Source organism: Cavia porcellus, unplaced genomic scaffold, assembly GCF_034190915.1.
Source record: "Cavia porcellus strain 051 isolate PalLab524CR breed Dunkin Hartley unplaced genomic scaffold, mCavPor4.1 scaffold_21, whole genome shotgun sequence".
Taxonomy (NCBI): domain Eukaryota; kingdom Metazoa; phylum Chordata; class Mammalia; order Rodentia; family Caviidae; genus Cavia; species Cavia porcellus.
In genome coordinates, this window is record NW_026947504.1 from 27,601,660 (window position 1) to 27,673,748 (window position 72,089).

Consider the following 72,089-nt stretch of genomic DNA (forward strand, 5'->3'; position numbering starts at 1 on the left):
GATTCCCTGCTGAATTTAACAAATACATCAAGTGTGAAGTATCTACTATTCTCCTCAAGCTGTTCCAAGAAATTTCAAGTGGTGCAGATATTCCATAGCATTTAATGTTATCCTGCATCACATTGATTCCAAAATTAGATAAAGATTAAACTAAAAAAGAAAACCACATATCTATCTTCTTAATTGATATAAACATAAATTAATTAGCATGCCATTAGTATGTAGAACCCTGCACATCACCAAATGATCATGTAGCATGACTCATACATTCAATCTGAGGTGAAAGTAAGGTTAGACATACACAGATCAATAGACATAATATGTCACATAGAGAGATACATGGTCAAAATCTATGTAATCATCTCAATAGATGTAGAAAGTCCTTTGACACAATGCAACACGTTTTCATAATAAGAACCCAGAAGGTTCTACTTATGAAAAATCATCATTTTACATTATATTAAACAGAGAAAAACTAAAAGCATTTTAACTCTAATCTAAACTCATCAACAAATCTAGGATAACCACTATTACCATTTTTCTTCAACATAATATTCAATATGCTAGTCATAGCAATCAGGCAAGAGAAAGAAATAAAATGTATACATACAAAAATAGACAGAATTCAACATCATTATTTTCACATGATATACCTCATATATAAGATCCAAAGAATTCCTCCAATAAACTCCTAATTAACAGCAACATTGGCAGTGCAGCAGGATATTATATCAGCACAAAATGAATAACATTTGTGTACATCAATAAGGAACTTAGTGAGAAAGAAATTGTAAAAATGATGCAAGTCACAGTCACCTAAAGACAAATGAAATATTAACAAATTAACCTAACAAAGAGAGTGACATTTTTCTACAAAGAAACTGCAATAGTCTGAAAAATGAGATTGAAGAGAACATCAGAACATGGAAATATGCTCTTGCTGCTGGGTAGGCAGAACAATAAAGTTAAAATAATCATATTCCCAAAGATATTATACAGATTTAATGCAAGCCAGTCAAAATATCAATAGCACATATCACAGAACAGAATAAATCAACTCTAAAACTTACATGGAACTAGAGGAGATCTAGTCTATTAAAAATGTCTTGTCAACAAGAGCAAAGCAAGGGCAAGCATGACACCTGAATTAAAGCTATGATGCAAAAAAAGAGTGATAAAGTTGGTTGATACTTCAACAGAAACAGATGCGTGGATCAGTGGAGTAGAGCAGAGGACCCAGGCACTCCAGACACACTTAGCTAGCTGGTCTTTTACACGGGGCAAAAGCATAGAGTAGAGTTAAAATAATCTATTTAATACATGGTGCTGGGAAAACCAGATATGTTTATGAAAGATTGAAACTTGGCCTATATGTCTCACCATGTAGTGAACTAGTCAGAATACATCAAAACTCTAAATGATAAGACAGAAACATTCAACCTACTGCAAGGTAATTAGGCAAAACACTCAAAGTCATAGTTGTAGGAAAAAATTTATTTTTCTTCTATTTGGGAGATTTTATTCATTGTATTTATGCTTTTAATCATTAATTAAGTTTATTGGTATTGTTTACATATACATAATAATCACATTCATCATACTAAATTTGTAGCTGGACATGCTATGTCTTGATTTTTATTTTTCCTCTGCTGAAAGTGTAAATAAGGAAACAAATGTATAAATGATATCGTGAAATAGGAAGCAAATTTTCAAGTGGGAAGGGGCACTAGTGAGGGGATGGAGAGAAAGGAAGGAAGGGAAAATTAAAAACATGAGAAAAGGACAGGTTTTCTTAAACAGAAACACAATTGCAGAACAAATAATATTAAGAATCAGAAATGCGAATCCTTTGAGTTGAAAACTTCCTTCACAACAGAGAAATCATTTCATACATGAAGATACCTCCTATAAAATGGGAAAGCATTTTTGCCAGCAATTTATCTGAGAACTATTATGTGGAATATGTAAAAAATAATTAGACCACCTAAAATGAAAGATCCTATAAAAACAAGGGCATGTGAAACGAGCAGACACTTCTGAAAGCAAAAAAGGATAAATGGCCAACAAGTATGTAAAAAAATATGCAACATTTCTGGCCATTAGAAAATGCAAATTAAGACAATGCTAAGATTCCATCTTACTCTAGAAAGAATGACAGTAATGGAGAAGTCAGAAAATAAATGCTCATGCAGTTGTGATGTAAAAGGGACTCTCCTACATTGTTGCTGGGTATGTAAAGGAGTAAAACCATGAAGGAAATCAGCATGAAGGTCTTTTAGAGAAGGAAGGGGGAGGTGACAGGGAACAGGATTAGAAAAAGAGGCAAGCTCTGTTACGTACTTGATAACTCCCCAAGATGACTTTAAGCTGCGTGTACTGCAAATGTGTGTTAATAAAACTAAAATAAAAGTTGTAATTTATTTTATCTGTACTTATCACGATTTGGGGGTTTGGTTTCCTGAATTCAGGATAATTATTGGCATTCCACAAATGGAGAAATATTCATGTGAGTTTGTGCAATGACTTTTATGCAGATAAGCATGTGCCACATAGGGAGTGATGGATGCAATAAACCTGGGTATATGACATTGTCTGATACTCTGGATTGCATGATACCCAGATGTTTTTGGCTCTGGACCTCAGCCACCTCATAACATTTCAGTGAACACCTAGCCTTGAGCTTCTACTGTAATCCATAGATAATGTCCTAGATGGCTTATTGACACAGGCTGAGGAGCAAATCTGTCAGAAGGGGTGTCCTCTGGGGGGTTAGTAGCAGTGAACTTGGATGAGTCATGGTGCCTCAAGGTGGACAGATTGATGCTCAAATATAATTTCCAACTTGTGTTTTTCACCTGATCACCAGACCTCAGATGTGGAACCCAGGAGGCAAATGGTGGCAAATTCTTCCTGGTTCCTCTGGGAGGTTTTGCTGAAAAGAGTCAGGGGCATAAGGGTGTATCCAATTCTGATTTAAAACAATTGCACATGATGTATCTTTTTATGTGTCTGAAATAGTAAGGATTCTCCTCATGTAGACAGCACTTTTCTGTCACTCTCTAAGATGCTGCTGTTGGTCATTGTGTTCTTTCTCCTGCAGTACCCTCCCTTAGTGTGTAGTTTTGAAAGCGACCTCTGCCTATATGAAAGGAGTACCAGTGTGTACAAAGAAGGAGATATGATGATTGGGGGACTCTTCTACCTTTTTATTTATATACACTATGGTGAACTTTTTCAACTGAAGCCTGTGAAGGACTCCTTTATAGCACCGTAAGTGCCTTTCTCATGTATTTATTTTCTTTTTTTTCAGGGAAGATAAACTCTAAGCATTTGTGGGTGATTACAATCATATTCATTCTATTGCTGCTCTGTTTTCCCCACTCATGGATGTAAAATACTGTCCAGGAATAATTTTGAAATTTTTTGCAATCTATCTCATCTTTTGAAACTGGAAAAATAAGTTCTTATGTCCTTAGCCTTCTCTTTTCAGTGTTAGAAGCTCATCACTCTCTGCCTTATTGTGCTGTCCATGCTGCTTGCCTCAGCCGAGCTGCCACTGCACAGCACATTGATTCATATTCTTAAGAATCAGGGTCTGAGACATTATGTTGAATCCAGTGCCAAGCAGCTGTCTGACTGAAGTGCAACTGAAATTCTTAATATAGTAGGAGTCTCACTGCAGTGGTGGTACTAATGAAAGCATAACATCTTCTGTGGAATTTTTCTGAGTTGTTAAATAGTTTTCAAAAATGGTGATAAGATAAAATTAGTAGGACACTTTTCATTACAAAATAGTTTCAGATAATAAGTGGAGAAGAAATTGTAGAAAAATTCCAACTTTACAACTTTCAATGCGATGTTGTTTTGCGTGGTGATTATTAATGTATACTAAAACTATTTGCTCAAATGGTATTGGAGAATCAACAAGCATATGCTTTGACATAATAACTCCACAGATTATACATTTTTTTCCAAATGGAAAAAAACCTTACATTGGAGATTTCTGGAATAATAAGGATTAAAAGGTGTAAAAATTTAATAACACTTAGAAATGAAACGATAATATTTTCTCATAATGTAATAAAAATGAAAAATATACAACATTCTTTGTGGATTTTTCCTGTCCAATAATAATTAATGTGAACTATTAAGACAGAGTGTGATGTACATTAGTTGGTCTCTTTAAAGATTTATATACAAGACAAACAAGCAAAAAGAACTATTTTAGATCAAATAAAATTGGAGATATAATCTACCAAGCATAGTAAGTGACTTTCAAATGAATAAAATATTTAATGAATTCTTAATTTTTTGGATAACAAACATATTCTGTATGCAATACTGGCCCTTCTTATTTTCTTTAGTATTGAATTAAATATCTTGCATGACTACAGAGCACCCACTGTGATTCATAGGCCTCCTGCTAGAGGAGACTTGTACTGTAGATACTCCGTTACTTTCTCATAATGTGCATATCATGGCTTTCTGCAGTGTGCCCTGCATAATCCTGAAAACGAGGCAAGAATAAGGAATAGTTAGTATATGAGGTTTTTCAGCCTCCATATTATTTCTTCTTCACATGCACACATGGGCACGCTCTCTTCTCAGACACTTGACATCAGTCCTGCAGCCAAATATACAGGTAATTACTGGATTTCATACAGAATCAGAGGACTGTAACAGATTCATTGTGTCCCTGTGTGGGACGGGATGCTACTGACACAATGACTGACTGGGTTTTATCAAATGGTGAAGCCGCATGTGCTCCTGTAATTGCAAGCAATGATGGCAGGGGAGGAAATATGGATCTTTCACTTTCACAGGTGGCATCTGTATCTTTCTCATATTTATCATCATGTCCCAATGCCAGATGATACTTTGGTTGCTGGACACTTTTCCCCATAATGTCATGGCTTTTGACACAAGGTCTTTTTATATTACCTGAGTGTAATATCCCCTCTACCCAGTCTCTGGAGCAACTTGCAGTACAGGCAGGTCATATTTTACATGCCAGTGTGCTTTCAAATTCTGTTATCTGTTTTCCTTGCTGATATGACATACCATGGACTTTAATTCTGCTATATGCTGTGGAATATTTTTTTTCAGACAGTGAAAGTGTGGCAGGAGTATGGAGTGGGTGGATCAAAGAACCCTACTGTCAAGTCGTTGAAACCTTTTAAAAAATAACCATTGCATTTTTTGAGACTAGTATTTTATTTAATAAGGACACAACTTTTCATGTTCAGGATGACTTACATACCCACTGGGAAGAAGTACTAAGGGAAACATGAGACAATTTTTAGTTTTACTAAAACCATAAACATTTTGAAAACAAATTTTGAAAGAAAATTGCATATATTTTCCTCTGCAATATCAATAATGTATTGCAAAAATAAGTTTAATATTTTACAGGAGGAGATGGTCTGTGTATTCAGAAATGCCATGGCTCTAATAACTAAAATAGTCAAAATCATATATTAAGCCTTTCTGAACCCATGTATATGTACTACATTTGGAGTTGGATGTACTGTTTCCATGGTGTTGTAAACCATGTTTCTTGCACATCATATTTTGACATTTATATCAACTTTCAAGGTAATTTATGTGCATTCATTATATGTCCTGTAAAATCGATAAAATTCATCTTTTCACACAATTTGCAACTTCCTAAATTTCTAAGTGGATTCTTCCCTCATGTCTTTATAATAAGGAAGTTTATAGATAAATTTTTGATAGCTATTAGAATGCAGTATAGAAATATACATATGCACATTGTCTGATTAAAGCAAGTAAACGCTGAGAAGTAAATTGACTGGGCTCAAACCTATGTATATTTAAAAAAACTTTACTTTTAGAATCAAATGATGATCTACAAATATAATGTACATTTTTTCAGATCATGCAGGCAAATATTATTTCCTTAATATTTACTTTAAGCAACTGCCCAAATGGATCTTTGTAAAACACATGATATTGCTTTATTGATGTTATGTTTTAATAATTCAATTGATTATTTTTCATGTATTTTCTTAAAATTTTGAATTTTATAGCTTCTTCTGTCATATATATGTATATATATGTATATATATATATATATATATATATATATATATCTTGCCTTTGCACTACTTCAACCATTATCATGTCTATAGTCAAATTTTCCCAGCAACATTTATTTAATGTGCTATCTTTCTTCTAATGAAGAGATTTAATCCATGTCAAAGATAACATTGGTAAGTGTACCTAGGGTTGTTTCTGTATCTTCTCTTCTGTTTCAATGAACTACAAGTCAGGTTTTGCCCAATAACACGCTGTTTTTAATCACATAGATTTTTAGTATAATGTAAATCTAGGACTGAAATACCTCCTGAATTGACTTTGTTGCTCAGGTGCATTACTTTGATGAGGCAGAGGGTTAGGTAACACAATTTCAGATTTTTGCTGGACCATATTCACCCCCAGTCAAATTACTTATTGTGTCACAGATGTTTCCTTTAACATCATTTTCCCCCTTTTTGTTGTTATTTCTATTTCTATGTATATCACTGATAGAATATGAAGTGTTAACTATAAAATCTAACACAGCATCGGAACTTATTCTCCCAAAGATGGAATTAATTTCCTGGTTGTATAACCATAGTTAGGATATCACCTGAATTTTTCCTGCTATATAAAAATAGACATCATCAGCATAGTGATTAAAACAATAACTATAGATGTCAAAGTTTTGACTCAGAAAATGCAAAATCATAAGCTTTTTAGCTTACCAGTTGGCCAATGTATACTCCTATAGCAGAAAGATCAAACAATTGTCCTGAAATCTTTTAAGACAGTTACTTTATTTATTAGAAATCCTTCCTCTGGTTCTCATCTAGCCCTAAGTACATTCCCATAACAAGACCACTAATACTGTCACATTTACTCCTCAGTTTGTAAAACATGAATTTAAGGGAGGAAGTTGAACATTTCATAAATGCTATGGCACTGGTTTGCAGTAGATTAAGTTTTTACAATAAAGACCTCTATACCTCTATGCAGGCACATGCCTAACAGCTACCAGAATGTTCTAGCCTTCCTATTTGCCATTGAAAAAATCAACAAGAATCCTCATCTTTTACCCAACATATCTCTGGGATACGAGTTCCATAACTTCCCTTACAGCCACTGGAAGATGCTGGAGAGTTCCCTCATTTTGCTCACAGGACAGAGTGACATCCCTAATTACTCTTGTAGGAAAAAAAACAAGTCTGTAGCAGTGCTAACAGGAACATCATGGGCAGCTTCTGCTCAAGTTGGAACCCTGCTAGAGCTCTACAAATTTCCACAGGTGAGGATTAGTAAGATTAGGAAAAATAAAACCAAGTCTTGGATGGGGACATTCTGAGATGATCAAATAGGGTAGAAGAAGGATCCTGGTTAAAATGCATCTTAACCACTGTGAAATTTCAATTTATAAGTTCAGAGAGACTTAGTGATTTGCTCAGAAGCTTTTTTGTCTACAGAAAAACGGGGAGAAAGAAGCAAAAATTCTTCCTAAAAATTTGTGCCTCATAGTTGATGTCTAGAAAGCTTCAGTGAAGTGAGATGAAAAGAAAGACTGGATGAATAGTATCTCCTTCAATGCCTTCCTGCTGTTATTTAGTATTCCCCAGGTTTGAGCTCATGCTTTGTCAACACTTTCCATTTATATTCCTTCCAATTTTCTTTCCTATTAGGTAACATTTGGGTCTTTTGATCCTGTGCTAGGAGACAATGGACAGTTTCCTTCTATCTATCAGGCAGCCCCTAAGGACACATCTCTGGTCCTTGCCATGGTTTCCTTATTGCTTCATTTCAGATGGACATGGGTAGGACTGGTCATTATGGAAGGTCATAAAGGACTTCAGTTCCTCTCAGATGTGACAGGGGAAATGGACAGAAACAAAATCTGTGTAGCATTTGTGAAAATGGTCTCAACTCATCTTGTATCATATATGGCAGCTGCAAAGGAATACATTATTTTGACCAAGGAAACATCACAAGTGAATGTGGTGATCATTTACTATGACACTGATTTCCTAAATGATGTGAACTATTACATAGAGCAGAACTTATTAACAGGAAAAGTCTGGGTGACAAACTCACAGTGGCATGCTGACATGACTGGGAAAAGTTTCATCCTCAATTCATTCCATGGGACTCTCATTTTTTCTAACCATCATGAAGAAATTTCTGATTTCAAAATGTTTGTGCAAGAAGTCAACCCTTCTAAATACCCAGATGACTTTTACCTCACTAGATTTTGGTTCAACAATTTCCACTGCTCATTCTCTGATGCCGACTGTTCCCTGAAGGACTGCTCACCCAATGCCTCACTGGTGCAGTTGCCTGCAAGTCATTTTGACACAACTATGACCGATTGGAGCCACAATGTACACAATGCTGTGTATGCGGTGGCCCATGCCCTCCATGAGATGCTTCTTCAACAAGCTCAAATGTCATTGGTGGAAAACAAGAAAGTGACAGTGTTTTCCCCATGGCAGGTAAATTACTTTTTTGGATGGCATGCAATGTAATCTAGGTGTGTGAGAAATTTAGAAGACATCCAAAAGTACAAATGATTCCATACTAGGTCATTGTTAAGGAAGTAAATCTTGAGCTTTGTAGGAGTGTTCACTTAACAAGAAAGCACTGTCATCCAAAAAATCAATAGAAGACCAGATCATTGCTTTTCTCTTAAGCACGAATGTGTCCACTCAGATAATATATTTATTATATAAATATAAATATTTTTCATAAGCTACTTAGTATAAAAGAACTCTTTGTATTATTGAATTTATATCGTGTTAAACTCTATATTAAATATATAATCTTGAATTTTTCACTTCATGCTGCAGTGTTATTTGCTTGTGAAATCTTCATTTTGCAACTACAAGCTGTGGGAACATGAGAGTTAAAAATAATAAAATATCTTAGACTTTATTTTCTAACTTGCATGGAAATTTTATTTAAGTTAGTTTAGATACAATTTTTCTCCTGAGATGTATCGATTTTTTAGGAAAAATGAGATATTTTTCTTCCATGATGCTTCATTTATTCTACTTTATTAAATGCTAGTGACCATGTTGCATTATGTAATAAAAATTAAAGATAATTAAAAGGTTTCCCTAGTTCATTTGTGTCTTAGTCATGAAGTCCTTTTCAGCAGAGGATGATGTCTCTTTTAGCTCAACCCAATTTTGAAGAACATTCAGTTTAAGAATCCTGCTGGAGACCAAGTGAATTTGAATGACAAAAGCAAAGTGGATGGACAGTATGACATTCTAAACTTTTGGAATTTTCCAGAAGGCCTTAGACTTAAGGTCAAATTTGGAACATTTACCCCACATGTGCCACAAGGCCAACGACTGTCTTTATCTGATGATATGATTGAGTGGGCCACAGGAATTACAGAGGTACATTCAATATAATTATAAAGCACTTCAGTAACAATAAGTAACCAAAATATTGCTGTAGATTTTGAATACCAAATTTTATGTAATGGGAAACAATGCCATTTAAATATCTCAATTTCAATTTTATCAATTTTCTCATTGATTATTAGCTTTCCAATGAATTAGAAAGGAGCATATTTGTTTATATTTTGTAAATGTTTATAAATTTCATGATGTTAAATATGGCACTCATGCATTCATACATGTAATATTATTTATGTATACAAATTGTTTTTCTTTCCAGTTCTAAAAGATTGATACATTTTTAAGAACTCAGCAACTTGTATTTTTTTCCTCAGATGCCCCACTCTGTGTGCAGTGAGAGTTGTCAACATGGATTCAGGAAAACCTCTCAGGAAGGAAAACCTGCCTGTTGTTTTGATTGCACCCCTTGCCCAGAGAATGAGATCACCAATGACACTGGTAAGAGTGTGTTTTAGGGAGACATTCTTCATGTTCAATTCATATTTACCCCAGAAAATGGAAAAAAAGACTTCCAAAGGATAGTGATGACAAAATTCTTTCTTCTGTCAGGTGGAAATTTATTTGTTCAACTCAGCACATCCTCTGTCCCTTCCTTTGTATGCACTCATAGATTCATTTTTTTCTTTTTTTGTATTTCTTTTTCCTTCTGACATTGGTGAGGGTGGGACCAACTGGTTCCCTCATGCTTAGCCATATCTCCATATCTTTTGTTATTGTTGTGATTTTTTTGGAGACAGATCGTGCAACTTTTCACCAGTCTGTCTCAGAATACTGTATAGCTGAAATTACAGGCACACAAAATACTCTGAAACTATTCTGAGTTGCTTTTATATACCTAATTAAAATAGTATTTTTACGTGAGAATGCTTCTCCCACCCTATCACCTGAGTTCCATCTCCAATAAAGCTTAACACTAGTATTGTTAAACAACAGCTATGCACAGGATTGAAACCTCATTAAATTGGAGATGAAGATCCAGAATATTCATACTTTTCAGGATCTAGCACTGAACTTGGTAGAAAGCAGGTGCTCAGAGAGACTGTGCTTGACTTGAGATAGAGATAGATCTTTAGTGTGTTACATCCCTGGAGTACACTATGACATCAGTTACTAGCATGTTATCTCTGCTATACCAGAAGCCACACATCAGTAGAGGAAATTACATAATCTTGAATCACAGTTTGTGCCACAGAGTTGTTAAAAAATATGCATTCAGTCTAAGAGATTTAATGAGTGATGGGATCTATATTTTTAGGAGAATGTCAGAGGCATTTTCACTGAGGAATCCTGCCTCCGCTCCCCCCTTCTGTGGCTTTGGTCTATCTCTCTTTGTGCTGTTTGCTTCCCTGGGGTGAACAGCTGACTATGACCTTTAGCCCAATGAATGTGTACTGAAAATCGGACCAGAATAAATTCTCTTGTTCTATGTTCTCCATGCAAGGTGTTTTGTAGCAGAGATGAGAAATTGACTCTTTCATTATTATACTAAGAAGAAGTAAGGGGACATAAATTCTTGTTTAGGATTAGCAGAAGTGTCCCAAATGGCTGATTCCCACTTGTATGTTATTCAAAAGGCTAAAAATGAAATTCTGTGTCCTTAAAACACAGATAACATTAGGGTGAGAATAGAGACAGTGTATAGAAAAGTTACCAAATCACACAACTAAAGAATTTTGAATGACTTTGGAAACACTTGACATGACGAAAAACCATGACATGGTAAACTCACCTTTATACTTGATATTTTCTAATACATTTTAACAGCTGACATATTTATCTTGCAACCTACTTAGTATGATTTCAAATTTGATTTGAAATATTTCAAGATTGATCATGTCACTTATTTTAACTTGTATATGTATTCTCTATGGAGTTTCAGAGTGTGATACATTTCTATTAAGTTGATAATACTTCTGGTTTCTGAATAACAATTCTCAAAAATTTTGTTTCTCATACAATAATTTAAGATACAAATTAACAAGCACCTGTACTTGAATGATTTATCAAATATAAAAGATGAAGCAAAAACTATTTTATGACAAATGCATATATTATATTATACTTATGTACTGCTATGAATATTCAGTTATTGAAAAACAAATTCTGCATTGGAAATATTTTTTAAAATGAGGTAATAAACAGAAAATTGAAACAAAAAATGCAAGTTGAGAAACAAAATAAAAGAAATTAAAACACAAAAAACTCAAGAGAACCAAAGTTGATTATGGTAAAAAAAAAAATAATTGACAACAATGAATACATTAGAAGAAGTTGACAAAGACACTTTTCAAAAACAATAATATCATAACGAAAAATTTTGTTATTTCTTCAGATCTGTGAAAATTTTCCTTATGAACATATAGTGTATAGTTCACTGTTCTACACCAATCTATTTGAATGTTTACTTGAAACTCAAAAACAATAGCTAGACACTGTAAGAAAAAATAAAACAAATTGACCAAACCCTACTAACAAATATGGATTCTTAGTTTCATATTTCTCCAAAATATTTATGTGGATTAAGTATTAAAAGAAGTTCTCTCTAACCTACTCCCAGCTATATCATCCATAGTATATGCATAAAGGAATTGGTCAGCATTCTACTCACATACTTTCGTGTGTATATTTATTGTATACAATGCATAGCAGCCAATATACTGAGTATCCCTAAGATGCCATTAGAAAGTGAATAAAGACATTTATTATATATGAATTAATGTATTCATTCATGAAGTAAATGGAATTATGACATTTTCAGAACAATGACAAAATTAGAGATAATCATATAAAATGAAATAAATCAGATTCATGCAGTGAAGTATCACAAATCCTCCATGATATATGGGATCAACAAGGATGATATAAAGTGGAAGGGAGACTGTTACTAGAGAAGGGGAAGGGACTAGGTGGGAGGGGTATAAGGGAAGGAAGGGGGGAAACATATTTATATAGAAAATATTACAATGAAACTTATTAGTTCATAAAATTAATAGGTACTAATAAAATACAATAAAAATAAATGTTATCAGGATTCAAAACTGAAAAAGATGCACCAGTGGTGAAATTTCAATGCTTAAAGCATCATGCCAATGCTGATTTACTAAAACTCATTCAGAGAAAGGAAAAAGTAACACTATCAGTTAAGTTCAGAGGATATACCTAGGATAAGACCTAGGAGCTCTACAGACTACTATCATCAAAAGGAAGAAAAACTTGACTCGTTTGGGAGAAAATTGATGTACCTTGAGGCCATCATGTAAAGTGAAGTACATCTCACCCATGAGTGGAAACATTGCATAGTATATCTCATTTGAAAAACTCAACATGTAAAAACATAATGAAAAGTAACAAAGAGGAGAAAGGAAAGGGAGATAAAGTTACTGTAATACAGAATGGAGAGTTTACCAAAAATATTGACTTAGTATAATTCTCTTATATGTTTTATATGTCTTTTGTCCTATGAGTCTTGTGTTAATCTGTGTATATAGCAATAAAATGTACAAGGATTTATAAGATAAATAAATGAATTAGAAGCTGGCACAATAAATGACAATAGAGAAAAGGAACAAGAATTATGATGTGTTATGTACATATACCAATTCCCTGCAGTGAATGGACTCATTATGTACTGAAAACATGAACACATTAATATTTTTAAAACAGAGAGAGAAATGCTACACTATGTTACTGCCAGCAAACAATGTCATCACAAGAAGCTAAGTTTACATATCACTTTCCTTTGGAAATGAAATTGACACATTCTATTCTAAATTCACACATATTTTAAATAGGGAATCCATGGCCAAATTCAGTCTATTAAATATAATTTAGTGTTGTATGTCTTTAAAAATTAGAAATGGTATCAGTGAATGAAGAAAACATAATAACATTGAAATCCTTTCCATGATTTATAAATAAGAAAAAGCAACATTTAGAAAGTTAAGGATAGGAAGACACTTCATACATTCTACAAATTACATTTATACAACCCTAAAGTAAACTACACATTTTGGAGTTAATTCTGAAAGCAAGTGTCACAGTAGAATATTCCTTATGATTCCTACCAGATATGCTACATGTCCCTGTTGATACAAAACACTCAGAAAAACATATAAAACCATCAAGTATGGGAAAGAAGAATATATCCAGGATAATTTTTATACAGTATTGGTTTGTAAATGTAAAGCACACAGAAATTAATAATTGAACCTGTGGTTTTGGGACATAAATTGAAAAGTAATCTATTGCTGTACATGAGTCATTACCCTTTCCAAGATGATATTACACAAATTCACACTTAAGAAACCTTAAGGCATTGGTGATATACTTTTAACATTTATAGGTATTCTGAAAGTACAGAATACTCTCCAGTACAAGTCCAAAAAATTTCAAGTAATAAAGCTGAAATAATTGAAGAAAGCATGTTCATGGATGGAAATGGTCAACAATGGGAGGATTTAGCATTTTACAATTTGTCCTATGTAAACTATGTAATTGTTATACAAACTGCAACATGTTTTTTCAAGAAAGCTTTAAATTTTCATGGAGTGGAGGAAATATCCTACTGGACAGTGTGCAAATCTCATCATAGTGCTAGAACATGGTAAATTATTGGGGTTTGTCAAGTGGTGATTCATGGAACAAATCTGTAAAGCATGAATTTACAGAGATTAGTTACGGATAGGTACATAATTAGTTTTTCTATGAAAATATAGAACTGTAAAGGGAAACAATGCTTGGGAAATACTGTAGATATAACATTTCTTTTCTCATTGTCTAGAAAATTAAATGAAAACCTGGGCATGTTGATGCAGACCTGGAATGCAGGCACTCCAGGAGTGTGAGACAAAAGGGTTACAAACTTGAGGGCAGCTTGGACAGTGCTATGATTAAGATTATTTCAAAATATAAAAACTTTTGAAGGGAGAGTTGTAACTCAGTTCAATTTTTCATTTAGGATTCTTGTCTAGAAATGGAAAGAAAATTCTTTTAAATAAAAAAAAAACATGAAACAGAAACAAAAGAACACAATTTTTCTTAGGAAGACCTATGAAATTCTATGAACAGTTGGGTGAATGGGGAAAATTAATAAACTTCAGCTAATGACAATTTGAATTTCTCAGCAGATATGGAGCACTGTGTGAAATGCCCTGATGATAAGTATGCCACAATACAGCAAGACCACTGTCTCCAAAAGTCTGTGACTTTCCTGGCTCATGAAGACCTCATAGGGAAGATGCTGGCTGGCACAGCCCTGAGTCTTACTGTTCTCACAGCTGCTGTCCTTGGTCTTTTTGTAAAGCATCAAGACACTCCTATTGTCAAGGCTAATAACAGAGCTCTCAGCTACACCTTGCTCATTTCCCTCACCTTCTGTTTCCTCTGCTCGTTACTGTTCATTGGCCGTCCCAACTCAGCCACCTGCATCCTGCAACAGATCACTTTTGCAGTTGTCTTCACTGTGGTGGTTTCCACTGTCTTGGCCAAAACCATTACTGTGGTGCTGGCCTTTAAGATCACTGCTCCAGGCAAAAGGATGAGGCAGTTGCTGATATCAGGGGCACCAAACTACATCATCCCCATCTGCACCCTGGTCCAACTCACTCTATGTGGAGTGTGGATGGGGACAAACCCACCATACATTGACACAGATGTACACTCTGAACATGGTCACATCATCATCCTGTGCAACAAGGGTTCCCTCATGGCCTTCTATTGTGTCCTGGGATACCTGGGCTCCCTGGCCCTGCTCAGCTTCACTGTGGCTTTCTTGGTCAGGAACCTGCCTGACACCTTCAATGAAGCCAAGTTCCTAACGTTCAGCACGCTCGTGTTCTGCAGTATGTGGCTCACCTTCCTCCCCATATATCACAGCAGCAAGGGGAAGGTGATGGTGGCCATGGAGGTCTTTTCCATCTTGGTCTCTGGAGCAGGGTTTCTGGGCTGCATCTTTGCCCCTAAGTGCTACATTATTTTGTTAAGACCAGAGAGAAATTCTCTGCATCACTTCAGAGACAAAACACATTCCAGTAAATAAGAAACCTTCCTAGTTAAAAAAAAATGTCATTTGTGAAGCACAGTGCTTCCAGGAAAAATCTCCAACATTTTGTGGGTTAGTTATTAGATTAAAACATGGAGTTTACATCAGTAAACAACTGACTTTTGCTTTTTCCTGTAACAGTCTTAATATTAACAATTATAAAAATCATCTTTTGATGTTGCATATTAGTCTGGAAATTTCTTGTTCTACATTTTTTTAATAAATCTTTTTGTTTGTGTTTGCCTATTGTACTTAATTTTACCTTGTGTTCCACTTGTCTTTTTCAATCATTTTTATTATGATCAGTTTTTTACAGATCATTGAATTTCACAATTTTTCAATGTATCCTATTTTTTTTCTCTTTAAGAATTAGTGTCCTTAAATATGCTGATTAAACTTTATTTTGATATTTGGTTTTGCATTTCCTTTCTAACAAATCCCTGTTAGCATTTGGGATACCAAAGGCTCTTCCATTTCAAATGACATTGAACTGAGTTTATGTGTTAAATTCAGCAAAATTCCGGAGTGAATTTTTATAGCAGTACTTGTTGAGATCTTTCTATTTATCTTCTTTAAATTTCATTTTCTAATGTAAGACTTGTGTCGACATGTCTTTCTCTTGGTTCACAATCTATTTTTACTGATATTTACACCTGAGTTGTTTTTACAACTTATCATTAATGCAAAAGGATTTTGCCTAAAATATTTTAATGCACTCAATGTTTTTTAAGGAAGCAGTTACTTGTTGAATCACATAATCAAAAGTTTTGCTCCATACTTGTGTTTTCGAGTCTGTTTTTTATGCATATGATTTGTTATTCTTCATTTGTCCTCTTTATCTTTTGTTTCTCTGAGATTTTCATTACACTGCCTACATGGTGTTTTCTTAAAAGATGATCTGATGCTTCCTGTGAATTCTGAAGAATGTTCATCAATTCATTTTAAACCTATTTCTTACCTAGTAATAATTTTTCACCACTTGTAAATTTAGAAAGTTTATTAATACTTAATATTGATTACCAAATGTAATAATTTAATTGCACACATTTTGCTGTGTTCAGTGTTCTTTTTTAACACAGTATTTAGCATGTTTGAATTTAATGTTTCCATATATTGTTAGTAAATTGATGAATAGTATTTGTTAATAGTTCCATTCTTATTGAAGTTTTTAATTTTCATACACATTCAAAATAACTTCTGAAATGGAAGGAGGAACTAGATGGAAGTCACTGAATCATTTCTTGATTCCTTGTAGTTTTAAGAGATCTTTGCTTTCAGGATTGCTAGATGAAATTTTATCTTCAAGACATCAAAGTCTATCTTCAGTATCTTTCAGGCAGTTTTACCAGATTTTGTCTGACTTTTTAATTTCCTGGATATCTCTTTGAATCTGTTTCATGCATTATAAGCCTTTCCTATATTGTTCATTTAAGGTTTATATGATTTTCCTGTGTTTCTATTTTTAATCTATGTCTTCTTTAGGTATGCTCAGTAATTATTTCATTATGTTTGATTTCTTTTTTAGCCTAACACATTATTTCTGTCCTCATTACATTTATAGTCTCATGAAATTATTTCTTTACTTCACTTGCTATCCTTTTGGATATTTCATTAATGTGACTTCTATTTTCTTTGATAACTATATCTCCCAGAGTTGGTCTGTGTGGGTTAGAGCTCTGAGATTGCCTTTTGCTCCTTTATACTTACATTGTCCTAGGTTCTTCCTAAAATGCTAGTTGTGGTGTCCCAGGCACTTCCCAAGTTTGCTGCTGTTCTGCAGTGTAGGGGAATGGGATAGGCACTGGGTTTCTCTGAACATAAGTTCCATGGGAGGTATCAAAGTATGGGACAGGCTTTTCTAGACACATACAGCGACACTGAGGCTTCCCTAATGGCCAGTGATGTGTGATGACAGGGTTGCTGCTTCTATCAGTTTTGTGTCTACAATGGGACTCCCCTGATGATAGAAGACACACAAGAGTGTGTATCTCTGATTTTCCTGGTTGCTAGCTGCACAAATGAATCAAGCATCTCCAGTGGCAACTTGCAGGCACTGGGAATATCTGGCTGCATCTCCTTGCCCTTATTGGCTGTATTCAGGAAGCAAGCCTTCCACTGGTGGTGGCTAGTGCGCAAGATTGGGTCTGATTGCATATCCCTGACTATGTAGGGTGACTGTAGGAAGCAAGTCTTCACACAAGGGTGAATCTGGTTGTGTGTCCTTGGCCATGCTGGCTGTCTTCAGGAAGTAAGCCTTCTTATGATTGCCACAGGATCAGAGGGGTGTATCTGGCTGTGTCTCCATGTGCACTGGCAGCCCATAAGAAGCCTGTTTGATGTTCTTCATCTGCTACATCTCAAACTTCCTGCCACAGTTCATCATTTTCTTGAGGAGGCAGAGTAGAAGTAAGAATAAGATACAGATCACTGCAGGTTAAATCATAGAATTAAATAAAAAATTAAATGCTGATGTATTTATAAGGGTCAGCAGTGAAGCCCACACAGTAGGATATATGAGAAAGTTCAGCAATAAAGAAAGCATCATAAATATGGACTAAGCCTTCAGTGCCAGCCACATTGGAAAGGGGAAGCAGTGGGTGTGGGGAATGCCAGGACAAAGGAGGTTGGGAAGGTGGTGACAGAAGGGAGGGAATCACAGGAAGGCAGTGGGAAGGAGGATGAAGAATACAGTACAGGGAGGAGTGAGAAGATGGCAGAGGGTGGAAGGAGGAAGAAGATGAGGGAGAGGCAGAGAAATGACAAGATGGCTGCAGATGAGAGGGGCAACAAGACGGTGGCAGATAAGGAGAAGAATAAGGCAGAGATAAGGAGGGGTAACAAGATGGTGGAGGGCGGATGGTACCAGTACTGCTATAGTGTGCTGGAGGAGAAAATGGTGATAGTGGAGTAGAGATCAAAGGAGGATGTGGGGAGAAAAACAGAGGAAAAGATAGAGAAGATGGAGGTGGTACAGACTGTGACAAAAGAGAATGGGAAGATTCTTGTGGGTGGCAGAGTGAGAATAGAATGTAAATCATCTATAGGGTCAGTGAGGTTTTTGGGTGTATGGGATTTGGCAATGTGGAGTGAGCCAAGAGCACCTGGATTACCTCACATGTCTGGGTAAGGGAGGGACATTCCTAGGGAACAAAAAAGTCATGGATGTAAGGAATCTATGACCATTTGCCATCATGGTAGCAGAATTCATTAATTCATGAAGGGTAGCAAAATTGAAGGTATCTGTCTCTGGCCAGTGGCCATTATCAAGATTTTAAGGAGGCCACGCTGTCTACAAATAAAATAATTTTCTTCATTTTGAAGTCTCCCAGAGACATAGTATACTCAAGGACAAGATGGCACTAGTTGAAATAACATGCAACTTTCTACTTCAGTACTACCTCAGGAAGGGAAAAAGACTGGAGTAATCAGCTGTTGTTCTGTTTATGCAAAGATGAAAATTTCCTAAAGATCACAAACAATACTACAAGCCAGTGCCAAAGAACCAGGATCTAGTAGGTGAAACAGGCAACTTCTCATCTCCAGTAATTTGAAGCAGTGGGACAGACTTAAGACACAAAAATCCAGCTATGACTGGAAGACATCTCTGAGAAAAAGTCACTTCCTAAGCATTCTAAACACTATCCTTAAAGATACCCACCATAAACAGTTTACAAGCATCAATGCAGGAGCCAAACTAAAATAAAAAAATCTAGAAAATGAGAAATCACAATAGCCATATGCAAGTCCAGATACGCAGCTCCTCAAAGGCAAGCAAGAGGGCAGTGAGGTGGAGAGATTCAGAACCTACCTGCCTTCATTCGCTGAAGTGTTATCAGTGGAAGTAACAAGACAGATGAATACGGCTCTAGAAAAATGCAAATCAAAAACAATTTCTCAAATAACTTCAGAGATGATGAGCATAATAAAGTGAAAGTACTCCAGTGAAAGTACACATTAAAATGTAGAGGAGCTCAGGAAAATGATGGAAACCATAAATGCCCAATCACAAGAAAGTAATTTACCAAAAAATTTCAAATAGATATCCAGGAGATTAAAATTTCCATTGACGGGATACACAGCAGAATGAGCCAACATGAGGACAGAATATCAGATTTAAAATAATTTTTATTTGTGAAAATGAAATTATAAATTTGTTTAAAATAGAAAGTGATCATGAAAAATTAATCTATCAGCTGCTATACTATGCAAAAATAACATAGTCAATGAAAAAGTAATGAAAAAACATGAAAAACCTATTCACCAAAGTAAGGCAGAAAACATCCCAAACATGAAAAAACTGGCATACAGATAAATGACATATATGACTTCAATTATACATAATCAAAACAAATTTCCACCAGGCCAGGCATGGTGTCACACACCTATGATCCCAACACTCTTCAGGCGAAGACAGGAGAATCACTGTGATTTCAAAGCCATGCTAGGCTGCATAGTAAGATTAAGGCCAGTTTATGCTACAAAGAAGAACTTTGTCTTACAAAAATAAAACAAGAAAATAAAATCTACCCAAAAAGCACATAATAGTGAAGATTCCAGAAATTTGACTGAACAGAACATTTTTTTTAAATTTTATTTAAAAGGAAAAAGAGAAAAAACAAAACAAAACAAAGCAGTGTAAGGGTACAAGTAATACAGAACTACAAAAAAAAACAGTAAGAAATCACCAGTTGATAGATCACACATTATCAACTTAGAGATAGCTGCTCTAGTCACAGTATCAAAGCATACAAAGTGGACATTCAAACAGTGAGACTGCAAACAGTTGTGTTCAATGATCCAACCAAAAACATTAATATGGTCAGCTATTTAACACCCCTAAACACACTTGCAGTTGTATCCTTTAGAGCACTTTTTTCCCTCTCTTTTTTACAACAAAATTTACACATTTTGGGTTTTATTATTCCTTAGTTCTTATTACTTTTTCTTGGAAGAGAATAAAGTCAAATATGGCAAAACAAAGCTGTCAGTCAAAACCAAGGATAGACATAGTACATGATGTAAAAACAGAGTACCAGGTTATCAACACTGGTTACCATAATGCTTCTTGATTCCTTAAAAAGAATTGTCTATCTCATTAGGTATTATAAAGTTGAACAAAACAGTAGAGAACAAGACCAGTAAAACTTAAACATTGTAAAAATTACAGGACTTCCAAAGGAGATAATAGTCGAACCATAATGGGCATCTTAGTGACACTTATTGCCTTCAAAGTAGTTGCCTATACCCTTAACTTGATACTATCGTACAGAATGGAACAAGGTCTAATCAGTCAAAACAAGATAGTGGGAGTATTACAGGACTTCAAAACAAGTTAATAGGAAATTTTAAAAAGTTACTATAATATATCCTGCTAATTTTATTAATTTTTCCCCTTAATTAAAAAATCCTAAAAAATAACTAAGTAATTTTTTAATGAATAAGGGAGAGATTGAGATAAAAGAGGACATAACAACATAACAATACAGGTCAAAGCATGACTGTTTCAGCAACCTAGTGCTTCATCACCAAATAACCCAACTTAATAGTAGTTACCATAGTGTCTGTCTTTTTCCTTGAAATATTTGAATATAACTTCATATACTGTAGCTTCAAATATTTCCATATCAAGAAGCCCAGAATAAAGCCATTCCAATTAATAAGTGAAAACTTTATAAGGCTTCAAGGCCACATAATGGGGAATCATGAATACCACATATTTTTATATATTTGAATAATTACTTACATTAGGGAAACTATTCAGTATCCACACCTGCGAGATTGATTTATTTCACTTATGGGTATGGTCTCAAGCTGTGCCCATTTCTTGATAAATATCTCAATGTGGTCCTTCTTTATAGCTGAGTAATACTCCATTGTATAGAAATACCACAACTTTTGTATCCATTCCTCAGTTCATGGACACCTGGGTTGTTTCCAAGATCTGCTGATTATAAATTGTGCTACTATAAACATAGGTGCACATATATCCCTGTGGTATGATGCTTTCAGTTCTTCTGGGAATATGCCTAGAAGTGGAATAGCTGGAACAAATGGTACTTCCAATCCCAGCTTTTTGAGAAATCTCCAGACTGACCTCCACAAAGGTAGTACCAGTCGACACTCCCACCAACAGTGCAGGAGAGTTCCTTTTTCCCCACAGCCTCTCCAGCATTTGTTGTTCTTGGTCATCCTGGCCATTCTTTCAGGAGTGAGATGGAATCTCAGTGTGGTTTTAATTTGCATTTCTCTAATGACCAATGATGATGAACATTTTTTCATGTATTAATTTGCCATTTGTATTTCTTCATAGTTTTTTTAATTCTTTATATGATTTAGACAGAGTCCTTCGTCTAAGGGGAAGTTCACTAAGATTTTTTTTCCAGTTTGTGGATTTTCATTTCACTGTGCTGGAGATTTCTTTTGACATGCAGAAACTTTTTAATAACAAGTGGTCCCAGTTATTGATTCTGGGAAGTATTTCCCGTGCGGTTTGAGTCCTGTTTACGAATTCTCTACCTACCCCGATGTCTTCAAGGTTTCTACCCAATTTGTCTTCCAATAGATTTAGTGTTTCTGTTTTAATATTCAGATGTTTGGCCCATTTAGATTTTAATTTAGTACATGGTGATAGGCATGGGTCTAGCTTTAGTTTTCAGCAAATGGAGAGCCAGTTTTTCCAGCACCATTTATTAAAGAGACCGTCGTTCTTCCAGTGAACCTGCTTGGCTCCTTTATCAAAGATAAGGTGGTTGAGTGTGTTTGTAGTTGTGGTTGTATCTTCTAATCTATTCCATTGATCTTTGTCTCTGTTTTGATTCCAATACCATGTTGATTTTACTACTGTTGCTTTGTACTATAACTTCAAGTCAGGGATTGTGATGCCTCCTGCCTTGCCTTTGTTGCTTAGAATTGCCTTTACTATTCTAGGACTCTTATGGTTCCAGATGAATTTTAAGAGTGATTTCTCTAGATTTATAAGGCAAGTTGATGGTATTTATATTGAGATTGCATTGAATCTGTATAACAGTTTTGGGAGAATGGCCATTTTCACAATGTTTGTTCTTCCTATCCATGAGCAAGGGATGTCTTTACATCTTCTGAGATCATATTCAATTTCTTTTTTCAGTGTATTATAATTTTCCCTGTAGAGGTCTTTCACTTCTTTTGTAAGAAAAATTCCTAAATATTTCATTTTTTTGCTTGCTAGTGTGAAGAGTGTGGTTTCTCTTATTTCCCTCTCTGTGATTTTGTTGTTAGTGTATAGGAATGCTACTGATTTCTGAGTATTGATTTTGTATCCAGCTACATTACTGAATTTATTTATTATATCTAAGAGTCTTTCAATTGAGTTAGGGAGTCTTCTATGCAGAGTATCATGTCTTCTGCAAACAATGATAAAATTATTAACTTCTTCTTTTCCTATCTTTACCCCTTTTATTTCTCTCTCTTGTCTAATTGCTCTGGCTAGTACTTTCAGTACTATATTAAATAGGAGTGGTGATAAAGGACATCCTTGCCTTGTGCCTGATTTTAAAGTAAAGGCTTTCATTTTTTTACCCATTTAGTATGATGCTGGCTGTTGGTTTGTCATAAATGGCCTATATTATATTGAGGTAAAGACCATCTACTCCAATTTTCTGTAAAGTTCTTATCATGAATGAATGTTGGACCTTATCAAAGGCTTTTTCTGCATCTATAGAAATGATCGTGTGATTTTGGCTTTATTGATATGGTGGATTACATTTATTGATTTACATATGTTGAACCATCCCTGCATTCCTGGGATGAAACCCACTTGATCATGGTGTATAATCTTTTGATGATTTTCTACATCCTATTTGCCAATACTTTATTGAGGATTTTTGCATCTGTGTTCATTAGGGAGACAGGTCTATAGTTCCCTTTTTTAGTTGGGTCTTTCTCAGGTTTTGGTACTAGAGTAATATTTGCTTCCAGGAATGACTTAGGAAGGATTTCTTCCCTTTCGATTTCATTCAATAGTTTGAGTAGTGTCGGCATTAGGTCTTCTTTGTATTTCTTGTAGAATCCTGCAGTGAATCCATCTGGGTCTGGACTCTTCTTTGTAGGTAAGGACTTAATTACATTTTCAATTTCATTAACAGAGATTGGGTTATTCAACAGTTTTTCATCCTCTTGATCTAGCTTTGGTACTTCATATGTTTCTAAGAATCTGTCTATTTCTTCTGTGTTATCAAACCTTTAAGAGTAGAGGTTTTCGACATAGGTGTTGGTGATCTTCTGTATTTCTGTAGAGTCTGTAGTGATTTCACCTTTTTCATTTCTTATTGCATGAATTTGAGCTTTTTCTTCCCTTTTTAAAATAAGGTTGGCTAGGGGCTTATCGATTTTATTTATTCTTTCAAAGAACCAACTCTTTGATTCATTGATTCTTTGGATTGTTTTCTTAGTCTCTATTGCATTGATTTCTGCTCTAGTTTTTATGATTTCCTCTCTTCTTTTGGCTTTGGGCTTGACTTGCTCTTCTTTTTCTAGCTGTTTGAGGTGTAGCATCAAGTTATTTATTTGTATTCATTCTGTTTTCCTGATGTGGTAACTCAGTGCAATAAATTTTCCTCTGAGGACAGCTTTCATTGCATCTCACAGATTCCAGTAAGTTGTACCTGCATTTTCATTTTCTTGTAGGTATTGTTTACTTTCTACTTTAATTTCTTCTGTGACCCACGGATTACTCAGGAGTGTGTTATTCAGTTTCCAGGTGTTTGTGGGATTTTTGCAGTATCTTTTATCATTAATTTCTAATTTCAGAGCGCTATGATCTGATAACATGCAAGGGATGATTTCAACTCTCTTGCATTTGTTTAAATATGTTCTGTGAGCTAATATATGGTCTATTTCAGATAATGATCCATGTATTGCTGTGAAGAATGTGTATTCTGATGTTGTTGGGTGGAACATTCTGTATATGTCTATCAAATCCATTTGTTCACAGGTGTGATTCTGTTCTGTTATTTCTTTGCTCATTTTCTATCTGGTTCATCTGTCCCTTGGTGTCAATGGCGTATTAAGGTCTCCTGTTACAATTGTGTTACTGATAATTTGAGTTTTCATTTCTGTTAATAGTTGTTTTATATAACTGGGTGCTCTGGAATTTGGTGGATATAAATTTAAGATAGTTATCTCTTCCTCTTGGAGTTTTCCCCGTACGAGTATGTAGTGACCTTCTTTGTCCTTTATGGTCATTGTTGCTTTAAATTTCATGTTGTCTGCAAACAGAATGGCTACTCCTGCCTTTTTTGGATTCCTGCTGCATGAAGTATTGTTTTCCATCCTTTGACTTTCAGTCTGTGAGTGTCCTTCTGGGTTAGATGGGTTTCATGTAAACAGCATATGGCTGGATTTTGTTTCTTGATCCTTTCTGCTAGTCTTTCTTTTGATTGGTGCATTGAGACCATTTACATTAATGGTTATTACTGTTAAATGCTGGTTTATTGTTGACATGTTATCTATCTGCTGTTGCATCTTTATCTTTCTGTTCTGTTTAATTATCTGCTTTGCTTAGTGGTTTTTTCCTTTGTGTATCTAAACTGTCTTTCAATATTTTTTGCAGGGTTGGTTTGATGTTCATGAAGTTTTTCAGCTGTTCTTTCTCATGGAAGTATCATATTTCACCATCAATTTTGATTGATAGTTTTTCAGGATACATCAGTCTAGGTTGGAAATCATTTTGCTTTAGGATCTGGAATACTTCACTCCATGCTCTTGTTGACTTTATTGTTTGTGCTGAGAAGTCTGCTGTGATTCTGACAGGTTTTCCTTTATAAGTGATCTGTCTTGACATCCTTTATGTTGTCTCCTTCTTTTTCATTAATCCCTATCAATCTTATGTTATTTTTCCTTGCATCATTTTGCAGTTCTTGAATTGTTGTTTCTTGATTCCTTGTTATTTTTAAAAGATCTTTCCTTTCCTGTTCACTAGCTGCAATCCTGTCTTCAAGGTCTGAAATTCTATCTTCACTTTCACTGAGGTGGTTTTTACAGCTTTCAGTGGAGTTTTTTATTTCCTGTATATCTTTGTGCATCTGCTTTATGTATTCTGTTTGTTTCTTATATTGCTCATCTAGGAATTCTATCTTTTTGTTTAGTTCCTCCAATATTTAACTGTGTTTTCTTTAGATATATTCAGAATCTCTTTCATTTCTTTTATCATTTCTTCTTTTACCTGGGAGATTATTTCGAGTTTGAATTCCTTTAAAGATTACTGGAGTTGCTTGTTAATTTCAGTAGCTATTATGTCTGATATTTGAGGTGAATGGCATATATTTTCTTCTATATACATCGCTCCTAGGGTTTCTTGAGATGGGCTGGAGGTTTGAGGTTGTAATTTGGTCTTTCATTTTGTCATTTTCCTATATTTCTTTGTTTCAAGTGTTATTTGAAAGCTTCCAAAGGGTCTATTGGAAATCCCCTACTATGTTCGCAGCTCCTGAGACTCTGGCAACCAGTTACCCCAAGCCACTGGGCCTGTAGAATCAATGGCCCTCTTCTGCCTGTTTAGAACTCCGTAGTTCCAGATAAGCTGGGCTTCAAGGACGCTGTGCGCCCACCTGCTTGTTGGAAGCTCCACAGTTCTCCAAGTGCAGCCAGAATGGGGATGCGGATGTAGATGCCTCACATCCACTTATCCACTTCACTGCACCCAGAAGCCTGGAGGGTCCCGAACAGTCTGGGCTTTGGGCAGAGTGCACTGAGCACTTACCACAGGCCACGGGGGCCTCTGGAACCTGCAATGCTCCCCTGCTTGCTGAGATATCCACAGTCCTCCAGACACATGGGGAGGCAGATGCAAGTGCCCCAGATCCGCCCAGCCCTTCCTCTGCACACAGATGGTGAGGTGCAGGAGTCCCAAATAGGTTGGGTTCCGGGGATAGTGTGCGCCCACCTACTTGCTGGAAACTCCACAGTTCTCCAAGCGCAGCTGGAATGGGGAGGTGGATGTAGATGCCTGAAACCCATTTATCCACTTCACTGCACCCGGAAGCCTGGAGGGTGCCAAACAGTCTGGGCTTTGGGCAGAGTGCACTGAGCACTTACCACAGGCCACGGGACCTCTGGAACCTGCGATGCTCCCCTGCTTGCTGAGATATCCACAGTCCTCCAGACACACAGGGAGGCAGATGCCTGCTTTCAAATATTCACCCTCCAGATTATGCACTGTTTGCAAAATGGAAAAGAAGCCTTACATTGGATAACTGTGGAATAATAAAGATTAAAAAGTATTCAAATTGAACATCACATAGAAAGAAACAAAATGATAGTATTTGCTCATAACGTAATTTTAAAAAGAAAATATACATTCTCTGTGGATTTTTCCTGTCCAATAATCATTAATGTGAACCATTAAGACACAGTGTGACATGCATTGGTGGTTCTCTTTTAATATTTCCCCTATATATAAGACAAAAAAGTGAAAAGAACTATTTTAGATCAAATAAAGCTAGAGATAAATTCTATCAAACATAGTAAACGACTCTCAAATGGTGAAAAGATCTAAAAATGAACTCTAAACTTGTTTGGATAACAAATACACCAAGTATACAATACTGAGCCTTCTTTTCTTTAGTAACTAATTAAATATCTTACATGACTACAGAGCATGCACTGTGACTCATAAGCCTCCCGCTAGAGGAGACTTGTACTGTAGATACTCTTACTATCTCATAATGTGCACATCATGGCTTTCTGCAGTGTGTCCTCTATGACCCCCAGACCTGCAAACCAGGGCAAGAATAAGGAATAATTAGTATGTGAGGTTTTCAGCTTCCAGACTTCACATACATGCATGGGCACTCCATCTTCTCAGACACTGACATACAGGTAATTACTGGATTTTGTACACAATCAGAGGACTCTAACAAATTCATTGTGTCCCTGCATGGGACAGGGATGTTACTGACACAAGGACTGATTGGGTTTTATCAGATGCTGAATTGCGAGCAATAATGGTAGGGGAGGAAACATTGACCTCTCACTTCCACAGGTGGCATCTGTTTCTTTCTCATACCAATGCCAGCTGACACTTCTGCTGCTGGACACTTTTCCTCATTATGTCATGGCTTTTGAGATCTGTTTATATTGATCTGTTTATATTACCTGACTGTAACATCCTCTCTACCTAGGTCTCTGGAGCACCTTGCAGAACAGGAAGGTCATATTGTACATGGCAGGTGTGTTTTCCTTCATAGAATTTGCAATCTCTGCTATCTGTTTCACTTACTGATGTGACATTCCATGAGCTTTAATTCTGCTATGCTGTAGAATATGGTTTTCAGACAATGATAAAGTAGCAGAAATATGGAGCAGGTGGATCAAAGAACTCTACTGTCAAGTAAAATCAAACCTTTTAAAAAATAATCGTTGCATTTTTTGATAATAGTAAGGATTTTATTTAATAAGGGCACAACCCTTAGTGTCCAAATCAACTTACTGACTGGGAAGAATTACTAAGGGAAACATCAGATAATTTTATTTTTACTAAAACCATAAGCAAAATGAAAAGTTTTGAATGAAAATTGCATATATTTTCTCTGTATATCAATAATATATTGCAAAAATAAGTTTAATATTTTACAGGAGGATAGGGCCCATGTATTCAGAAATAATTAAAATAGTCCAAATAATATATCAGACTTTTCTGCACCCACGTATATGTACTACATTTGAAGTGGGATGTACTGTTTCTATGTGTTGTAAATCATGTTCCTTATACATCATATTTTGACTTATACACCAACAGGTTCAAGAAAATTTATGTGCCCCCATCTTATATCCTGTAAAATTGATAAAATTCATCTTTTCACACAATTTGCAACTTCCTAAATTTCAAATATACACGTTCATGGTCTCTGATTAAAGCAAGTGAATATTGAGAAGCAAATTGATAGGGCTCAAACTTATGTCTATTTTTTAAATAAACCTTTATTTTTAGTATCAAATGAAGATATAGAAATACAATAATGTACATTTTAGTGGATCATGATAAGAATCTTATTTCCTTAGTATTTACCTTAAGCAACTGCTCTAAATGGATCTTTGCAAAACACATGATATGGCTTTATTTGCATTATGTTTTAATAATTGAATCGACTATGTTTCAAATATTTCCTTAATAATTTCTTAGCTTCTCTGTCATATATATGTATATATACTTTCCACCACTTCAACCATTGCTATGTCTATAGTCAGTTTTCCCAGCAGTAATTATTTAATATAGTATCTTTCATCAAATGAAAAGAGTTAGTCCACATCAAAGACAAGATGAGTAAGTGTACCTAGGGTTGTTTCTGCATTTTCTGTTCTGTTTGATCAGTCTACAAGTCTGTTTTTGACAATACCATGCTTTTTATCACAGTAGCTTTTTAGTATAGTGTGAGTCTAGGACTGGAATACCTCCTGCACTGAGGTATTTTTGCTCAGATGCATTACTTTGATGAGGCAGAAGTTTGGTAACACAATTTCAGACTATCACCAGATCATATTCACCCCCCAGTCAAGTTTCTTAATGTGCCATAGATGTTTCCTTTAACATTATTTTCCTTCTTTTTTGCTACTTCCATTTCCATGTTGAATCATGTATCATTGCTAGACTATGAAGTGCTTGGTATGTGTTAACTATAAAACCTAAGACTACATGAGGACTAGTTCTACAAAAGATGGAATTAATTTTCTGGTTGTATAGCCATAGTTAGACTATCACCTGAATTTTGACTGCTGTATAAAAATATACTTCAACTGAATAATTAAAATGATAATTATAAACATCTCAGTTTTGGCTAAGAAAATGCAAAAACATCATCTTTTTGCTCATCAGTGATTGTCTGACCAATGCATACTCCTATAGCAGGAAGATGAAGCAATTGTCCTGAAATCTTTTGAGACAGCCAGCTTAGTCATTAGAAATCCTCTTAGTTATCATCTGACCCTAATTACACTCCCAAAACAAGACCACTAATAATGTAACATTTATGTCTCAGTTTGTAAAACATTAATTTAGGGGAAGAAGTTGAGCATTCAGTTTGTAAATGCTATGGCACTGGATTGCAATAGATTAAATGTTTACAATAAAGACCTCTACAGTCTCTATGCAGGCACATGCCCTACAGCCACCAGAATGTTCTAGCCTTCATATTCACCATAGAACAGATCAACAAGATTCCTCATCTTTTGCTAAACATGTCTCTGGGATATGAGTTTCATAATTTCCTTTATAGTCACTGGGTTATGCTGGAGAGTTCTCTCATTTTGCTCACAGGACAGAGTGACATCCCTAATTACTCCTGTAGGAGAAAAAGCAAGTCTGCAGCAGTGCTAACAGGAACATCATGGCAGCTTCTGCTCAGGTCAGAACCTTCCTGGAGCTCTGTAAGTTTCCACAGGTGAGGATGAGGGAGATTAGGAAATATAAAACCAAAGTTTGGAAGGGGACATTCTGAGATGACTAAACAGGGTGAAAGAAGGATCCTGGTTAAAATGCATCTTAACCACGATGAAATTTCAATACATAAGATAAAAAAAAAAAACTAAGTGATTTGCTCAGAAGGGTTTTTTGTCTATAGAAAAATAGGAGGAGAAAGAAACAAAAATTCTTCCTAACAATTTGTGCCTTGTAGTTCTTTTCTAAAAAGCTTTTGTTAAGTGAGATAAATAGACTGTATGAATAGTATCTCCTTCAATGCCTTCCTGCTGTTATTTAGTGTTCTCCAGGTTTGAGCTTGTGCTTTGTCAACATTTTCCTTACACTCCTTCCAACTTTCTTTCCCTTTAGGTAACATTTGGGTCTTTTGATCCAATGCTAAGAGACAATGGACAGTTTCCTTCTATCAGGCAGCCCCTAAGGACACATCTCTGGTCCTTGCAATGATGTCCTTGCTGGTTCATTTCAGATGGGCCTGGGTGTGACTGGTCATTATGGAAGGTTACAAAGGATTTCAGTTTCTCTCAGATATGACAGGAGAGATGGTCAGAAACAGAATCTGTGTAGCATTTGTGAAAATAGTCACATCTCCTCTTGTATCATATATAGGATTTGCAAATCAATATGTTATTTTGACCAAGGAGACATCACAAATAAATGTGGTGATCATTTACTATGATACTGATTACCTAAATCATGTCAGCTATTACATAGAGCAGTACTTAGTAACAAGAAAAGTCTGGGTGACAAACTCACAGTGGCATGCTGACATGACTGGGAAAAAATTCATCTTCAATTCATTCCATGGAACTCTCATTCTTTCTAACAATTTCTGGTTTCAAAACTTTTGTCCAAGATGCTTACCCTTTCAAATACCCACAAGGCTTTTACCTCACTAGTTTTTGGTTTAATAATTTCCACTGCTCATTCTCCAATGCTGACTGTTCATTGAAAGACTGCACACCCAATGCCTCTTTAGCATGGCTGCCTATGAATCATTTTGACACAACCATGACTGATTGGAGTCACAATGTACACAATGCTGTGTATGCTGTGGCTCAAGCCCTCCATGACATGCTTCTTCAACAAGCACAAACGTCATTGATGGAAAACAAGAAAGTGACAGTGTTTTCCCCCTGGCAGGTAATCATCTTTTTTGTAATAGCATGCAATGTAATCAAGGTGCCTGAGAAGTTTAGAAAACCTTATCCAAAAGTACGAGTGATTCCATACTAGGTCATGCTAAGGAGGTAAACTTGAACTTTGTAGGAGTGGGCACTTAGCAAGAAAGAACTGGCATAGAAAAAATCAATATGAGAACAGATCATTGCTTTTATCTAAAACATGAATATGGCTATTCAGATATTATACTTAATATAAAATCTAAATATTTTCCATAAGCTTTAGTATAAAAGAAGTCTTTGTATTCTTGAATTAAAATAGTGTTAAACTCTATATTAAATATAATATCTTGAATTTCTCACTTCATGCTACAATGCTTTGTGCTTGTGAAAAGTTCATTTTGTAACTACAATCTGTGGAAACACGAGATCTAAAACTGCTGAGATGTCTTAGACTTATTTTGTAACTTGCATGAAAATTTTGTTAGTTTGGATAAAATTTTTCTCCTGAGATTTATTGGCATTGTAGGAAAAATGAAATATTTTGTCTTGCGTGACACTTCATTTATTCTACTTTATTAAATACCCATGTCAATGTTGCATTATGTAATAAAAATTGAAGATAATTAGGAACTTTCCCTATTTCATTTGTATCTTAATATTGAAGTCCTGATCAGCTGAGAGTGATTTTTCTTTTAGTTCTACCCAATTTTGAAGAACATTCAATTTAACAATCCTGCTGGAGGCCAAGTAAATTTGAATGACAGAAGCAAAGTGGATGTACAGTATGATATTCTCACCTTTTGGAATTTTCCAGAAGGCCTTAGACTTAAGGTCAAATTGGGAACATTTACCCCACATGTGCCACACGACCAGCAACTGTCTTTATCTGATGTGTCTTTATCTGATGATGTGATTGAGTGAGCCACAGGAATTGCAGAGGTATAATTGGATATAATTATAAAGCACTTCAGTAACAACAAATAACCAAAACATTGCTGTAGATTTTGCATGCCAAGTTTTAGGTAATGGGAAACTATGGCACTCAAAAATTTCAATTTTCTCATTTAGTTATATTTTGTAAATGTTTATAAATTAATTTTATGTCATTAAATATGGCACTCACACATACATATATGTAATACTATTTACGTATATAAATTGTTTTTCTTTCCAGTTCTAAAGCATTGATACATTTCTAAGAACTCAGCAACCTAAATTTTTTCTTCAGATGCCCCACTCTGTATGCAGTGAGAGTTGTCATTGTGGATTCAGGAAGACCTCTCAGGAGGGAAAACCTGCCTGTTCTGATTGCACCCCTTGCCCAAAAATGAGATCAGCAATCACACTGGCAAGAGTTGGCCTTGCAACATTCTCCATGTTCATTTCATATTCACCCCATCCATCCAAGAAATGGAAAAAAGACTTCCAAAGGACAGCGATGACAAAATTATTTCTCCTGTCAAGTGGAAATTTATTTCTTTAACTCAGTACATTCTCTTTTCCTCTCTATATATGTACTCATAGATTCATTTTTCCTTTTTTTGTATTTCCTTTTTCTTCCAACATTGATGAGGATTGGAACAAGTGTTTCCCTCACCCTTAGCCTTATCTCCATATCTTTTGTTGTTATTTTGAGACAAATCTTGCAACTTTTCACCTGTCTATCTCAGAATACTGTGTAGCTGGGATTACAAGTGCACAAAGCACTCCCAAACTATTGAGTTGCTTTTCTAGACCTACTGAAAATATTTTCTCATGAGAATGGTTCTCCCTTTCTATCCCCTCTGAGTTCCATCTTCACCATAAAGCTTAACATATAGCATTATTAAATAAGTTATGCATATGATTGAAACCTTATTTTGACTACATTGAAGATGAAGGCCTAGAATTCCTTACTTTTCAGAACCTAGCACTGAACTTGACAGAATGCAGGTGTTCAGAAATTGTGCTTGAATTGAAACAGAGATAGATCTTTAATATGGTACATGCCTGGAGTACACTATGACATCAGTTACTAGCTGTTAGCTCTGCTGTACCAGAAGTCACACATCAGTAGGGGAAGTAGTGACATCTTGAATCATAGTTTTTGCTACAGAGCTGCTGGATGATATGCATTCAGTCTAAGGGATATAATGAGTGATGGGGTCTATATTTTAGGAGACTGTCAGAGAGATTTCATAGGAGGAGTCTCCACCACACACACTATGCTCTGTTTCTCTTTGTATTGTTGGCTTCCATGGGCTGAAAAGCTTTTCCTTGTCCTGATCCTTCTTCTTTGCCATTTCTGTCTTTAGCCCACTGACTATGGACTAAAAATCTGGGCCACAATAAAATCTCTTGTTCTAAATTCTGCATGCCAGGTGTTTTGTAGCAGAGATGAGAAACTGGCTCGTCCATTATTATACCAAGATGAATTAAAATGACATAAATTCTTGCTTAGGATTAGCAGAAGTGGTCCAAATGGCTATTTCCTATTTGTGTATTATTCAAAAGGCTAAAAATTAAATTCTATGTCCTTAAAACACAGATAATATTAGGGTGAGAATAGGGACAGTTTATAGTAAAGTTACTAAATCACACAACTTCAGAATTTTGAATGACTGGAAACAGTAGATGACAAAAAAGCATGACTTGCTAGACTCAGCTTTGTACTGGATATTTTCTAATTTGCTTTAACAATTGACATGTGATTTCATTTTAAAACCTACTTAGTATGACTTCAAATTTCATTTGAAATCTATCAAGACTGACCATGTAACTTATATAAACTTGAATATGTATTAGCTATGAAGTTTCAGTGTGTCATACATTGTATTAAGTTGTTTATACTACTGGTTTCTAAATAACAAGTCTCAAAAATTTTGTTTCTCATATAATAATTTAAAATACAAATTAACAAGCATCTGTACTTGAATGACTTATCAAATATTAACATTGAAGCAAAAACTACTTCAGTGACAAATGCCTATTTTATATTATACTTATGTGCTACTATGAATATTCAGTTATTCAAAACCAAGTTTGCATTTGAAATATTTTTGAAAACTAGATAACAAAGAGAAAATTGAAACCAAAGGAATGCTTACGAAATTAAAACACTAATAAAGAACTCAACAGAACCAAAGTTGATTCTAGTAAAAAAAGAATAATTGACAACAATGAATACATTACAAGAAGTTGACGAAAACACATTTCAAAAAATATCATAACTAAAAATTTTGCCATTTTTTCAGATGTATGGAAATTTACCTTATGAATATGTAGTTTATAGTTCACTGTTCTATACCAATCTATTTGAATGATTAATTGAAACCCACAGACTACAGGAAATAGCAAGAGAATTCTAAGGTAAAATAAAACAAATTGACCAAATGCTATTAACAAATATGGATTACTAGTTTAATATTTCTCCAAAATATTTTATATGTATTACATATTAAAAGAAACTCTCTCTAAACTACTCCCATTTATGTCATCCATAGTATACACAGTAAGGAATTGGTCAGCATTCTACTGACATACTTTCATGTGTATGTTCATTGTACACAATGCATAGCAGCCAATATATTGAAACAGTCTAAGATGTCATTAGAAAGTCAGTAAAGACATGTATTATATATGCACATTAATGTGTTTAGTCATAAAGTAAAATTCAATTGTGACATTTTCAGAACAATACCGAAACTGGAGATCCTAATGTAAATGAAATAAACCAGACTCATTCAGAGAAGTATCACTCATTTTCCTGGATATTTGAGATCAACACCGATGGTATAAAATGGAAGGGAGTCTGTTACTGGAGAAAGGGAAAGGAGTAGGTAGGAGGGTGTGTAAGGCAAGGAAAAACTGGGAAAACATATTACTATATGTGTAGACAATATTACAGTGAAACCTACTATTTCATAAAATTATTAGGCACTAATAAAATTTAATAAATATAACTGATATGAATATTCAAAGCTGAAAAAAATGTACCCCTAGTGAAATTTTAATGCTTAAAGTAGCATGCTAATGGTGATTTACTCCTTCAGAGAAAGTAAAAAAGTGACACAATCAGTTATGTTAAGAGGATATCTAAAACCTGAGTTTTATAGACCATTACTCTGTCATAAAGAAAGATAAATTTGACTCATTTGTATGAAAACTTATGCATCTTGAGACCATAATGTAAAGTGAATTATATCTGACAAGAGTGGAAATATTGCATAGTTTCTCTCATTTGAAAAATTGAACATGTAAGAACATAATTAGAAGTAATGAAGAGGAAAAAGCAAAGGGAGATAGAATTACTATAATCCAGCATTGACAGTTTATCTAAACATGTTGACAGGATAGTTGTCTTATATGTTTTATATGTCACTTGTTCTAGGAGTGTTGGGCGCATCTGTATATACAGCAATAAAATGTGTAAGGACTTACAAGATAAATGAACTAGAAGCTGGCACCATAAAAGGAAAGTAGAGGAGAAAAAGAATTAAAATGTGTTATGCACATGTACCAATTCCCTGAGTGAATGGATCATTATGTACTGGAAACATGTACACATTAGTATTTTTTAAAAGAGAGAGAAAGGCTACACGATGTTGCCGAGAGCTGACAACATCATTATAAGAAGCTAAATTTACAGACCACTTTTCTTTGGGAACTAAATTGGCATAATGTATCCCAAACTGACATTTATGTTCTAAATAGAGAACCCATAACCAAATTCAGTCTATTAAATATAATTTAGTGTTCTGTGTCTATAAAAAATAGAAATGGTATCAATGAATGAAGAAAATATAATAAAGTTGAAATACTTTCCATGACTTACAAATAAACAAAAGCAACACTTAATAAATTATGGATAGGAAAAAACTGCATAGAGTACAAATAATATTTATACAACTCTAAAGTAAATCACACATTTTGCAGTTAAATTATGAAATCAAATGTCACAATACAATACTCCTTGTCCCTCCTTCTACCAGATACGTTACATGTCCCTGCTGATACAAAACACTCTGAAAAACATGTAACACCAATCAAGTATGGGAAATAAGAATATATCTGAGATAATTTTATACAGTGTTGGTTTGTAAATATAAAGCACACATGAATTAATAATTGAACCTTTAGTGGTTAAACGTAAAATGAAAAGTAATCTACTGCTATACATAAGTCATTACCCATTCAAAGATATTACACAAAGTCACATTTAAGAAATCTTCAAGTATTAGTGATATGCTTATAAAATTAAAAAGTCCTCTAAAAGTACAGAATACTCTCCTGTACAAGTCCAAAATATCTTTCTAATAATAAAACTGAAATACCTGAAGAAAGCATGTTCATGGATGGAAATGCTCAACAATGGGAGGATGTTAACATTTTACAATTTGTTCTATATGTACTATGTAATTGTTATGCAAACTAAAACATAATTTTTCAAGAAAGCCTCAAACTTTCATGGGGGGGAGAACATATCCTACTGGACAGTATATAAATCTCATTGTAGTTCTAAAACACAGCAAATTATTTGGGTTTCTTAAGTAGCTATTAACTGAACAAATCTGTAAAGCATGAATTAACAGGTTAGCTAGAGACAGATATATATTTTATTGTTCTGTGAAAATATAGAACTGTAAAGGGCAAGATTATAAATATAACATTCCTTTGTTTGGTGTCTAGAAAATCAAATGAAAAGCTGGGCATGTTGATGCAAAACTGGTATGCAGGCACTCCAGGAGGCTGAGACAGAAAGGGCAATGCTATGATTAAGATTGTTTCAAAATGTAAAAATTTTTGAAGCACAAGTTGATATAACTCATTACAAAGGTTTGTATTCAGGATTCTTGTCTAGAAATTGAAAGAAAATTCTTTTAAATGAAAAAAAATGAAAATGGCTAATGACAATTTCGTCCAATTCACTCTCTGTGGAGTGTGGATGGGGACAAAAACCATCTTACATTGACACAAATGCACACTCTGAACCTGGCCACATGAAACAGAAACAAAACAACCCAGTTTTTATTAGGAAGCCCTATGAAATTCTGCAAATGGTTGAGTGAATGGCGGAGAATTAATGAACTTTGACTAATGACAATTTGAATGTCTCAGTAAATACGGAGCAATGTGTGAAGTGCCCTGATGACCAATATGCCACAACATAGCAAGCCCATTACCTTCAAAAGTTGGTGACTTTCCTAGCTTATGAAGACATCATGGGGAAGATGTTGGCTGGGACAGCCCTGGGTCTCACTATCATCACAGTTGCTGTCCTTCGGCTTTTTGTGAAGAATCGAGATACTCCCATTGTCAAGGCCAATAACCATACTCTCAGCTATGCCCTGCTCATCTCCCTCACCTTCTGTTTCCTCTGTGCCCTGTTCTTCATTGGCCATCCCAACATAGCCACCTGCATCTTCTAGCAAACTACATTTGCAGTTGTCTTCACTGTGGCTGTTTCCGCTGTCTTGGCCAAAACCATTACTGTGGTGCTGTTCTTTAAGGTCAGTGCTCCAGGGAGAAGGATGAGGCAGTTGCTGGTATCAGGGGCACCAAACTACATCATCCCCATTTGTACTTTCGTCCAATTCACTCTCTGTAGAGTGTGGATGGGGACAAAAACCATCTTACATTGACACAAATGCACACTCTGAACCTGGCCACATTATCATGTGCAAGAAGGGCTCCATCACTGTCTGTCTTCTACTGTGTCCTAGGATACCAGGCTCCCTGTCCCTGCTCAGCTTCATGGTGGCTTTCCCAGCCAGGAACCTGCCTGACACCCTCAATGAAGCCAAGTTCCTGACATTCTGCAGTGTGTGGGTCACCTTCCTCCCTGTGTATCACAGCAGCAAAGGGAAGGTGATAGTGGCCATGGAGGTCTTCTCCATCTCGGCCTCTGGAGCAGGGCTTCTGGGCTGCATCTTTGTCCCTAAGTGCTACATTATTTTGTTAAGACCAGAGATAAATTCTCTGCATCACTTCAGAGATAAAACACATTCTGGTAAACAAGAAACCTTCTTAGTTTTAAAAAAAAAAAAAAGAGTCACTTGTAAAGCATAGTGCTTCCAGCGCAAATCTGATGTTAGTTATTAGATTCACACATGTAGTCTACATCAGTAAACAACTTTTTCCTATAATATTCTTACTGTTAACAACAACTGAAAAAATCAATTTTTGACTTTGCGTATTAGTCTGGAATTTCTTGTTGTGTAAATTTTGTCATAAATCTTTTTGTTTTTGTCTTTTTGTGTCAAATTCAGGAAATTTCTGTAGGGTATTACAGTGAATTTTTATAGTAGTGCTTGTTGAGGTCTATCTTGTTTATTTTTCATTTCCTAACATGATACTTGTATAAACATGTCTTTCTCTTGGTTTGTATTTAATACACAAATTATTACAATGTTTTTCTACTGATATTTACACCTGAGTTATTTTAGAACTTATCATTATTGCAAAAAAACAATTTTGTCTATCATTTTAATGTACTTGATATTTTATTAGGGAGCAGTTACTTGTTGAATCAATTGAACAAAATTTTGAATCCATATTTGTGTTTTTGAATCCCCTATATTTTTTGCATATGATTTGTGATTCTTCAGTTGTCCTCTTTACTGTATCTTTTATTTCTTCAAGATTTTGTTTACACTGCCAACATGCTGTTTTGTTAAAAGACAAACCGATACTTGCTGTGAATTCTGCAGAATTTTCATCAATTCATGTATTTCTTGCTTAGTAATAATTTTAATCAGTTGTTAATTTAGATATTTTATTAATATTTAATATTGATTATTAAATGTAAAAACAATTGTACACATTTTGCTGTGTTTACAGTGTTCTTTTCTTAAACAACTTTATGCATATTTGAATTTAATGTTTGCATATATTGTCAGTGAATTGATCAATAGCATTTAATAGTTCCATTCTTGTTGGATTTTTAATTTTCATATACAGTGAAAATAATTTCTAAAATGGGAAGAGAAACTAGCTAGAGGAGGTCACTGAGTTATTTCCTGGTTCCTTGTTGTTTTGGAGAAATCTTTGTTTGCAGGATTGTTAGCCACACTCTTGTCTTCAAGGTCTAAAAGTCTATCTTCAGTCTCTTTCAAGCAGTTTTTCCAGCTTTCATCCAACTTTTTAATTTCTTGGATATCTCTTCAAGTCAGTTTCATGCATTATAATCCCCTTCTATATTGTTCATTTGATGTTTCTATGATTTTTCTATGCACTTGTTTTTATCTATGTCTTCTTCAGATATGCCTAGCAATTATTTCATTATGATTGTGATTTTTTTTTTTTACCTGAGACATTATTTCTGACCTTATTACACTTACCATCTCAGGAAATTGTTTCTTTACTTCACTTTCTATACTTTCGGAGATTTCATGTGTTTGACTTCCATTTTCTTTGAACAACTATCTCCCAGAGTTGTTCTGTGTAGTTTAGAGGTCCAAAGCTGCCTTTTGTTCCTTTGTATTTACATTCTCCTAGGTTCATCCTAAAAAGCTAGTTTTGGGGGTCACAGGTGCTTCCCTCATTGATTGCTGTTCCATAGTGTGGGAGAATGGGCCAGGCACTGAGTTTCTTTGAACATAAGTTCCACAGGTGGAATCAAGATATGGGTTAGGCTGTTCTAGACCCATACAGCTACACTGAGACTTCCCCACTGGCCAGGGTTGTGTGGTGGCAGGGCTGCTGCTTCTCTCAGCATTTGTGTCTACACTGGGACTCCCATGAAGGTGGCAGGCACACAAGAGTGTGTTTCTCTGATTCTCCTAGTGGTTGCTGGCTGCACAAAGGAAGCAAAGGTCTCCAACAGAAACCTGCAGGTACTGGGCATATCTGGCTGCATCTCTCTGCCCTTGATGACTGCATGCAGGAAGCAAGCCTTCTGATGGTGGTTGCTGGTGTGCAGGTGTGGGTCTGGTTCTGTGTCCCTGCCTGCACAGGCTGACCTTGCATGGGAAGCAAGCCTTTTGATGATGCCAGCATTGCACAAGGGTAAATCTCACTGTGTGTTCTTTCCCATGTTGGCCATCCCCAGGAAGTAAGCCTTTTGATGGTTGCAGCACATTTAGAGGGGTGTATCTGGCTGTGTCTTCATGAATTCTGGCAGCCCACAGGAAGACTGCTTGATGTTCTTCATCTGCTACATCTTGAACTGCCTGACACAGTTCAACATTTTCTTGAGTAAAAAGCAGGGAAATAAGAATAAAATACAGATTACTGTAGGTTCAATCATAGAATTCAATCACATATTCAAGCTCTTTGATGTATTTATAAGGGTCAGCAGAGGAGCACACACAATAGGATATTTGGGAAAGGTCAGCAACAAAGAAAGGATCATAAATGTGGAATAAGCCTTCAGTACCAGCCACAATGCAAAGGGAAGCAGTAGGTGTGGGGAATGCCACCAGGAAGGATGTTGGAAGGGGCCAGAAGTTGGTGACACAAGGGAGGGCTCACAGAATGGCCGTGCTGTGCTATGCTGTCGGACACAGCACAGGGAGGAGTGAGAAGATGGCAGGTTGGAGAAAGAAGGAGATGAGGGAAAGGCAGAGGAATGACAAGATACCTTCAGATGAGAGGGGCACCAAGATGGAAGCAGGTGAGTGGAGGATTAAGATGGCAGAGAGGGGGAGAAGGGACAAGATGGTGGAGGGTGGGTGGCAGAAGTACTGCTGTGGTGTGCTGGAGGACAAAATGGTAACAGTGGAGTAGAGGAGAGATCAGAAGGAGTGGTGTGGAGAGAAAAAGATGGAGGAAAAGACAGAGGAGAATACAGCAGAGAAGATGGAGCAGATGCAGACTGGGACAAAAGAGAACGGGAAGATTCTTGTGGGCATGAGGGAGGAGCAAGAATGGCATGCAAATCATCTATAGGGTCAGTGAGGTTTCCGGGTGTAGGGGACTTGGCAATGTGGAGTGAGCCAAGAGCACCTGGATTACCTCACATGTCTGGATAAGAGAGGGACATTCCTGGAGAGCAAAAAAGGCATGAATGTAAGGAATCTCTGACCATTTGCTATTATGGTAGCAGAACTTCACTAATTCATGAAGGGTGGCAAAAGTGAATGTATGTGCCTCTGACCAGTGGTCATTATCAAGATTTTAAAGTGGCCAAGCTGTCCACAAATAAAATAATTTTCTTCATTTTGAAGTCTCCCAGAGACATAGTATACTCGAGGACGAGATGGCACTAGTTGAGATAGCATGCAACATTCCACCTCAGTACTACTACAGGCAAGGCAAAAAGACTGGAGGAATCAGTTGTTGTTCTGTTTATGCAAAGATGAGGAATGCCTAAAATCACAAACAATACTACAAGCCAGTGCCAAAGAACCAGGATCTAGTAGGTGAAACAGGCAACTTCTCATCTCCAGTAATTTGAAGCAGTGGAACAGAATTAAGACACAAAAATCCAGCTATGACTGGAAGACATCTCTGAGAAACAGTCACTTCCTAAGAGTTCTCAACACTATCCATAATGATACCTACCATAAACAGTTTATAAGCATGAATGCACGAACAAAATTAAAATAAAAAACTAGAAATGGAGAAAATACAGTAGCCATGTGCAAGCCCAGATTTGCAGCTCCCCAAAGGCAACCCAGAAGACAATGAGGTGAAAAGATTCAAACCTGCCTGGACTCTCTGAAGTAGTAACAAAACAGATAAATAAAGCTCTAGAAAAAATGCCAATCTGAAATAATTTCAGAGATGATGGCATAATGAAGGGTATGATTAGTGACTCCAGCAGAAATACACATAAAAAACACGGAGGATCGCAGGAAAATGATGGAAAACATGAATGCCCAATACAAGAAAGAAATTCATGAAACAGATTCAAATAGATGTCCAGGAGATTAAAAATTCCATTGATAAGATACATAGCAGAATGAGCCAACATGAGGACAGAATATCAGATCCAGAAGAATTTTTATTTGTCAAAATGAAATGTAATTTTATTCAAAATAGATAAGGATCATGGAAAATTAATCCATGAGCTGCTGTACTATGTGAAGAATAATGTAATCAATGTAAAAGCACTGAATTAAAAAGCAATGAAAACAACATAAAATGTCTATTCACTAAAATAATGGCAGAAAACATCCCAAACATGAAAAAACTGACATGCAGATAAGTAAGGCATGTACAACTCCAATTAGACATAATAAAAAAAAAAACCCATCTGCTCCAATCCAGACATGGTGGTGCACACCTATAATCCCAGCACTCTGCAGGCTAAGACAGGAGAATCACTGTGATTTCAAAACCAGGCTCAGCCACATAGTGAGTTTAAGGCCAGTTTATGCTACAAAGAAAGATCTTGTCTCAAAAACAAAAACCAAGCAAATAAAATCTACTCAAAAGGCACATAATACTGAAGATTCCAGAAATTTGACAGAAGAACAGAATATTAAAAACTGTTAGAGAAAACAAACCAGTTAAACAGGAAGGCCATCAGAATCACAGCAGACTTCACAATACAAACCCTTAGGTCAAGCAGCTTGAAGTTCAGTACTTCAGGTCCAGAAAGAAAACAGCCTTCAACACAGATTGCTATACCTTGCAAAACCATCTTTAAAACTTAAAGCAGAAATAAGATACTTCTATGAAAAAGAACAATGGAAGAAATTCATGACTACCAAAACAGCTTTACAACACATTCTGAAAAATATTTTAGAAAGAAATAATGATGATGACAACTCCAAGAATGCTAAAGATGCCACAGGAAAAGCAATCAATTAAAGAGAGGGGAAAAGGGAACCAACACCAGGAAAACAAAATAACAAGAATAAGTCAAACTATCACTTAAAACCATCAAATTAAATGGCTTCAATTCACCATTCAAATGAGCAGATTGGCAGAATGGATTTTTAAAATTAACAATATGCTGCATACAAGAAACACATTTAACTCAAAAAGCAGAGTGTAGACTGAAATTCAAAGGATGGAAGCAATACTTCCTGCAACAGAAACCCAGAAAAAAAGCATTAGTAGCTATTCTGTATTCAGATAAAGAGAAGTTCAAGCCAAGACTGCTCAAAAGAGACAAAGAAGGTCACTATATACTTGCTAAGGGAACACTGAAAGATGAAAAGATCATAATATGAATGAACCAAATACCAGTGCTGCAACTATAGTAAGAAAAAAAATTAACAGGCATGAAAAATCACATTGTAACAGGAGACCTCAATATCCTACTGTCAAAAATAGATATGTTAACTAAACAAGAAATCCATAAAGAACTATCAGAACTGACCCAAAATTGTGAACAGCTGTACTTAGTAGATAGCTACAGAGTATCCTCTCCACCTCATCAGAATACATATTCTTCTCAGCTGTACATGTTATGTTATCCAAAATAATCCCATACTAAGCCATACAACATGCTGAAGTAAATGCAAAGGAACTGAACTTATTCCATGCATATTATCAGACAGCAGGGTCCAAAGTGCAATATCCACTCATGATTTAAAAAACCTTAAAGAAAATTGGAATTGATGGCCTTTATCTCAATTTGATAAAAGCTATCTATGACAAACCAACAGCCATCATATCTATATGGACAAAAAGTGAAAGCTTTCATTCTAGAATCAGAAATGAGACAAGAAATTAGATGATGTCCACTATCATCACTCCCATTCAATACAGTTCTGGAGACATTAGGCAGAGCAATTGGACAGGATTGAGATAGTAAAGGAATAAGGACAGAAAGTAAGCAGTCATTATTTGTGCATGACACAACACTCTATAGATGACACCAAATTGTCCAAGAAAACACACCTATATTTAATAACTAAATTGAGTAGCCTACCTGGATACAAAATTTATAGCATTCCTGTACACAAGTAACAAACTCAGAGAAATTAGAGAAACAACACCTTCCACAGTAGAATTCCCAAAAGAGGAATATTTAAGAATTAACCCAATGACAGAAATAGAAGAATTTGCATTAAAAACTATAGTACTTGGAAAAAATCAAAGAGGATATCAGAAAATGGAATCCCATCCCTTGTTCTGGAGTAGGAATAACCAATACAGTGAAAACATACATACTCCCAAAATTGTTATACAGATTCAATGCCATCCTGATGAAAATACCAACAGCATATCTCACAGAATTAGGGAAAACTTTTCTAAAATTAATTTGGAACCAGAAGAGACCTAGAATAGCAAAAGCAATCCTAAGCAACCAAAGTAAGGCAGGAAGCATCACAATCCCTGACATTAAATTATACTGCAGAGCTATTGTAACTAAAACAGCACAGTACTTTGAAAAAAAATGAAACAAAATAGCAAATAAAAAATCAGACCCTATTTGTCAATGGAACAGACCAGAGTATACAAAAACAACACTTTAACCTATTCAGCCACCTTATTTTTTACAAATGGCTCAAGCATCATCATTGAAAATAAACTTATTTAATAAATAGTCAAGGAAAAGCTGGCTTCCCACATACCAAAGACTAAAGCTAGACCCATATCTCTTACCATTTATCAAACTAAAATTTAATGGAGTAAAGCTCTAATTAATGAGAGAGAAACACTAAAACTCCTGTAAGAGAGAACAGGTCAAACTCTTGAAGACATAGGTACTGACAAAGACTTCATAAAAAAATCCAACCACACAAGAAACATCACAAAAAAATTAACAGCTGGGATGTCATCATACTAAAAAGCTTTTGCACAGCAAAGTAAAACGTGAAAAGAGTGAACAAACAACCACAGAGTGGGAAAATATTTTTTCCATTGTCTGGGTTCCTCAGACAAAATATTAATATCTAGAATACACAAAGAACTGAATAAAATTAGACTGTCCAAATTTAAAGATCTAAGCTAAAAATGGACATCTGAAATGAATACAAACTTCTGTGACAAAGAAGTATAAACCGCAAATGAATACATGAAAAAACTCTTTAACATCATGGTCACTCAAGATGCAAATTAAAACAACACTGAGATTCCATCTCACTCCAAAAAATCAATCAATTACAAATGCTGGAGGGGCTATGGAGAAAAAGCAGCCCTTCCCCCTATTGGTGGAAGTGTAGACTGGTGTAACCACTGTGGAAATCAATGTGGAAGTTCCTCAAAAAAGTAGACCTCCATATTCTTGGTATCTTCAGAAAACAGTTAAAAGCATCATAGAACAGTGACATACGCACATTAATGGTTTACACCAGCAATTTATAAATAGCTAAATCCTGGAAACAATACAAATGCTCAACAACTGATAAATGGACACAGAATATATTTTTTAAATATAAAATGGATTATTATCCAGGCATAAGAAGGGTAAGCTTGAGCCAGTTCTAGGTAAATGGATGTGCACTGAGACCATGCTATGAGTGAAATTACTTGGATATGAATATTCACATAGTGCATGTTTTATCTGGCATGAGAAACTCAAAGTATAAATAAGGAGTGAAATAGGAGATATTGCAAAATAGGAAGAAAATATTTAAATGAGAAGAACTGGAGTGGTGGGAAGGAAAAGAAAAAGGGAGAATACAAAGGAAGATGGAAACAAAGCTTCTGTAAATGAGGTGAAAAGCAGCTGAAGAGAAGGGAGGGAAAGGGAAGAAAGAATCAAACTACATCACATAAAGGCACAAATTCCATAGGATGAACATTAGCATGCATATCTAACAAGTGACAAACAATTAATTAATTAATTATAAAGAAGAAATAGAATAATTCCAGGCTGGGGTATCACTCAGCAGTAAAGCATTTGCCTACAGAAAGGCTTGGGTTCATGCTAAAATACTGGGGAGGGAGAAGAGAGAACAGAATAAAAAGTTCCTCAAAGTCACAACTAAGAAGAGGAAAAGCAGTGCTTCAAACCAAGTACATATGCCTCTGCTTTCTTTTTTTTTTATTTTATTTAAGGAGAAAAAGAAAAAAAAGCAGAAAAGGGGTACAAGTTATACAGAATTTCAGAAAAAAAATAAACAGTAGGAAACCACTAGTTAATGGATTACATATTGTCATCTTAGAAATATTTGTTCAAGTTACAAAATTAAAGCTTGTATAGTGGACATTCAAACAGTGAGACCAAACAGTTCTGTTCAATGATCCAACAAAACTCAGTAATATCATTTTCTATCTTATACACTTAAATATACATGCAGTGATATCATTTAGAGCACTTTCTTTTCCTCTCTTTTGTACAATGACTATTACACATTTTGGGTTTTATTGCTCCCACAGTTCTTATTACTTTTTTTGGAGGAGAATAAAACCAAATGTGACATAACAGAACAGAGTCAGTCAAATCAAAAGGGTGGACATAATAGATAATGTAAAAACAATAATACAAGGTGATCAACAATGGTTACCATAATGCCTCCCACTATCTCTAATAGAATTGCCTATATCATCAGTTATAATAAAATTGAACAAAACAGTAAAGAACGAAACCAACAAAACCAAAACATTGGAGACATTACAGGTCTTCAAAAGTAGATAATAGTCAACCAGAATGGGCGTCATAATGAATCCCACTATCTTCACAGCTGTTGCCTATACTTTCGAACCTGGTACTATCAAGCAAAACAGAATAGAGGAACATCAGTCAAAACAAGATGGTGAGAGCAATACAGGGCTTCAAATCAAGTTAATAGTAAATCTAAGTGGGTCACTATAATATATCCTGCTATTTTTTATTTATTTTTCCCTTAATTAAAAGGATAAATATAAAAAGTAAATAATAAAATGGAGATTAAGATAAAAGAGGGCATAACAACAAAACAATGCAGAAAAAACATAACCATTTAAGCAAAATAGTGTTTTACCACAAGATAATGCCGACATAAAAGTAGTTACCATATTGTCGCTTTCCTTGAAATCTTTGAGTATAACTTCATATACTGTAGCATCAAATATATCAAAACAATGTAAAACCATTTAAGAGAATGACAGTATTACAGGGTATTTAGAATCAACTAAGAGAAAATGAATAATGGTTTCTGTATAATCTCCTTGTCTATAAAAGTTTTTGTTTATACTATCACATATAATAAAATCCAATAAGATACAACATGCTAAGACCAATGGAGACAGGAGAGCAAAAGCTTGATGAGACTTCAAAACAAGATGATACTAAATCAGCATTACCTATTGTGATGTCGTTTTCTCCAAAATAGCTGTTCCTATCATCCAGTCTTCTCTGTCCCATTTCTGTTGAGCTCGTTTTCTGTCATTAGTTGTCAGTTTGTCTTCTTCATTTTGTTTTCTGCTCCATTCGTTGTGGCCTCTCTACCACTATTTCTGGATTCTTCATATTTTTTCTTTTTTAGACTATCCTGCAGTATTCTCTGTAGAGTTGAATTGTTGTTTGCATATTCCCCTAGTTCCTCTTTATCCTGGATGCACCCTGTTTTTCCATCAATTTCCAGGGATAGTTGTGCAGGATATATCAATCTTGGCTGGAGGTTATTATCTTTCAAAGCTTGAATTATTTCCCCCCATGCTCTTCATGATTTGATGGTTTGTGCTGAGAAGTCTGCTGTAATTCTGATGGGTGTTCCCTTGTAAGTGATCTGTTTCTTGTCTCTGACAGCTTTTAATATTCTGTTCTTATATTGGATTTCTGGTATTTTGATTATTATATGTCTGGGTGTAGCTCTGTCTGGGTTGTAGGTGGCTGGGGTCCTGAATGCTTCATACATCTAAGTATCTTAACCTTTTGCTAAATTAGGAAAATTCTCCTGGATTATTTCTGTGAATAGCTTTTGTAGTTCATTTGTTTGTGTCCCTACTTCTTCTTTTATGTTCTTAATTCTTAAGTTATAGATCCTCTTGCCATCTTCTAGTCTTTGTATTATTGCTGTTTGTTTCTTTGTTATTTTTAAGAAATTTTTCATTTCATGCTCCCATATTACAAATCTGGCCTCCAGTTCAGATAATCTATCCTTAGTTTCTTTCAAGCTGTTATGCCAGTTTTCGATAGAGTTTTGAGTTTCCTGGTAATTTCGAACCTGCTTCGCGTATTCTATGCTTTCTCTATTTTCTCCATCAAACAATTCTCCCCTCTTTTTCTGTACTTCCATTGCACCATCTGTTTTTTCTTGGGTGGTGCTTAGCATTTCTCTAACTATTCTGCTTATTTCTAGCTTCAGGTCATTAATAACTTCATTCCTGAACTTGTCTATGAGGCTCTGGAGATAGCACTTTATATCTATTGGTGTGGTGTCCACTATTGCCTGTTTCTCAGGATTGGGGGCTGAGGAGTCTTTCTTGTTGCTCCCTCTTCCCATATTCTTTGTTCCTTATATATGCAAGCATATATAGGAGGCCCACCTTCCTTCCCTGTTGGCCACAGTCTGATTGAATTGCGCTGGCTAGGTGTTCCCACCCACCGCAGCGCACCAGGGAGTTACAGAAGAGGCAGCCTATGCAGGGCCCGCCCCTCCAGGTCTCCTTCAGGTGCTGGGACCTGGGCTGTGCTAGCCTACTGCGTCTCAGCCAGCAGTGTCACATAGGCTAGGCACCGCTCACCAGTCCCGCTTGAGGGGGTATATATGATTGAAGTCACTATAGCGCCCTGTTCCACCAAGTTTGCCCGGTCCCAGGATGTCCTCTGTTGGGTCCTCCTAGATCATGGAAGAGTTTCTCTCACTCACTGCAGGTCAATGCACAGCTCCCCGCCTGTCCTGCTGTCAACTCCGTTCACCGATTCCCGTTCTCAGAGCTTCTGCGCGTCTCTCTCCCTACCGAGCCGATTCAGACGCTGCAGCAGCGGCAGGAAACCCAAATCGCGGTTTCCAATGGTGTGGTCTCCAGCTTCCATGCTGAGGCTTTATCTGTACCTGTTATAGCACCAGGATTGCATTCCAAGTTGGTTTTTCTCAGCCCAGTTTGTTCTTGGGTCAGCAGGGCATATCTCCTGTCTTGCTTAGGATTCCTTACTCTGCACCATTCCTGGATTCTAAGCTGGGTCTTTCAGAGAGCCTCCGTAGCTGCTGCTATCTGTCCGCCATGTTCTCCCGGAAGCCTCTATGCCTCTGCTTTCATCAAGTGCAAGATCTTGCTGAAGAGCAAAAGACATTTACTGACATGATACACCATGAAAAGTTAACTGAGACTCAGGGAAAATGAGGAACACATGTCCTTGGCAGGACACACTTTCTGCAGGTGAGACTCATAAGCCTGCTCAGCAGCCAAGGAGCCTCATCAGTAACAAAATACCATGGATCATTATCCTGATATCCAGTTGGATGCCAGATGGAACCCCAATCCGACTTCCTTAGCCTACTTCTGTTTTCTGATCATCCAGATCTTTTAGTCTGCACACAGCCTCTTCACTTACCTCTGCCAGGTAAAAGTTCTTTTCCTGTTTCTTAGTTTCCAATCTCCAAAGATTTATGAGCACTGCCTACTCCCTCTCACTAAAGGTAGCTTGCTGGTCAGTCTACATACCTTTTGGCCAGGCATTGAGCCTGACCTCATCATCCTTTGCCTCCTAATTGGTGTTTTCCCTGTTCAGAAATGATGAGCCAATATTCAGGACCTGGCTCACTCCTCATCTCCAATTTGGTCACTTGACAGAGTCAAACACATTGCAGCACATGCATACCACATGCATGCACATGTGCATGCATGCTACTTTAGACTGTGCCTTTATCACGTCACCTGGTACTAAATTTCTTTGTAGCTGTTAACATTAACTGAACCTATTTTACTCACTTTTTTCCCACAGGGGGAACGTAAACTACACAAAAGTAGGAATCTACTCCTTTCTGGCTCTTCTCAGCTTTCAGATCTCAAGATAGGAGATTCAGCATCACAAGGGCATTTACTAAAATTCTGATAAACATGCAGGTAGCCAGCTAGACATAAGGGGGTGTAATCAGGGGTTTCTCATCTTCACAGGTGTAGGTAGAGTGATGTGCTGACTTGAATATCCAGTCCATGTGTCAGTCCTTAATGGCTACATCATCATTTGCTTTGTATTTCCATCAGCTTTTTCATAGTGAAGATGTGACTCAGAAAACTAAGGATCAAGTTCATGCAGCACAGGTCTGACCAGGAGGTCTCTGCTGCTCCCCATCCCCTGAGCATCATGTTTTCTGAATCTTCTCTCCACAGTACGGAAGGCAAAAGACTAAGTTATCCAACTTTAGAATGACAGCATACAATAACACAAGGTGAAAGTAATTAGCATTTCCCTTCCCTGTGATCTTAACTAAAAATCCCATCATTCCAGAAGCAGCACGGGTCAACCACGGTTAAACTGCAGGGGAAATCAATCCCACAGCAACATATCCATTCTGTGCTGCTGAGGACATTGCCTGTCACCTTCTCAGACCTCTTCAGGAGATCCATGGGCATGAGCAAGATCCCCTGCCACATTTCGGGTAGAACTCCGCACCAGGGCTGAGACACACAGGCTCCAGAGTGGGGATCATTAAACACCTTCAGAAAGTGCTGGGCACACATTCCCCAATTAAGGGCAGAGACCTGAGATCTGTCCTCTTACTCTCAGGATCCTAAACAGTGCCAGTTCTGTGAAGGCCCCACCTTCCGGGCCTGCCCTTCTCCCCTTGGCCTATTGCCCATTCATCAGGAGTCCCTGCCTGTCGATGTCGCTCCCGGCCGGCAGGAAGGACACACGACAAAGTCTGGCAGTGGACAACCTTTTCTTTTATTTTCTCTCCGTACAGCCTGCCCTGGGATCGCTCCCAGCCGAAGCCTCCTCTGGTCCGCTCCCCGCGGCTCCTTCCGTGCTTCGCTCCGAAGCCTCTACCGGTCCGCTCTCCGCGGCTCCTTCCGGGCTTCTACTTCCCCCCAGGGGTGGCACCAGTATATATACGGATACAGTGTCCAATCATATTAAAGTAAGCAAGGCAAGCTGATTGGCTAACATATTATTGAGCGGGTTGTTTACGCGGTAAGCAGGAAACTAACGTGCTCGATGGGAGGGGTAATCTAACTCAGGCTTTACTCTTTACCACAGGCCGCATGATCGCTATATGCGGCGGCTCGGCAATGTGGTGGCTCCCAACACCTGCCCTACTCCCCACACTCCTGCCCCTTAGCTCCACCAGCCCTTCTCCTTCCCTCAGACCCCAGCAACCACCTACCCCGGGTCTGACCTTCCTGGACCCTGCTCTCCACCTCCTCAGCTCAGAAGTTGCTCAGGGCATCGCTCACCTTGCTTCCCCAGGGCAACAGCACTTTGCTGTTTTCCGGCCCCAGAAAGCTCCCAGGACTTCAGCCTCAACTCAGAGGTGCTGGATCAGGTTGCCATGCCCCCTCACCTGCTTGCTTGGAATGCATGGGATGGGTAGCCACCCAGAAAAGGAAGGTGTTCCTTTCTTTGCTTTTTGCTCTGCACTTGCGCAGTGTTCTCTTGACTTTGATTTTTCAGGGCACAGAATCTGAGAGTTGTGCTGACCCTAAAACCTGTGGTCCAGATCTCTGATCAGAATCATGCTCCAGAGACCCTCCCAACAGTGCAAGGGTGTTTGATAGATATTCACAGAACATAGGAGTATTCATATAGGTGAATGAAACTCCCGACCTACTATATGTCTGGTATGAGTTCGTATTCTCTAAAATTGAATAATGAATTTTAGGAACAATGGAGGTTAAGAGTAGAAATATTTACTTAGAGAAAGAAACCTTCTGTCTGCAAGAGAGACAAAAGGGGTCCTAAGCGGGTTGCCAAGGACTCTGTCTTTTTCAGGGACTTTTATAGAATAAAATCATGAAGTTAAATGGGTCAAAGGTGGGGAAAAATGGGAATTCGCAAGGTGAGCATAAGGTGGGACAGAACTGTGGTCAGTGAATAAGATTAATTGCTTAGGTACAATTGGTTAAATTAGCAGCAAATGGGGACGCGAGTCTCATAGTAAGTGGGCATGCTTAACAGCAGGGATTGTAGAGGTGTGGGGTGCTGACTCCTGACTTCCTCTGGGTAATAGAGGAGTAGTGTTAGTCCCCACCCCACCCCCATCTGAGAGACAAGCACAATCACCATAGCAATGATTCAAAGCTGTGCCATGATACTGCATACCTCCTTCTTTCCAGAAGCCCCTATGGCTTCTTCCTCTCAAAAGTCTGCCAAAGCTCAGGAATGTAAAGGTTTATCCAATCCCCTGTACTCTCACAAAATAAATCAGCCCACATCAGTCCCTAGAGCCCATCAGATCCTATATCAGGCAGAACCTGCCCTTTGTCTGTAGAGAGACACCACAGCCTTCCTTGTGGTAACTCCCTCCATCCCCTCACTGCTTATTAAACTCTTTTCTTATCTCCTTGCCTCCTCTCTTAATATTTTGCACTGCTCTAGATTGAGTACAAATCACTCAATCAGTTGGTGCTGTTGACTCCAGTGGTTGGAATCTGTCCCTGGTCTGAGCCCCTCTCCTACCTACCTATGGACCTTTCCTTTCTGCTCCTCCTTTTCTCTTCTCTCAGTCTCTCTCTCTCTCTCTCTCTCTCTCTCTCTCTCTCTCTCTCTCTCTCTCTCTCCTCAGCCCTGCCACTTCTAGACAACATCCAACACTGGTCTTCATCTCATTAAGTCCAAGGTGAGCCTCCCCTCTACTTTGGGGTGCCTGTCCAAAATCATGGCCATATCAGGACATCCTCCTACCACTCTAAGTCCCTCTTGGACCTCTACATCCTTTGGGACCCCCACATGCCTCCTCTGGTAATGACTAGAGAAGTCATTGTTGGGACTACACTACTACTGGTTGAGCTTCATTGGAGGGTGATGATTTTCTGCTGATTCACAACCTCCTCACCTTCCTAACTGGAACACATGGGTAATAATCAATCATTACCTGACAAAACCACTCCTCTGGGTTGCACTTAGATACCCTGGAGCTAAAACAAACTCTCAGGCCAAAGACATTAAGAGATTTGTGTAACTTTTACTACTGAAACGGCAAGTGAGGGTAAATATCTTAAGTCCAGCTGTGGGCATGCCCTGACCTATTCCAAACCTACAAGGCCTCCCAAATTCTTTTGACTCACTTCAGAGGTCCTCCTCCTTTATCAGCTTGCCACTGTGACTCTCTTCTTTTCTTGTTTCTCAGACCTGATAGATAAAATACCTCCATCCCCCATTGCCATAACTCATGTGGAGACCACCTCCCCCTCCCTTCTCCTCCTCATCTCACAGTTACTCTCAAAGGACTACACCACTTTAAGCTCCTCCTCTGTTTATCCCATTCTTCCCCTTCCTCTCTCTCCCCCCTTGCCCATCATACTTGATTCTGCAGTCCTCCTAAACTCTCTTTTCATTTCCCAAGCAGTACCAAACGTTCAGACTAAATTCAAAACGTCAGACCTTGGCCCTCAATCCCCCCCAGGAGATCTCTTACATATGGCTGTTCATGTCTTCAACAATAAACAATGACCTTAAATAGGTTACATTCCAAGAGGATCATAAAAAGGCTTCATTCCAGGCTGAAACTCTAAGGCCAATTTATGGCCACAGCAGCTACAGCTGCAGTGAGTGGCACTCAGGGCTTGAGATAACACACAGACTAGAGAAAAAAATCTAAAACCCTGAGCCCCCCCACCATCATGCTTCAAGTGCAGCAGAAAACACTCCTTAGTCCTTCATTCTGTTCCCTAATACCCAGTTGCCCCTAAACATCAACAGGGACTCAAACCTATTATCTGCCACTTGTTAACTAATGGGTTCTTAAAAGTCACTCAGTTGCCTGACAACATCCATATTCTCCCTGTCCTCAAATCCAACAGTTCCTATCACCTAATCCAATATCCCAAAACTATCATCAGTACAAAAACCCAATTCACCTGATGGTGCCAAACCCTTACACCACGCTTTCTCATATTCCTCCTCTTTCCAGGATTAGACTTAAAAATACACTTTTCACTATTCCCTTACATCCACAGTGCCAAGACCTTTTTGTGTTTACATGGAAAGATTTAGATTCAGATTTTCAGTCCACTCAACTAATATAGACAGTGCTATCCCAGGAACTCAGAGACAGCCCTCACTTCTTTAGCCAAGCCTTACCCAATGATCTTATAACTATACATCTACAACCTAGTACACTCATTCAACACATAGATGACTTCTACTCTGCTCCCCCTCCTATGCCACAACACCACAACACACAGATGCTTTACTCAACTTTCTCTGTAATAAAAGATACAGAGTCTCTCACTCAAAATCTCAAATTGCCTCACCAAAGGTCAAATTCTTAGGCTTCATGCTTATACTCACCACATGGTCCATAACTTCTGACCATAAGACTCCTTTCTGACTTAGACACCAATCACAAAACAATGAATATTATCCTTCTTAGACCTATCAAACTTTTTTACCCTGGATCCTCAACTTTTCTTCCTTAGCTCAACTACTGTACCAAGCCTCTAAAGGACCTCTTCCAAAACCTCTAGATCTCACTATGCCAATTGACTTCCCTTCACAAAACTTAAGAAGACCCTACTTAGAGCCCCTGCACTTACACTTCCTAATCCTACTATATCCTTTATTCTATACACTACAACAGATAAAAATATTGCAATAGAAGTATTGGGACACAGTAAAAGACCTTCATTCCAGGCCATAGCCTACCTCCCAAAACAGCTACAGTTAGAGGATGGGCTCCCTGCCTTCGGTTGATAGCAGCAACAGCCATCCTGATACAAGAAGCCAAAAAGATCACTTTAGAACAGACAGTCAAGGTCTACTCACCACACCACCTAGCAAATCTAATTTCTCACAAGACACTGCCAGCTCTAATGACCCCATCACAGCTACAACAAATACATCTAACTCTAATACAAGACCCCACTCTCACAGTCTCAACCAGCAACACCCTCAATCCAGCCACCCTACTGCCCACTCCTACAACCAATACAGAGATAAGTCTTCTACATGACATTCTACATGCACATATGTTCCCCAATTAACTGATACTTCCTTCCCTGATGCACCAAGATGGGAAATGAATGAGTAAAAAGTAACTAAGACAGAATTTGGTACCGAGAGTGGGGTCATTTGCTATGACTATACCTGACTATGTTTTTAAAAAGATTTTAGAAATGGCTTGTGGGCAGAGCTTGGAAAGGTTCAAACATGTCACCTGGATGCATAGAACTGGAGCAGCTTAGACTGTTCTGTAGTAGAGATTCTGGCCAGAGCTCAGAAGACCAAAATGCTGATAAGAAAGCCAGGTAAAAACCAGGCTTGGGAGGGTTCTGCTGAAAAAGATTGCATTGGTTGTTGGACTCCCCACAATGTGTGTTATGGCTTAGCAAAGAGTTTGTCTGCATTTTGCTCATGCCCAGAGACTTTGCCTGAAACTAAAACAAAGGGCAATGGACTGACTAATCTGGAAAAGGAAATTTCAAAGCAGTGGAATGTTGAGGCTGTGGCATGGCTATTGTAGGGGGTTTTTAGCCAGCTTTAGGTTGCAAATCAAGATCATAGAGCCCAACAGGATAATTTGCAATACTGTGAGTATGGCCAGAAGAAAACTTCCAGGAAAGTTGTGGATTGTAAAGACAGAGTTGAGACTTTGATTGCTAAGGAAAAACAGAGAGATAAAAAAGATGGCCCCAGGGCATCCCAGGAAGCAGCAGGTCCACCCTTTGCAGCCTCAAAACTGCAAAAGTGAAAAACTTTGCTCAGAAGAGAAAGCTGCAGAGCACCATGCTCCAAAATGGTGACAGAAGCCACATGAGGTGCCAAAATGATGGCAGCCACATGAGGTTCCAGAATGATAGCAACATAGAAAAACCTTTCTTCACAATCAGGTTCACAGAGCCCAACAATCCAGGCAATTGATTCCTACAGCCAAGAGAAAAAAAAGTCTGGCTACTGCTTCAGCTGACAGCGAGTCTTGGAGCATCCAAATGGTGCTGATTTTAGGTACAAGAAAAATGCACAAATTCTGAGGGTAAGACAGCTTCCATCCCGATTGCAAAGGGCCTGGGATTCCAAACAGTGTGCCCCTGAGAGGGCAGTTTATAAAGATGTAAGGGTAAAGCCAAAAGATTAATATTTCAGGTAAAATTTATTGGGGACAATAGGAGGTGAGTCATGTAGACTAAGAAAGTGGGCATTCTTTGGAAGCAGTGACACTTCCCTTAGGGGATTGGAATGGTGACTCCTGACTTCCTCGGGGTGATAGGAAACCATTTAGAATATCAGTCCTTAGGATATGGATGCTTTTGTGTGATCTTTTGTCTTGAAGCCTGGTCCACAGCAGGAGGTGTCTGTCTCCACCATAGTTGCAAGGAATCTGGGCTTCTGCATTGGCTCCTTCAGAGGATCTATCCCTGTCTCACTCACTGCCTATAGTATTTTTAACTAACTCAGCTGCTTGTAACATTAGTATTACAGAGGTACAGCCTTTGGGAAGCCAGTCTTGAGGGCTCTGCAGATCCGGTGTCCAATGAGGGCTATGCCCTCACCATTGAGTTTAGTGCACTCAAAGGGACATTTGAGGAAGCTGGGAGCCCTGTGGCAGACAGTGCAGGAAGATGTCATCCATGGAGCAGAGCCCTCCCTGACATCACATCTGTTTGTGTCTTGACCTTGGACTTCCTAGCCTCCAGGACTGTAAGAAATCAGTTTATAAGTTTATTTGTTTATAAATTATCCAGTCTAAGTTTTGTTTGCCACAGTGTCCCAGATGAAATAAAATTTTATGGCAAATTTGCAAGACGTTGTTTTCCTTTGTTACAAATATATCTTTAAAAAAATCTAAGATTCAAAAGACCTTAAACCACAGTTTTCTTTAAAATACCTTTAAAGTTAGGTTTATTGAGGAGTAGATAATAGGTGATAAAATTCCTACTTTAAAGTGTGTGGTTCAATAAATTTTGGCAAATGCAGAATCCTATTACATAAGATACTTGATGATTGATATAAAATGTTGGTTTCCCCTCAGGCTTTCATTTGTTTCTTTGCAGTCTGCGCCTACTCTCTCCCCATCCTCTGAAAACACTGCTCTGATTTCTGTGTCTCTGTTTCTACTAGTGGAATACTTTCCTATGAAAGAATGACAGGCAGTGTGCATTTTTTGTGTCTGATGTTTTTCACTTTGTATAACACTCTGCCATGATGCATGTATCAGGGTTTATTTCTTTTTACGTTGAGGAAGAATGTCCTATATGCATGATCTAAATGGTATATCCACTTGATAGAAATGATAATTGCTTCTCGCTTTTGCCTATGGTGGATAACACTGCTACAAACATTCCCATACAGGTGCATATTTTCATCTCTCATGGGTGGAGTACTGAGATTTTTGTTAAAATTTTCAAATCTATTGTATCAATTTACACTTCTATAAGCAGTTTTGGTGGTTTCCAGCCCATCAGAGCTTTTAAAATGAATATCATAAATATTCTCATACTTGATTTTTGGCTTTACATTTGTCAGATAGCCCTAAATTGTTTCCAAAATGTATAAAAATAATTAGTTACATGCATTGAGATCTAGCTGCTTTTGGTTGCCAGAGTAGAAAGTTTTCAACTAGGATACTTTCCTCCTCAAGTGATGCCTCCGTAGATTTGCAATTAGGGATATTCAAACTGAATTATTTCCTATTCCCCACAGCGTCATTCTTTTCCTCCAAGGAATCTTTCTGGAAATTTTTGGTTAGAATTCAAGGTCTTCGGGAAGCTGATCTGATAGGATGGCTTCCTCTGGCCTTCTCAGCACCAGTTTCCAAAGGCTTCACTGGGAGGTGGATGGGGAGGGCCCTCGGGAATGTGTGCATCTGAGTGCAAGCACAGCAGATTGCATGGGTAGCAGAGACAGAAGAGCTGCAGTTGGTCAATAACCATGGTGGCAGGGTGCTGGGGTAAAAGACCACACTACTCTGTCAGCTGCAGCCAGCCATCTGAGTTCAAGGGCTGCTGCACTGTGCCCTGGTTAAGTGGCCTTAATCAAAGGGGCCACTTGTTCCAACATCAGATTGTTTTTCAAAAATATGATGTTGAGGAAATAATACCTACTCCATTTGCATCAGATAATTATTATGGGCCTTGCATTGAGATGTGCTCATAAGTGCAATATACATATTTCCTATATTTGATCGCATTTTAATATCCTTTCCATTCCTTCAATTTTTTTCTGTTTCACCATTTTGGATCTTACTTTATACCTATCTTATCAGTGGCCTTCCTTTCCTGGATTCATTTAGTCTCTTTTGCTATCCCTTAAACCATCAGTCATGCTTCAGTGTGGGTAATAAATGTATTCCCACTGTAGCTCATCTCAGACCTAGAGAACTAGAGAGGATGCCAGTGTGAAACCTGGGGCCAAGTGGCCTCCAGGTTCTAGCTCTGTAATACATCAAGGAACACTCAAATTACACTTCTGTAAAGTCCAAGTACCAGCAGGAGCTTTCTTAATGTTTGAGAGGAAGAGTTCTCCTGTGACTTATATGTGGTGCAAAAGATAAGCACAAACATCTTTTCACAAGAGCTGCCCAGTTATGACCATTTATAAAACACCCAAAACTTCCCAGAAGCATATATTCCCTATCTATTTATAACTGCATTTGTTTAGCTTTCTTTGTTTTCTGGGATAATATTTGTTTCTAGAAAAGATGTTATTCAATCCTTTCAATGTGCTTTATGATAGGCAAGATGAAAGATGACATTTGTTAAGAATTTCTCATCCTTCCAGGAATGATGTAGGAAGAATTGCTTCCCTTCTTATTTCATTGAAGAGTTTGAGTGTCTGCATTAAACCTTCTTTGTATTTCTTGTAGAATTCCACAGTAAATCTATCTGGGCCTGGGCTCTTCTTTGTAGGTAAGGACTTAACTACATTTTCAATTTCATTAATAGAAATTGGGTTATTCAGCAGTTTTATATCTTCTTGACCCAGCTTTGGTATTTCATGTGTTTCTAGGAATCTGTCCATTTCTTCTGTGTTATCGAACCTATGGGAGTAGAGGTTTTTGAAATAGGTGTTGATGACCTTCTGTATTTCCACAGAGTCTGTAGTGATTTCACCTTTTTCACTCCTTAATGCACAAATTTAAGCTTTTTCTTTCCATTTTTAAATAAAGTTGTCTAGGGGCTTATGAATTTTATTTATTCTTTCAAAGAACCAACTCTTTGATTCATTGATTCTTTGAATTGTTTTCTTAGTCTTTGTTGCATTAACTTCTGCTCTGATTTTTATAATTTTCTCCCTTCTTTTGGATTTAGACTTGACTTGCTCTTCTTTTTCTAGATGTTTGAGGTGTAGCATCAGGTTACTTATTTGTTTTCATTCTGTTTTCCTGATGTGGGAACTCAGTGCAATAAATTTTCCTCTGAGGACAGCTTTCATTGCATCCCACAGATTTTGGTAAATTGTATTTGTGTTTTCATTTGTTTGTAGGTATTGTTTAATTTCTTCTTTAATTCCCTCTGTGACCCACTGATTACTCAAGAGTGTGTTATTCAGTTTCCATGTGTTTGTGGTACTTTTGCAGTATCTTTTATCATTAATTTCTAGTTTCATGGTGCTATGATCTGATAACATGCATAGGGTAATTTCAACTCTTTTTCATTTACTTAAATATGTTCTGCAGACTAGTATATGGTCTATTTTAGAGAATGTTCCATGTACTGCTGAGAAGATGGTGATGTTGTTGGATGCAACACTCTGTATACGTCTATCAAGTCCATTTGTTCACAGGTGTGATTCAGTTCTGTTATTTATTTGCTGATTTTCTGTTTGATTAATCTGTCCCTTAGTGTCAATGGTGTGTTAAGTTCTCTTGTTATAATTCTGTTATTGCTCATTGATTTTTCATTTCTGTAAATACTTGCCTTGTATAACTGGGTGCTCTTGAATTTGGTGCATATATATTTATTATTGTTATCTCTTCCTCTTGCAGTTTTACCCTAACCAGTATGTAGTGACCTTCTTTATCTCTTCAGATCATTCTTGGTTTGAAGTTCACATTGTCTGCAAACAGAATAGCTACTCCTGCTTTGTTTTGGGTTCCTGTTGCATGAAGTATTATTTTCCATCCTTTGACTTTCAGTCTATGAGTTTCCTTTTGGGTTGGATGGATTTCTTGTAGACAGCATATGCTTGGATGTTGTTTATCCATTCTGCCAGTCTGTAACTTTTAATTGGTCAATTGAGACTATTTACATTAATGGTTATAACTATTATATATTGGCTTACTGTTGACATGTTATCTTTCTGCTGTTGCATCTTTATCTTTCTATTCTATTTAATTGTCTGCCTTGCTTAGTGGTTTTTTCCTATCTAGACTGTCTTTCAGTATTCTTTGCATGGTTGGTTTGGTGATCATGAAGTTCTTCAGCTGTTGTTTGTCATGAAAGTATCTTATTTCTCCATCCATTCTGAAGGACAGTTTTGCAAGGTACATCGGTCTAGGTTGGAAGACATTTTCCTTTAGCATCTGAAATACTTCACTCCATGCTCTTCTTGAGTTCATTGTTTGTGTTAAGTCTGCTGTGATTCTGATAGTGATGCTTTATAGGTGATCTGTCTTTGCTCTCTGACAGCTTTTAATGTTCTATTCTTATGTTAGATTTTGGGGATGGCGATTATTATATGTCTAGGTGTAGTTTTATTTTGGTTATGGCTATTTGGAGTTCCATATGCTTCACTAATCTGTATGTCAGTTTCCATTTTCATATTTGGGAAATTTTCAGCTATTACTTCTGTAAATAGCCTCTTGATATCATTTGTGTTGTCCCCTTCTTTTTCATTTATCCCTATCAATATTATGTTTTCTTTGCATCATGTTGCAGCTGTTGAATTGTTATTCCTTGTTATTTTTTTAAAAAATTTTTTCCTGTTCACTAGCTTTAATCCTGTCTTTGAGGTCTGAAATTCTATCTTCACTTTTATTGAGGCAGTTTTGACAACTTTCAGTGTGATTTTTGATTTCTTGTATATCTCTTTGAATCTGTTTCATGTATTCTGTTTGTTTCTTATATTGTTCATCCAAGGATTCTACCTTTTTGCATTGTTCCTCTAATTTTTAACTGTGTCTTCTTTAGAGATGTTCAGCATTTCTTTCATTACTTTTATCATTTCTTCTTTTACCTGGGAGATGATTTCTAATTTGAATTCCTTTAAAGCTTCCTGGAGTTGCTTCTTTATTTCAGTTGCTATTATTTCAGGCATTTCAGGTGTATGGCATATATTTTCTTCTATGTACATGGTTCCTAGACTTTCTTGGGATGGACTGGAGGATTGAGATTGCATTTTGGTCTTTCCTCTTGTCATTTTCCTACATTTCTGTGTTTCAAGTGATGTTCTAAAGCTTCACCTGGGTGTGTTGGAAATTGCCTCCTATGCCCTCAACTCCTGGGACTGGAGGTTGCTGAGCATGGTCCACTCACACTCACAGTACCTCCCATGCCACCTCTGATGTTCCAAGAAGCTTGCAGGACACTAACCACTGAGGGTGATGGTCTAAACTCTCTCTGGCCTAGTACTAGTGTGCTGGAAATCACCTTATGTGCCCTCAGGTCCTCTGATTGAAGAAGGACACTGGGCATGGTCCAGTCCACCCAGCCTGATCAGCCCTTTTTGGAGCTTGGCCCTTGACTCACCATTGTCTCAGCCTACCTGACCCTTGCTCGGAGACTTCAAATGTGACCCTGAACCCTAACCCTAATGCTTAGGTTTAGGCTTAGCCTAAGTCTAAACCTAACCCTAAACCTAACCATAACCCTAACTCTCACAAATGCCCTCACTCTGCTCTACTCTCCTGTGCAATGAGCTGAGCTGAGCTAAGCTTGGTGACCACTGACTTCTGCAAGGACCTTCTGTTTCACAGGTGTCTTAGTTAGGTTTTACTCACCTCTGAGAAAAAATACCTGATGCCCAAAGTTGGGAAAGGATAGGTTTGTTTTTTATAGTTTTTTGGAGGCTTTAGTCTATATTTAGTTGCTCCAAGGCAGGATGGAGGTGCTGCAGTTTATGGTGGCTGCAAATGGAAAGGTAGAACCCAGTAAGAGAGAGAATCACCCATTCTTTCAGCTATAACATTGTATGCTGGCTCTACCCCTGGGCAGGTATAGCACTGACACCATAGATCCAAGTGCTAGACAATGAACCCATCACAAATGCAAAAATGCAAACACATGAGGCCTGGGGGCTACCAACATAAACCATGACTGGCCACTCCTGGCCCCCAAAGGTTCATGCACATCCTTTCTATAAAAGACATTTAGTCCATCTCCAAGAGTTGTCAGAGTCCTAACATTTTTAGCATGGCTAAGAAGTCCACCTCTCAACTTTCTTTTGATATGTATGGCAAACTCTTCACTGTAAGCCTGTTTATTCTAATGAAAGAAGGCCAAACATTTTTGAAATGCAAAGGCACAAGATAAACATTGCCATTCCAAAAGTTATAAACAGGGGAATATAAAGCATTGGAAACAAAGATAGTCTAACATCCAGCAGGGCCACTATTAAATCTTAGAGTTCTATGCTCAGCATTTGAAGCAATCTCATTGTAACCTCTAACAGGCTTGGGTGGTTCCACCCCGGTTCAGCTCTTGCTGCTTTTCTGTTAAAGCCTCTCTGCTAGGATTTTGCAGCTTTCCTTCATTAGATGATCTATGGCTTTGGCTTTTTTAAACTTTTGGAGTCTCCACTGCACATTTGGCTTTACCCTGATATCTGTATAAATTGCCCTCTTAGGGGCACATTGCTTGGAATCCCAGGCTCTTTGCAATTGAGGTGGAAGCCATCTTACCCTCAGAATTTGTGCATTTTTCTTGTACCTAAAATCAGTACCATGTGGATGCCAGCTGCCAATTTGCTGCCAGGTGGAGCAGTAGCCAGGCTTTTTTTTTTTTTTTTTTTTCTCTCTTGGCTGTAGGGATCTAGTGCCTGGATCACTGGGCTCTGTGTACCTGGTTTTGAGGAAAAGCTTCTCTATGTTGCTGCCATTTTGGAACCTCATGTGGCTGACACCATCTTGGAATCCCATGTAGCTGCCACCAATCTGGAACATCAGGTGGCCTCTGTGGCCATTTTGGAGCATGATGATCTGAAGCTTTCTCCTCTGAGCAAATTCTTTCACTTTTGCAGTTTTGAGGATGCAAAGGATGGAGACCCATTGCTTTCTGGAATGCCCTCTGGCCACCTTTCTTATTTGTTTTCTTTTGTTTTTTTCTCAGCCATCAAAGTCTCAGCTCTATCTTTATAATCTACAGCTTTACTGGAGTTTCCTTTCTGGCGAAACTCACAGCATTTTAAATTATCTTGTTGGGCTATTTTCTCCCTATTTGTAACAAAAAAAAATCTGACTAAAAGCCCCCAGTGATGTCCATGCCACAACCTCAACAGTTGACTGCCTTGAAATTTCCTTTGCCAGATTAATCAGTCCATTGCCCTTCATCTCATTCAGTCTCAGGAAAAGTCCCTGGGCATGAGCAAAATGCAGACAAATTTTCTGCCAAGCCATAACACACATTGTGGGCAGTCCAACAACGAATGCAGTCATTTTTTCCAGTAGAACCCTCCCAATCCTGGTCTTTAACTTTAGGCTTTCTATCAGCCTTCTGGTCTCCTGAGTTAAGTTCTGATCAGACTCTCCTCTACAGAACAGCCCAAGCTGCTCTAGTTCTATGTATCTAGGCAACATGTTTGAACCTTTTTAAACTTTGCCCAAAAGCCATTTCTAAAGCCTCTTTCTCAAAAAACCCTATTAGCTATAGTCACAGCAATTACCCCACTCCTCAGCACAAAAGCAAAGAGAGAATCAAAAATAGGCAAAGGGCCCTGAGGAAAGCAGAGACAGAGAGAGAGAGCAAAAAGAGGCAAAAGGGACTGAAGTGGGTTCAGCAATGATCTAGGAATCAGTCCAAGCAGCCAAATGGATTGACACATTCAGAGTCTAGGGAGCTAAGCTGAGCTGAGAATAGTTGGGTGACTGCCACTCACATGGAGCCCTCAGTTCAGAGTCTTATGGGCTGGCCCTGATTTGAAAAATTGCAAAGATTTAATATAGAGCACAACCACAGAAAAAAAAAAAAGACTTCCTTTCCCCTGGAAATGATTTAGGTAGAATCTGACATTCATTGATTTTTGCTTCAACAGTTCAGGGTTCCAAACAGGTGGCCCTGAACTAGAAAATAACAGAGATTTTAAAAGAGAGAATCACAAAAGATGTCCTGTTGGAAAAAAATTTAGTTTGAATCTTTCATTCATTTTCAGTTGCCTAACACCTGTATCCTGCTTCTTTTGTTGAGCAGGTTTTCATTTTTCCCCTGTTAAGTACTACAGCTCTTTCTGCTTTTCTCATGGGACTTATAGCCTGAGTAATTTTCCATTTTCCTGGGTCAAATACGGGGTACTAGTGAAATGCAAAGCTCAAGATAAATGACATCAGTTATGGCAAGCTACAACATGGGCCAGAAAGCAAAAACAGGCCAAGGGGCTGGAGTGGGTTCATGAATGACAAACAGAGGAATCCAAGCAGCCAATGGATACATTCTCAGTCCAGTGAGCTGAGCTGAGCTGAGCTGAGATGGGAGACAACCAGTTGCTTGGACCCCTCGTTTCAGAGTCTCACAGAGTGGCTGGCCCTAAACCAGAAAAAGAATGACACAGCTTTTGAACAGATAGAGAACCACAAAAAGAAACATGTTTCGCTGGGAACATTTTAGCTAGAATCTGACATCCATTTATTTTTGGTTCGAGAGACACACAGATACAACCACCTGCCTGCCTCTTACTTCCTTGGTGGAATGAGGGGGTTGATTTTTCTCTCCTGTGTGTGGATATGCTCATTCTGCTTTTCTTGTGGGACTTAGAGACTCTCTCCCTGAGTGATCATCCATGTTTCACAAAGCTTTTGAACTTAGAACCACCAAAAAAGACAGGCAGACATCCCACCGGGAAAGATTGAAGGAGAATCTTGCATTTATTTTGGGGGTCGCATGTGTTTGTTAGGGTTAGGGTGAGGGTCAGGGCATGTGTGTCTGTTGTTAGGGTGATGGTGGGGATCATGGGAACTCAGAACCTCTCCCTCTAAGTGATTTTCAATGTTTCACAAAGCTTTGGAACACAGAACCGCCAAAACCACAGAGAGACAGACAACCCATCAGGAACGATGTGCCTAGCTAGAATGTGAATGTTGCTTTTTGCTTGGCAGACAGATACACCTGTCAGTCTCTGGCTTCTTCGGTCAACCAGTGAGTGAGGAAGCAAGCAGATGGCTTTTTTTTTCCCCTGGGAGGAGGGTACTGCTCTTTCTACTTTTCTCATGGCAGGGGACTCATTCCCTGAGCAGTTTTCTGCTATCTCGAGTCAGATACGGGACAGCCACTAGTTACAGACATGCAGGACTCACTCTCCAGAGTCAGATATGGGTCAGACACTAGTTACATACATGCAGGGCTGGCTCAAGACGGCATCCATCGATGATGCCGAGCTAAGACAGACAGACCGACAGACGTGTTTCAGAGTCTGACCAAGTGAATGAGTGAGTGGCCCTGAACCACACAGCAAGGTTTTAAATAGACCAAAATTCACAGAGCAATCTTTTAAATAGAACCAAAGAAAAGAAAGAAACACAGCCATCTCATCGGAAATGAGATTTAGTTAAGAGGTGACATTGCCTTTGGGTTAACAGACAAACATGACAGCAGTCTCCCCCTGCTTCTTTGGTCGAGTGGAGGGAGGGAGGGTGAGGGTTGATTTTTCTCTCTCCCAGGATACACAGTGGGGGTGCATCCTGCTCATTCTGCTTTTCTCCCAGCACTCACTCAGACTCTGAGCGATTCTCCATTTTTCCCTCCTCCCGGGTCCAGATATGGGACAAGGGTTTGTTCAGCTCGGGGCTCCGGAGAGATGGCCTCAGGTGATGCCAAGCCACAGAGGCGGGGACCAGAGCCAAGGGAAGGGCAAAGTGGCAGAGGCCCTGTCGCGGTGGGTGGAAGAGAGGGGAGATAGAAGGAAGGGGGTCTCTCGCTCACCCATGGCCACGGAGGTGAGGTGAGGTGTGGGAGGACGGTGACCCCAGGCCCTGGGCTGGGCTCCCTGCTTCCCTGACGCCTTCCCAGACTGACCAGCACCCCTTTAGAGACTGGCCCTCCACCCATTCGTTGTTTCAGCACCCCCGACCCTTGCTCAGAGCCCTGAAACGCGACCCTGAACCTTAAAACCCCAACCTTTGGCCCTAACCCTAAGTTCACTATGTCCTACAGCAGAATTTGAAAATATTTTTAAGAATATAAATATATCCAGAATACCACAGGTAAAATTCTGAGTAGCAATCAATAAAATAGTTACTAGGAATGGAAATAACCAGAAGACCGAGTGCTGTGGTTTAGATCTGGGAGCAAACACTGCCCCCAAATGACACCTTTTCAGCAGTGGGGTTTGGGATGGTGACTGTATCACAGAGGTGCTGGACTCACGGTGGACCCCAGCTGATGCTGTTGGGTGGTGGGCCTGGAAGTAAGGATGCGCATCCTGCCCCTGACCCTCCCTTGGTGCCCTCTGCTTCCTGTCCCTAGACCTGAGCAACAATCCTTCACCAGACTCCTCTATGTTGGAGCCAACTGACTATGGACTGAAACCTCTAAAATCATGAGTCCAAATAAACTGCTCCTACTTTAAATGATGGGAGTTGGGTATTTTGTCTCAACAAAGAGAAAAGGATCAGATCAGTAAGATCCACCATGATGAACTAAAGCAAAAGTCAATCAAACCTAACCCAAAATTAAAAACACAAATGGATCTAAATTTGATACAGATGTTAGAGATAGCAGACAAGGACAATGATAATAGTAAACATTAACTACACTTTCTGAAAGCACCACTAAGAGAGTTAATTTTTGCTTTAAAGACAACCTAATCCCACTTTTAATATAAAAACAATGCATAAAGTGAAAAAGCATACTGGATGTTAATAAAATTAAATACCTCAGGAAGATAACATGAGTGACCTTGGAAGCAAACAAGATTTCATTATTTGCATTTTATTTGCTGGGATACATTTTGTCAATGCTATGCCCAGCTCTGAAACAATCAGGAGCCCTATACTGACTTTTAAACTCTTAGTAATCCAAGGTTTCTCCAACGAAGCTTCTTATCCAGAGAAGAACACATTTAGAGCAAGATGTGTCACCTACCCAGGCACAGTGGGCATGCCTGTAGCCCCAGCACTGAGGGAGGCTGAGGCTGAAGGACTGCAAGGTTAGTGTACTGTTTGCTCAACTAAGCAAGACCTTGCATCAAAATTTAAAAATAAACACATGCTTTTTAAAAGGGGGGTGCTGGGGATGTAACTCAGTGGCCGAACACCACTGACTTTGATCCCTGGTGCAATTTTAAAAAGTCTCTTCAACACAAAACCTCACTCACCTCCACCTATAGAGTTAGGTTATGATGAACTGTTGTTTGACCCACAAGTTATAATCCTGAAATGTTTGCAACCTTCAGTACAAAAGGCAATACAGGCTATAGGTTCCATTAACATGCATAAAAACTTTCCTGTTATGTACAAGCAACACTAATACTGCACAGCCAAACAACAATAGCACAAAGATCAGCTAATCTAGAATTAGTTTACTGCTACCAATTACTGAATATATTTTGTAAGGTACGGCACACTATTTCTAATTGCTTCTGGTTCAGAGTATAAATAAAGAAGCATTGAACAGCTTTAACCTATGAAAAACCAAAATGATAGAGAAGTAAAAGAATAAGATACCACCTTTTCTGAGTTAATTAACTAAAAGCATGAGATTAATTAAATTAGAAAGAAGCTTTCAAAACTTCAACAAGCTAAAATCTCTCTGGATTTTGTGATGATTAAATGAGAATGCCTGTCACATGGACGGTCCTGTGGTCATCAGATCTTTTTATCCTAATTGTGAAGGTATTTTTCAAATACAAAAAAAAAAAAAAAGAAAAAATACTAAAGTGTGTATGTGCTCAAGCACACTGTAAGCCCAGCTCTCAGGAGACTGAACAAGGAGACCAGCATAGACAGCCTGAATCACATAGAGGGACTTTGTCTCAAAAAGAAAAACAAACAAACAAGAAAATCCAATCTTACAGAACGTCCTAACAAAACCTTCAACACAATCCTAAGGAGCAAAAATGTTTACCTCTAATGTCACCAACCAAATATCATGAAATACTGTGAAACAATATTGTAAAATAGTAAAGTGAATTTTCAGCCAAGTCATTGAGCCAAGGGAAATAACAGGAAGGCAAGGGAGAAAATAGAAATACAGTCATCACTCAGTGTTCTGAGAGGACCGCTTCCAGGACCAACATGGGTTTCGATGGACCTGGGGATGCTGAAGCTGCTCACACTCAGATAGCACAGTGTTTGCACACAGCCTCCACTAATCTGCTTGCACCAAGAATCTCCAGTTTACTTAATATAAATGCTATGTAAACACAGTAGGTGTTTGTTTAGGTGACAGTGACAAGCAAAATTTTAGAACATGTGGCCAGGGATTTAGCTCAGTGGTATAAGCTCCTGCTTGGCAAGTGTCATGAGTATGGTCCTTGGTACCAGAAAACAAAACAAAACATAGAGCATGTTCAACACAGATGCAGTTTTTCCATCAAATATTTTGGATAGTTGAATAGTTGAATCCAAGGACTAACTGTATGTAAATTAAAAAAACTCCTTAAATCTGAACTACAAAGGGGCATAATAATGTCCCTGAAATTAGATGCAATGTTTTACATAAATAACTTTTTTCTAGTGCCTAAAAGATAAAAAGTACTGCTCCAGAAAAAAACAGATGGGAGGTTTCTAGAGAACCTAAGAAACAAAAAGAATCACAGGAAGACCTATGATTCTTATGAAATAAGAAAGCACTATAACAATTTTTACAATATATTTAGTGTACATGCATAACCATACCAACATATATACTATACAAAATATGTTTGAGAGTTCATGATTTATTAGGTCTAGAAACCAGTGTTTAAAGCCCCCCAAATTCAAAGACACATTCCAAAAATGTGCATCTGAGATGAATATGCATTTCTCAGATGGAGATATACAAATAGCAAGTAAATACATGAAGAAATTGTTCAACATAACTGGTCATTTGAGAAATGCAAAGCAAAACAGCATTGAGATTCCATCTCACTGCAGAAAGAAGGGCTACCATCAAGAAATCAACTGATAACAAATGTTGCTGGAGCTGTGGGGGAAAGAGAGCTCTTCTACACTGTTGATGGGAGTGTAGACTGATGTGGCCACTGTGGAAATCAGTCTGGAGATTCCTCAAAAAACTAGAATTGGAAGTTTCATTCAATCCAGCTATTCCCCTCCTGGGTACTGAAGAAAAATTGAATCAAGAAAAATTGAAAAGGACATGTCACAGCAATTTACATGCATGCATGTTTTTAGTGGCATGATTTGTAACAGCGAAATCTTGGAAACAACCAAAATGCCCATCAACTGAAGCATGGATGAAAAAGATGTGGTATTTTTATGCAATGGAATGTTACTCAGCTTTTATAGGTAAATGGAGGCCTTTATAGGTACATGGAGGCAACTTGAGACTATACTCATAAGTGAAATAAATCAGACTGACTCACATTTGTAAATATTGTGTTGCCTCTTTAGTGTAAAAAATAATGATAAGGGGCTGGGGATTTAGCTCAGCGGCATAAGCACCTGCCTTGCAAGCAGGCGGTCGTGAGTTCGATCCCCGGTACCGATAAAAAAAATGAAAAAGACAAAAAAAATGATAAACTGAAAGAGTAATAATATCCAAAATGTACAATAAATATTGTTAAAATGAAAGGGAAATAAAGTGCTAAAAAGGACAGAACTACTGAGATAGGGGAAAGGAAAAAGTGTGAGAAGAAAAGATTATATGTATGTTGTTAAACATACATAAATTTATGTATGCTAGATAGACAAGTATACTACAGATCTCTCTTAGTTCATCAAAAAAGCCAGTTTGTGCTGTCATTCTTTGATCACTTTTGTATCTAGATTTTGTAAACTGAACAACTGGTTCTGAGATGACAGTGTACAGTATATTAACCAGTGTTAATTCACTATTTTTTTCTTTTTTGAACTTCTGTATCTATCCTTGTTTCTATTTTGCTTTTTAAAATAAAAAAGAAAATTTCAATTTGATGACTTTTATTTGCATAACTCTTATTTGTAACAGACTGTAAAACTACATTATTGTACTCTACAGAACATTCAAGTAAATATTACAGTACTGCATAAACAAGATAAACAGTACTAAAAGAGTCTGCACACAGCTGTACAAAGGAAAAAACAGGTAAGTCAAAATCATAAATCTGAAGAGTGTACGTTGGTTATAAGTCCAAATATTTATTGGACATACAATGACAAGTAGGTCATTAAATAAGAAATATATATATATATATATATATATATATATATATAAATTGCATATATATACTTGATATCAATGTATCAATTATATTTCATTGAGAGATATATGTAAATTGTTATATACCAATAATTTAGGTGTATCAGTTTAGCAATTATTTTGGTCACCTAACAAATGTAATATTTATATTCTGAAAATTATTTTTTCTTTTTTTGAGACAGGCTGGCCTTGAACTCACTTTTTATTTTAGTTCATGGCTGGTTTGAACTTGCTATGTAACCAAGGGTGGCCTCAAATTCATGGCAATATCTCTGCCTCAGCCTCCCAGGTTCTGAGATAAAAGGCTTGGGCTACCATGTCTGACTCAGATGATCTATTGTAACATCAATAAAACAAACCAAATAGTGGATGATCCCTCTGATCACAAGTCTTGGAAAACAAATTTGTCTTCAAAATACAGAAATATCTCTCAATATAGACAACTCATAATCCAGCAAAAATCAGAAAATATCTGACCAGATTAGAGAACAAAATCAAGGTAATAATTCAAAGGATAAAATCAATATTGTTTCTGTGCACAAAGCATGAACTCACTGAAAAAAAGAAATCTGTAAACAACACCATTAATGACAGATTCAGTAAAATCAAATGCCTGAGATGAACATAACAAAGTAAGTAAACATCCCCTAGAACAAAAACATTAGTAGTCAAAATAAAGAGACACCGAAGACAACACCAGAAAATGGGAAAAAAAACTCCCTTCCTGGAGAGGCACAACCAACTGATAGTATCAAAATGTCCTCTATGCACAACTGTTAGACGCGTTTAATGCAATTCTCATCAAACTACTCTCAGTGCTCCTTACAGAACTATAAAGCACAACTGTACAATTCATAAGAAACTGGAAAAGACCAAGAGTAGCCAAAAAACCCTGGGTATCAGAGCAAAGGAAGAATCATTATTCCAAATTAAAAGTTATACTTCAAAACTACAGTGATAAATGTATTATGGTACCAGCAAAAAATAGATATATGTGAATCACAATAGAATTCAGAATGAAGAAAAATTCCCCAGAAACCTTTGAACATTGGGTTTTAGAAAAGGGGACACAGAACACACCCTGGAAAAAAACAGGAAAAAGCAACATTTTCTTTTAAAATGATGCTGGAAAAAGCCAGTGATCAAATAAAATTCAAACCCATATGTGTCACACACTCTCTGTGAAAACCAAGTCATGGTGGACAAAAGAACTAGATATTAAACCAGAAAAACTCAATCTGCTGGAAGAGAAAACAGAGAGAGCTCTTTAAAACATGGGCAGAAGCAAGGACTTTCTCAATACTTCAACTACACCAAAAGTTATACCAACAAATGGGATTGGCAAACTGAGATTTTTATAGCAAAAGAAATCAGAAACAGACTGAAAAGAGAACCTCCAGTATTGAAAAATTATTATCAAACTATTCCTTGAACAGAGGGATAATATCTACAATATATTAAGAATTCTAAAACTGACACCCAAAAATAAAGGACCACATTTTTATTGATTGATTGACTGATTGGTTGATTTTTGTTACCAGGAATCGAATTCAAGACCTCATGTTTGCCAGGCAGGCACATATGCTGCTGAGCTAAATCCTAGACCAACACCAAAATTTTTAAATGAGAATTCTAAATGAATAGAAATTTTTCAAAGAAAGAAGTATTAATGGCCCAAAACTGCA

The 72,089-nt window shown here is 37.4% G+C and overlaps 1 protein-coding gene and 1 pseudogene across 1 annotated transcript; both read left to right on the forward strand.

Moving 5' to 3' along the window:
* The first annotated feature begins 7,042 nt into the window (after positions 1–7,042).
* LOC100722661 (vomeronasal type-2 receptor 116-like) lies at positions 7,043–15,495 on the forward strand. The gene is made up of 5 exons (XM_023560413.2): positions 7,043–7,327; positions 7,716–8,522; positions 9,207–9,434; positions 9,773–9,896; positions 14,582–15,495. The coding sequence occupies exons 1-5, from the start codon at positions 7,043–7,045 to the stop codon at positions 15,493–15,495; spliced, it is 2,358 nt and encodes a 785-aa protein (XP_023416181.2).
* Positions 15,496–18,208: 2,713 nt separating this feature from the next.
* Positions 18,209–40,012, forward strand: LOC100722927 (vomeronasal type-2 receptor 116-like; annotated as a pseudogene).
* Positions 40,013–72,089: the final 32,077 nt, after the last annotated feature.

Excerpts from the sequence above, each read along its gene's own strand:
- LOC100722661 (XM_023560413.2), top strand. The coding sequence starts at position 7,043 with ATGCCTAACAGCTACCAGAATGTTCTAGCCTTCCTATTTGCCATTGAA. Across the intron at positions 7,328-7,715 it reads AGCTCTACAAATTTCCACAG|GTAACATTTGGGTCTTTTGA; the intron begins GTGAGGATTAGT and ends CTTTCCTATTAG. Across the intron at positions 9,897-14,581 it reads TGAGATCACCAATGACACTG|CAGATATGGAGCACTGTGTG; the intron begins GTAAGAGTGTGT and ends TGAATTTCTCAG.